Below are 72,089 nucleotides of genomic sequence, written 5' to 3'. Positions count from 1 at the left end.
CACAAGAGCCCCCTGAGCTCGGGAAAAATGGTGGCTCTGGCTGCGGGGCTCTCCGTCGGGGCCACATTGGGCTACATCGTCTATCGCCATATAAGCAGCACCAACAATAGTGAGTACCTGCCGTCGAAAAGTTATAATAAATAACAATTTTTACATGAGCCAGATTTGTACACAGTTGCACAGACATGACAAAACACAAGGGCTATGTTCCCAGTTACAGAAACATACTCTGAATTAGACTAATCCCCTTGAAACCTGAGCAGATTGGCTTTTATTTCAAAAACGGGGAAAGAAGGCAATGGAAATACCTTATAATAATATATTATAAAAATATAGAATATAATCATAATTATATGTTTTTTAAATGTATTTTCCCCTAGTTATTTGAGAATTTTCTAATGATGTTCTTTCTCTCTCTCTGTCTCTCTCTCTTTGTCTCTCTTTTTCTCTCTCTCTAGCTAATGTAATTTTCTCTTCACCTTTTTACGTTTTTTTCATCATTTGTGTAACATTTTGTGCCTTTTTCCCATGTTTTTGAAAAAAAAGTGATAAATCATGTTTCAAAGGGTTAATCAAAAGTATACTTAATAAAAATGTACTAGTGCTGCTAAAGACAAACTGAAATACATTTAAGTGTACTAGACTTACTATTGTGAGACACCATTAAGATGCTCTTAAATGTACTTTAAGTACATCTTTTATTACGGAAGTGTATTAAGTGTACTTAAATAAACTTATTTTTTCTTTGGGTTTATGACTGATGACTGACAGACTGTTGTGTCCATTTTACCATTAACAGGTCCGGGCCCCAACACTGAGGTGTCCAAGATGACACTTCCAGTAGAAGTTTATAGGAACATATCAAGATACCAAGCCAAGTTTCTGGACATGGTGAGTAGTTCAATACAAGATCATGGTTTTCATCTGCTTATAGTAGTTCAGTTAGTTTTCAGTATCATAATAGCATTATAAGATAGGACTAGACAAACTAAATGATAAATTCACCCTTTGAATCCTGGAGTGACATCACTGTTTCGTGCTGCTTTCAGATGCCTTTTACAAGTACTTAAACCTTTAATCGCTGAGCAGATTGGTACGATTTCTTTCCAAAACATGGGGAAAAAAGGCAAAAAATAACTTGCCAAGAAATGTCCCACAAATTGCAAGAAATTAGTAGATTTAGAAAATTATTTTAAAAAAAGCTAGGGAAAACAATATTTATGACTATCATAATGATATACATTAAATTATGTCACAGATTATCAGAATTGTCTTAGCACTTTTTTCTGGGTAATTTCGTTGGTTGTTGTTGGGCTGAAACTACATTTCAGGTAATTTTCCTGTACTTTTTACTATTTTTAATACTTATTTTTGGGTCATTTCTCCTTCCATTGGTCATTGCCTTCTTCCCATCTTTTTGGAAGAAATCAAGACAATTTGCTGAGGTGTCAGAGGGTTAATGCCTAAAAGAATTATGAATATTTTGTTTTTTTATTTTGTATTTGCAGATTGTTGAATCTTTGTTCTTCATTCTGCTGACAGTCAGTCAGTCAAGTCAATTTACTTGCATAACCCAATTTCACAAATACAGGGTCTTGAAATCTGTATGACCTATATAACGCCCTCTATCTTTAGACAATCCCCTCAGAAATTTCAGTTCTAATCCTACTTGTGCAATTACATTACCTAAAAAAAGAACACTCGCTCCACTGTCTTATTCTCACCAGCACTCAATTCCTGCAGCATCGAAAATGAATGAGTTCAAAGTTCAATCTAATTTTATCACCGTGGTCATTTGATGTTGTCTTGTCAAGACTTGCGTTTATATTTCAGTAAAGCATTTTTATTCCAATTGTGTGGTAAAAAGTCTGAGTGGTTGAATGAAGTGGACAGCAGTGTCCTCGGGATACGATGGCCTGCAACTTCCCAGATCAACAGTCATTTTCCTGTAATGAAATGCCATTCTAACAAAGTAAAAACAAATCTCTGAAATCTAATCATATCAAGACCAAAGTGTTCTTTTCCCAAATCAAGTCAAACTCTGCTCTCCTGCTGTCTCTGCGTCTCTCAGGTTACTCAGAAGTCTGGAGCTCATGTGAGGGTTCTGTCAGATTCAGGGGAGCCTGGCAGCAAGACGTCCGTATGTTTCCTGCTGCAGGGCTCTAAGGAGCAGGTCTTGCTGGCCCGCTGTGTCCTGGAGAACCTGGTCACTGACTGTGAACCAGTGGCCGAGGCTTTGGAGGTTCCTCAGACCGCCTTTGGACGTATAATAGGTAGCTTCCAAATGTTTAGGATGATAAGATGATTTTAGACCCAATTTATTTGCTGTCACAACCATTTAGCTTTCAGTACTGATGTCATGAGCATCCCTGCTGTACAGAAGGGATGCTCAACTTGCTTTGCCAGGGGGCCACAATTTAAAAAATGACAGGGGGCCAGGGGCCAGCTGCAGCAGCCTCATACATGTTTCTTGGATTTTAGGACTTTTTTTTCAGGACGTTTCTAGAATTTTAGTATGTTTCTAGGATTTTAGGACATTTTTAGGATTGTAGGACGTTTCCTGGATTTAGGACAGTTCTAAAATTTTACAACATTTTTAGAATGTCACAACAATTCTAGGACTGTATGACATTTCTAGGATTTCAGGTTATTTCTAGGATTTTAGGACGTTTCTAGGATTGAAAGATGTTTTTAAGATTTTAGGATGCTTGGAGGATTTTAGGAGGTTCTAGAATCTAGAACATTTCTAGGATTTTAGGACATTTGTAGGATTTTTGGACATTTCTTGGATTTTAGGGCATTTCTTGGACTTTTGAACATTTCTTGGATTTTGGGACTTTTCTAGGATTTTAGGAAGTTTCTAGGATTTTAGGATGTCCCAAAATCCATGCGCCATCCCATCATCCCACTGTTCATGCAGCTTCAAGATTCAAGTTGCAATAAAAGTCATTGTTTGTTTTTTTGGTAGTTTTTGGACAACAATGAAGCTCTATTGTCCAGTAAGCTGTATCAGGCTTTAGATGCGCACACAGTATCTGTTAGCAGGATACATTCTTTGCTTGTTTGGCTCTTCACATGGGATCAGTTGATAGAGAAATGAGAAAATGAGGATTGTTTTTTGTCTCATGTACTGTTTGCTGAACCCAAGTGTGTGTGTGTGTGTGTGTGTGTGTGTGTGTGTGTGTGTGTGTGTGTGTGTGTGTGTGTGTGTGTGTGTGTGTGTGTGTGTGTGTGTGTGTGTTGCAGGTCGTGGTGGAGAGAGTTTGAAACTGATCACCAGGACCACAGGGGCCAGAGTGGCTTGTTCTAAAGAGAAGACTCATGGTCCCGGGGCCAAGGGCAGCGTGACAATCACTGGGACCAGACAGGAGGTGGAACAAGCCAAAGTGAGTGGGATTTACTCATCTGGATTAACCATGTGTGGTCAGTCCACTTTATTTCAAAATGCTGTTGAGAATCAATGTGACGCCTGCTTTCATGGTGTGTTTGCAGGAGCTGATTCTAGAAAAAGTCAAAGAGGACATGATGGTGAGGACGAAGATCTCACAGTCATCTGCCCTGCGTCAGAAACGTGGCCACACTGCAGTTAATCAGAAGCCAGACAGCACAGAGACTGAAGCACCCTTGGGCCTGAACAACAACGGCCCCCACCCCCAGACAGAAAAGAACGGGCTCATCCATGCCAACGGGACCACACGAGAACCAGAAACTATTTTTGACAAGATCGAGGATCTGAAAATCACCATCACAGACAACACCAAGGAGGAGGAGGAGGAGGAGAGCGTCTCCATAGACTCTCTCTCTGAAATCTCCAAGTTTGAAAGTGAGTTCAGTTTGTCTTTATTTAATCCCTGAAAAAGCCATTCACACTGTCCATGACTCACTGTAATCCGTCATATCATACAGAGATGTTTGTCCTCTCTGTTGTCCAGTTCCCAGCCCAGACCTGAGCTTCCAGCCTGATGAACATCTAGAGGTCTATGTTTCTGCATCGGAGAACCCAAACCACTTCTGGATCCAGATCCTGGGGGTTCGCTCCCTTCAGCTGGACAAACTGACAGAGGAGATGAAACGCTTCTACAACAGTTGCAACCCCACTGTAAGGACTCCTCCTGTCTTTGCTTTTGTGCTGTGGCTTTTTATGCCTCTGTGCCAGCAACAGGCAGTCACTGGTGCTGCAATCTTGGTGAATTCAACCTTTTGAAACCTTTTTAACATTTTGGCTTGATTTCTTCCAAAAGCATGAGAATAAGGCCATGAGTAACAAAAGAAAAAAATGACCCAAAAATTTGAAAGTACAAAAAAATAACCTGAAAATTATTACAAACACAAAGAAAACAAAACAAAAAGTATAAAAAAAAAACAATCCGAGTGTGTGCAATGTTAAAGCATGTCCTAAGGGTTAAAGTAATTTAAAACCCTTAGTGCATGATTGCAGCAATTTCTGTCAGAACTTGCACATTTTCTGGGATTCGTATCTCTGTCAAATCTCCTGACATAGCGAGACACATTTTTTGTAGATTCAGCGTGACTTAAGCCCCTTTCGCACTGGACTGGTATATCCAGTGCACCTCATGAGATTTAGAAATAGAGTACAAACAGGGTACAAATAAAGTGTCCCTCTTGGAGCCCGCATTTTAGAAATAACAAGGCACCCTCTTGTTCTCTAGGAGCACAGGGTGGAGACTATCGTGGTGGGGGACATTGTGGCTGCTCCCTACAAAGACCACGGCACATGGAACAGGGCCAGGGTGCTGGGTGTCCTGGCCTCTGGACTGGTGGACCTTTACTACGTTGACTTTGGGGACAACGGGGAGCTACCCAGAGACAGCCTCTGTCGTATGAGGTAAGAGAGAATAGCGCATATATAACAGGACTATGCCCCACTTCTTAAATTTTATTTACATGCTCCTGTTTTAACTTTTTAATTGTTAATATATGTTATGAAGATTGAGAGCCAAGATGTAGCCATGAGGTGATACCTTTTGTAGAGCAACTATGTGTAAGTGATGGGGGACAAAGTCCTTAGTCCATTGACCTGTCTTACCAATGAAAAGGGCATGGTGTTATTGTGAATATGTGTGTCAGTGTAATCACTTTTTGGCAAATTGAAAATTGCATTTTATGCATGGCATTGGCCCTTTAAAGGTATTTACACGGGTCAAAATGACTGGAGTTATTACAGTTAGTCAAATAAAACCCCCAAGAATTAAATCATTTTAAGGCAGAAACAACCTGTCAATAACAAGATAGCAGCTGCAGTCACTTTTTGGCAGGTTGAAAATTGCATTTTATTTGTTGCATTGGTCTTTTAAAGGTATTTAAAAAGATAAAGTGGACTGAGTGGGCTACAGTCTGTCAAATATAATCACCGTGAATTAAATCTAGTCATTTTGAGGCAGAAACAACCTTTCAGTGGCAAGATAGCAGCTGCAATCACTTTTTGGTGAGTTGAAAATGGCATTTTATTTGTAGCATTGGTCTTTTAAAGCTATTTAAAAATGTAAAAGAGGACTGAGTGAGCTACAGTCTGTCAAATATATTCACTATGAATGCAACCAAGTGATTATGAGGCAGAAGCAACTTTTCAGTAACAAGATAGGAGCTGCAGTCACTTTTTTGCAAGTTGAAAATTGCATTTTATTTGTTGCATTGGTTTTTTTAAAGGTATTTACACAGGTCAAAAGGGACTGGGTGAGCTATAGTCTGTCAAATATATCATATCAATAAGAATGAAATCAATTCATTTTGAGGCAGAAACAACCTTTTAGTGACAAGATAGGAGCTGCAATCACTTTTTGGCAGGTTTTTATGTGTTGTATTTGCTCTTCAAAGGTATTTCAATAAGTAAAAGGAGGTAAAAATGACTAGAATGGTTATAATCTCAGGCACACTGTAGGTAATATAATGCAGGCTCACAAGGATAAGAGCAGATAATACCTTTATTTTTTACATTACCCATCAGTAAATTTTGATACACTACTTTTTAAATGTAAAGGAGATTTTAGACATGTGAAACACATACAGACAACGGGGACAACAATATTGTCTATAATCATGTAAATGTTATCCCTGATCAAACTATAAATCGCAGGCAGGATGAGAGGCAATGCTGCTTGCGGTGTGAGTTCAGGTTTAGTGAGTTTCCAGCTCAGTTATGTTTAAATAATAAACTGATATCTGATGTTTGATTCCTTCCAACTCACAACAAGCAGAACAACATGTAAATATGCAGAGTTCGCAGCAGAGCCATTATTTAGGGACTGTTCTGTTGCTGTGGTGCTTCCTGACATTTTTGGGAACTTTCCACTCTATTGTTCTGCTATAACTCAAACAGAATATCATTTTAGGCATTATTTTTGTACAATTCAAGTTGACATAGGAAAATAAGAAGGGGGAAAAAAACAAAAATGCAAAAAAATAAATTGATTTTGCTCTTGAAAATGACTTTCTTTGACAGCTTTTTGTCTGAAATGTTGTTTTTTTTTATGAAAATGCACAAATTCAGATGTTGATAAAAAAAGGAACGGAAGAAGCTAGAATTAAATGGGTTTTTGTGTATGAAAGCTGAAGATCTGTTCTTTATCTTTTATGGACTGCATAATATATATTGTTTTGTTTGTTTGTTTTTGTTTTTTGTTATCACCATTACAGTGTTAACCTCTACAATATACACATTGCACCTTGAATATACTAACAGCATATTAAATGACATACTGTCTGTAGGTGCTATTTTGTCTGACACCTGCCATGCTCATTACTCTGTAGCCAGTCAGAGAGCTCTCGCCATTATGCATTGTGTCATTGGTCCAGTTCTGCGGTTTATTAGCTATTTATTAGACCAGTGATGCTGTACTAATCTGCACTGTTGAAGATTGGAATTGTACATACAGACAAAATGCCAGAGAGGAACTGGTGCCCACAATAGAAGTCCAGACACCTCATCTTTCGGCCTGATTTCCTGTATCAGACAAGCCTTCACCTCATCTTGTTTTCAAGCCTGTTTACGAGATGCGTCTGTCATGTCTCTGGGACAGAATCAGCACCTGAAAAACAGACACACTCTTGTTTGTTTACAATTGAGCGAGCTTTGGCAGGAAATAGGTATTCTGATGTGGAGCTGCAGAGTGCATGTTATTGCATGTGGTGATGATGTAAAAAATGGCACAGCTCAGTTATTAACAGCTTTTGCTTTTGCTGCATTAATATTTTAGGAGCGACTTCCTCAGCCTGCCATTCCAAGCTATTGAGTGCAACTTAGCAGGAGTGAGGCCAAAAGGTAAAGCTCTTGTCTTAAAAACGTTATCACACAGGCATGAAACTGAGAGAAAGTGAAGAAATGTTGTGCTTTTTTCTGAAATGTCAATAAATCGGCCTTGTTTTTAATTGTGTGAATTGTCCTCCTGTTCCTCAGGAGAGGTGTGGACTGAGGAGGCCCTGGATCAGTTTGAGCAGCTGACATATTGTGCCTGCTGGAGACCCCTGCAGGCCAAACTCTGCAGCTACTCTCACTCTGAGATCTCCTCCTGGCCCAGTGTCAAGCTCTATGACAACAGCGAGGGCAAGGTCAGCCAGCGTTTTATTTTTTATTTGCTCGCGTTTATGTGTTACTTTATTTCTCATTCTATCTCCTGTTTCCCGTCCACTGTAGACTGTAGATATCGGTGATGAGCTCATACGGCTGGGCCATGCGGTCAGCTTCCAGGAGGCAGTGAATGGGAGGACTGAGGGGGACAATCTGGGCTGTCTCCAGAGGATGCTGGTGAGTCGCTGAACACATTTAAATTTTTATCAGCCTCATTAAAAGGTTGACAAAAACTGGTATTTTTTGCCCCTGTTGAATATCTTTAAAACTCTTTGGAACAAATGAACAAATGTACATGTTTTATGAATCATTACATAAAGCTTGAACTATAAATTGCAGCTCCTTACTTTTTTTTCTGCTGGAAGCTAGCAACTGTGCCATTCTGATGCCGGTGTCAGTGCGATCGTAGACCGTACAGAAGCATCCCTATCCATCCTGTGTCTTTTGGGGGACTTACAAAATACAAAGTACAATCAATTCATACTCATAGATCCAACATTTGTTGTCCTTTTATTCATATTTTATAGATAATCAATCATTTATAATCGCTAGCTTTGATGCTTACAACTAAATTTGTTTGCCCATAATACTCTACAAGTCTTCTGGCCAATCAGAGGTTTCCGTGTGGCTGCAGGGAGGTCCCTCCAGGTTTGGTCCACTCCCTGGAAGTGCAGATCTCGTGATGTGGCCCTCTGTCTCACTGCAGACACAAACTGCTTTGAGGAATGACATAAGCAATACCACACACAAAAAGTGTTTGGACGTTTTTTTTAAGAAATGCAAATAGTTTGTGAACTACAAAGCTTATAATGTTTTGTTTTCAGTAAAAAATCTGAGATTCAATTTATGTTGTTTTTTTTGTCTTTATTGTCCCATCACTATTTTTGCATCTAAGTGACATCACTGCTGCACAAATATTCTTATAGCTCAGGTTGTCCTGAGAACAGTGATGTTTATAGCTTGACTGTGCAGGGTTAATGTTATATGAGCTTTGTTAGACAGTAAATCCAGGCAAAAATAGCTCAGACCTAAATTTTCCTTCTTGACAGGGTGAAAAGGGCTTTTGATTGGGATTTAATGAATATTTATTATTTCTTTTGCAACCCAAAATTATAATGAATAGGGTTGCAAATACGCTTAATTGGTAAAATTAACGATTGATTAATTGATTAATTATTATTTAATTATTATTATTTTAAAAAAACATTAAAAATGATGCTTATTTTAAACCAAATGTGTTTTATCCTCAGTCAAAGCTCACAGCAACATATTGCATATGCAATACATGCAATACATGCAATGCATTTTTTCACAGCATTTCATTGATTAATCGACTACATTTCACATGTTTAATTTAAATTCTTAACAACCGATTAATCGATCATCAATTGTTTATCATCCCTAATAATGAAGGAAAAAAATATTTTTTTTATTAAGAGTTAGTGTAGAATGTGATATAGTGCTGAAACATTTAATACACTTTTTAAAATTTTTTCTTCACCAAAAACAATCTAATCTACTCAGTACTGTCTGTGTGTTTGTTTTCATCTGTTAAACACTTATATACTTATTTCTTGTCCTCCTATAGAATGACGTGATAGGAGCATCATCAGAGCTGAGTCTCTCCTGTATCAGCTTATCAGGTGAGTGCAGTAAAGGGAAATGTTCTTGTTGTGGTGGGGTTGATTAAAGTGCGTGGAAACAAGGTGAGGATTGGTTGCCTCAGCAGACGTCATCACTGTAATCTACTTGTTTTCCACATATCCTGAGATCTGTGGAGCAACATATTGTCAGCATCAAACACAGTCCCTCATCTACAGTCACTCAGCTTTGCCCACTCAGGCCCAGCCAAAATCATTGTTATCACCCACACCAACCCACACCACCAGCTGCACGAGTTCTGAGGCCGCTGTGCCAACGCTGCAGCACACAAACACAACTTCCGCTTCCCTCCTTCAAAAGGTGTCTTAGCCACTAAAAAAGTATCAGTATCAGTTTGAGCGTACCCTATATTTAGTATATTTTGACCTTGTAAGCCTTTGAAACCTGGATCAACATCACCTTTTCTTGTGCTGCTTTCAGATGCTTTTCACACGTATTTAAACCTTTGAACCACCTGCAAATTACTGCGATTTCCTCAAAAAAGTGGAAAAAAGGCAGTGAGCAACATGATAAGAAATGTTCCACAAATAGCAAGAATTACTAGATTTAGAATAAAAATGTTTTTAAAGCTAACATTTTTTGTGAAAAATGCAAGGAGAAAAACTCTATTTATAATTATCATGATTACATTTTTAAGATCATGTTACAAAATTATTCTAATTTTCTAAGCAGGTAAGCAAGGTAATTTTACATGTAATTTTTTTTTACTTTCTTTTTTTGTTTGTTTCTGTTGTTTTGGGGTTGTTTTTTTATTATATTTTTTAACTAATTTTTAGATACATTTTTTGTACTTTTTACTAATTTTCTTGCTGTTTTGAGTCATTTGTTCTTTTGTTGTCCCATGTTTTTTAAAGAAATCAAGCCTATTTACTGTTCAGAGGAGGAAGCCATCAACAGCTTTAGTTTCCCATCTATACTCTTGTCAAAGCCAGACTCCATTGACAAAAACAGTAATTTTTAACTCAACACAGCAGTTGCTGGTCTACTGCTGCCTTGATCAGTTTTTTTTTTTGAAGTGGACGTCCAGGTAAAGCGGTGAAAATATTCTCAATGTAGCGTGCATTTAAACTGTTTAAGATGTTTTACATTTTGTTGCTAATCCTAAACACAGCAGCACATTTCTTAGCTTCCATGTCAGTACTATTGTCTGCTTCTCCAAAATGATGGTGTATCAGCAGACCTCCACTGTTTAATAATACACTGACTATTAATAAGTACCTCATACAGCCCCACTTCAGAAAATCTAAACTATTCCTTTAACCCTTTGACACCTGAGCAAATGACCTGATTTTATGTCAAAAGCATTAGCAAGATATTAATAAAAAGTTAAAAGAAAAATTAGCTAAAAATTAGATGGAAAACAATAAGTAAAAAAAAAACAACAAAAACTGAACTGAAAAAAAGTACTTAAAAATATAAATAATACTGTTCAATAATTTTTCATATATAATTATTATAATTATGAATACTTTTTTGGAAACTTTTTTTCTGCAACAACAATTTAAACAATGTCTTGTTTAAAGCAGAATTTCAATTTCTCACTTTGTGCTTATTTCGTGGACTTTGTGGGACCTTTCTTGCCAAATTGCTCATTGTCTTTTTCCCCATGTTTTCTAAAGAAATCAAACCAATTTGTCTCGTTTCAAAGGTTTAAATGCTTGTAAACGGTGTCTGAATGCAGCACAAATAACTGATGTTTAATCAAAGGGTTAATATTTAGGAAGTTCTTCTGCTTTTGGGAGTTAACCAGAGATAAGATGACTGGGGAGAGTAATAATAATAATGATAACTTTATTTATATAGTACCTTTAAAAACAGAGTTTACAAAGTGCTTTGACAAACAAGGCAAAGCAGAAGTGAGAGGAGTTCAACGCATAAGTAACATGACAAAAAAGAGCCAAAAAACAATACCGAACTAAAGCCAGTCATACGAGAGAAATAATCACAAAACAGAAATACCAACAGCAGCCCATCCCAGTATGAATAAACGCTGTTTGAAGAGTGTTTGTGGTAAACACAGAATTAATAGTACGTGTAACAGACTTAAACATTGCCAGGGCAGAATAAAAATAAATAAATTAAATGATAAAAATAAATATATAAATAAATAGATGAATTAAATAAACCAATTTAAAAAGAATTATGATAAGATAAAATAGAATTAAGATAAAATTGAAATAGACGACATCACATAAAAGCAAGTCTATAAAAATGGGTATCAAGAAGTGATTTAAAAGACAACACCCTCTTAAGAGGAAGTGGTTATGAAAGAGACCCTGAGAATGAAATGAGTCTTCACAGAGCCACAGAGAGCTTTGTCCTCAGTGGACGAATAGTTAGCATGGAGGAGGAGGAGGACAGTCTCATGTGGAGCTGCATCAGCACATCTGCCCGCTCCCACACAAGCTGGGGCTCCAGTCACAGTGATGAGTGTGAGGAGATTATTTGTTAACAAGGAGATGAAGAGGCTCGAGGAGGAGATGACAGCAGAGATAACAATGGCGTTTTGAGTGATTGCTGCTGTCGTTCATATGGGATGTGGTATGATGCTCTGTTCCAACACAGCAAATAAAATATTTTAGACACAACCAGAGGAGGAAATGAGCATAATGTGACAGCCAAGAGTCCTAATAGAGAAGTGCAACAGAAACGTGGAACTAACACCTTTACAGACGAGAGGCAAACAGGACATACAGCAGATGTCAGCATTAACCCACGCCTGTTTACAACAAATGATACAGTAGCAGTGCATTACAAATCCTTCGTTCTCATGCTTTGGCTGATTTCTGCAAGAACTAATACATAAGGAGGCACAGATATGTCTTTCACACTCATGACCCGGGCATACTGTAATCCAGATGTATTTCAGCCAACTGGCTCAAGTTTTAAAGGGTAACCCCTTTCTTGAATTGGTCAGTGTTGAGTTATTTGCTCATATCCATAAACATGTTGATATTTAAGTCTTGCATGATGTTTACAAGTATGTGTGCTGTTGTTACAAACATATTTAAGAAAGCAGAAATGTAACTTAGATCAATATCCCACCCTGTGAGAAGTTTATGACGTTATCTATTGTATAGTCAGTGAAAGCAGAGGGCCTGTGTGTCACACGTTATTACTTACCTGGAGGTCATCACATTGTGATTCTCTGTCAGCCTCCCCCGCTGTGCCGGATAAAAAAGAAAATCCAGATGTGATGTTTTGGTAGTTTTATTGTTGAATGACCCTTAACTTCAGTGTTTCCTGTTTGTGCCTCAGAAGCTGCTTCAATCTCAGGAAGCGTCGACGATGTCATAGAAGATGATCTGCTCTGAGACCAAAGACGTACATACATATCAAGGTATCGCTTTCTGGCTTTCACCATCATGTCTGTGAAACTACAGTAAAATTTGAAATAAACACCTAGTCCCAGTTAGACGCCCAGTCCCTTAAGCTAGCCCGGTGTGGTCACACATTTTGACAAATAAAGGCCTGTCTCATCTGTCACGTTGTCTGGTTTCCATGCAGTTCATTTTATAGAAGTTCTTTGGATGTATAAAACTGGTATGTTTCAGATTTTGTCAATATGGACATACCTAACACAACGTTAGCTTGGTAAAATTCTCCAAAATTCAAATCATTCAGTTAATTTCACTGACACCATCAGCACCAAAGAAGATGGTATTATTGGCATAGTAAACAAGAGAGACACAAAAAAAGAGATGAGGAGATGTAGAAGATTATTTTTTAAAAAGTGAAGGAAAATTGTCCACTGAACTCTATTCATAATGATGATGTTTAAAATAGCTTTACTGAATTATTAAAATTTTAAGCAGTTAAAGACATTTTTGCTTTGTATTTCCTTTTTTTTCGGTGGCAGTGTTGGTTTTTTAAGTTGTTTTTTGGGGGGTATGGATTTCATGATAACTTCTGGGTCATTTCCTCTCTTGTTGCTCATTACTTCTTCCTGTGTTTTAACAAAAATCTTAAAAATTTTTTAAGCCAATTCTACCTAAGTTTCAAAGGGCATTTATTAATAGAGGAGCTATTGATTTTAACAGTGACATCCTCTCCTCCTCTTCTGTTCCAGCACTGACTGTCCACTCCTCAGAGAAGGAGACGTTTCCTCGTCTGACCCAAACTCAACCGCATAAATCCTCATCGTGACGCCTTACCGACAGTTCTTTCCGCCATATTCACTTACTTGTTCGGTACGATTCATATGTTTTGCCTTCATGCTGTTCTGTTGCACCAAATGCTGCTTTGCTCATGTGTGTCGTTACTATATTTTGTGTTGAAGAAATTAAGTGAGGAACAAAAACAGAAAGCCAGTATTATTTTTGAAAAGCACTGTGATGAGTTACTGGAATTAGAAGGCAGCTGGTCAGCTAATACTGTCTATTTTTTTCTCTACTTGTATGTATATTAAGATTTATTGGCCTGAATATTAGGCTTCACAAGTTATTATATTTTGGAAAAGAAACCATACAGTATTATTGAATGTGGTCCGCAAATTGTGTTCAGTATAAAAACGTGGCATCTACTGTATCATTAACTATGGACAGAGAAAAGTTGTAGTTTGTCTTCAGAGGTGTAGTAGACTGCACTATATATAATAAAGGATTTATTTTATGTCACAAAAATTGTCTGTCTTTTACTTTGAAATACTTTTAATGCTTTAAATAAATATTTCAAAATAAAATGGATAAAGAGGTGGGATGTGTTAAAAGTAAAGACCAATTTCCCTCAACAGTGCCTTTCCCAGATACTTAGGGACTGTACTTTATTTATCATAGTAGGGGGGGTGGCTGGAATGCAAGTTTTTTTATTTCATTTTATATCATGACCCTCTCTCGAGCTACAAATATGTTTCCTTGAGTGTCTGGGGGAAAATGCATGAGCCTCACTCCATCATAACTAAACAGATTTCACAGTTTCCGGCTATGAAAAATGGTGTGATCTTGGACATTTAAAGAACGAGAAACAAACAAAACAACCATTTACAGTTCAATGTCCCTCCACTAAGCCAAGTCAAAAAAGTGGTGTCAGTGGTAGAATGTAACTGAATACATGTACTCAGGTTCTGTACAAACGTATGAATTCAAGGTTATTGGACTTCACTTGAGTATTTTACTTTCATGCTGTTTTATACTTTTACTACACTACATTTCAGATGGAAATATAATGCTTTTTACTTCACTGCATTTATCAGAGAGCTTTAATTGCTTTACAAATAAAGACTTTTGCATAAAAACATCAGAAGGGTTTATAATATATGATGTTTAAATTACCAAACAGTTTATGCAAATGCAACAATTGATTGATTGAACAATTGACTCGATTCACAAACAGCAACTATTTTGATAAAAATTTAAGTCTTTTTTTCTTTTTTTTAAAAAATAATTTTGAGGTTTTGGGGGTGATATCGTTGCTTATAGCTGTGAGTTTTTTAGGTGGTTGTTGGGGTGTATGTTCTATTTTTTTAAAAAGACATTATTTAGTCTTTTTTTTCTTTTTTATAATAATTTTGAGCTTTGAGGGATGTAATTATCAAGTTTGTTTATAGCTGTGAGTCTTCGGATGTTGCTTGGCTATTTTTTGGGTGTTTTCTTTAAAATTCTTTTATATATTTTGGATTTTTTAAATGTTTCCCTTCATTTTTAAATATATCTATTTTTTTATTACTGAGTTTGGGGTGTTTCTTTTCTTTTTTTGTTTTTGTCTTTTGTCAGTATTGTTAAATAATTTGTGTTTTTTTAAATAGTCTTTCTTTTTTTTTCTTTTTTTTTTAATAATTTTGAGTTTTTTAATGTTATTTTTCTACTTTTGGTACCTTTAGTTTATTCTTTGAATGTATTTTCCCGATTTTAGCTACTGACTTTTACTTAAGTAACATTTTTAATGTAGGACTTTTACTTTTTTAGTAAAGTATTTACACATGATTGTATTACTTTTGCTTAAGTAAAATATCTGAATACTTCTTCCTCCACTGGTTAATACAAAATGTCACAATGAATATCCATTTTGTTTGTATTGGTGTTGATTTGACACAGAAGTTAAATGGAGAAGCTTTATTCTTTCCTGTTGTAAATAAGTCTTAAACTGAAGAGGCCATTCATTCATTTACATGGCTCAGTCCACTGTTTTGTTTCTGTATGGGTCGATGACCTCCATTCCGGATTGACCAATCACATGAAAGTAGGTTACGCTCGCACATGCGCAGAAACAGCAGAGTAATTTGTTGATATCCTGCTTGGTAGTATTCATTTTAACTTTGGTATTTCAAAGCCAAATTTATCCCCAGCGTAGGGGTTTAATTTGCATTGGGCACCACAGTCAACTTGAACGTTATCTATATGAAGGGCTGATGGAAGACACACGGGATTTGGTGAGTGAATTTCAAACATTTTAGGGCCGCGAGCCCTCCGATTCCAGAGGATTTGCTGAGGCTAGCGCTGCTCCTTTGTTGTTATCTGTTTATGGTAACGTTAGCTAGCTAGTAGCTCAGCCAGCGTTAAACATTGGCAAGCTCTGCAAGGAAACAAAGCATGGAATTAAAGCAACCTCACACTTATTTTAAGTACATATGTGTGGGTGCGAGCTCGCTATGCAAATGAAAAGTGTGTTTTGAATTTGTAGATACAAACTGGAAAAACAGGTTTCCGCTAGCTAGCTGTGCTAATACTAGTTAGCATTAGGAGCTATTTCCAATAAGGCCGTCTGTTACTTTATCTTAGGTATTTGGCTGCTTTTTTATTTTGTACATTTAACATTCAGCGTATTGTGCCTGTAATGACTGGTGCGCTGGTTTTATTTTTTGCATTCTTGCTGGCGAAATAGTCAATTGTAATGCAGCCAATTAGGATTTCACCTGTGATGCTCGGAGGAGGAAGTAGACAATCCATGTGAACAACAAACATTTTCATACTGTTCCGGTTTATGTGCACCTAATGAGCAAGGTGTGCTGATTTTTCACAATTTAACAGCAACTATTAGAATGAAATTTTGCTTTTCTGAACATCTTCATTTATTTATTTATTTATTTATTTAGTATGTGTTCGGATTTCACAGCCAGCCTCTCAGATCACTGTTACAAAGCGGATTACATTTTAAAGAAACAGCAAAATATCATCAAGGGGAAACTTGTGAATCTATAATAATTACTAAAAAAAACTATAATTAGAGTGATATAATAATAAAGAATATATTAGTATTGTCCAGGTGTCCTGAAGCCCCGACGTGCCAAGTTGTTTTGGAAAACATCACTGGCATCATGTTTTTAGCCTCGTTTGTAGCCGGTAGATCTTAATGAGCCAGAGGTGCGCTTGGGTATGCATGCTTGTGCATGACCAACGAGAGCTCACTCAATCTGCATACCTGTGTTTACATGAGTGAGAAGATAATGACTGAAGTTCCATTTTTGGGTGAACTATCCCCTCAGAGCAGCACAAACAACAACAAAAAAAGTGTGCATTGCTTAAAATTTAAATAAAAACATATTCCGTACTCACTGAAAATATTCAAAATCTTAAAGTTTAAAATTAATGTCATATGAAAAAGAAAAACATAAAAACAAGCTCTTTTTCACAAGTTTGTTTGTTGGATCATTTACCTCAGGTAACAGCCTTCACGAATGATTGTGTTAACGAGTGTCAGCATATTTTAGAAAACTTACATCAAGAATGTATCAAACCAAATGATCATAACCCTCTTCAAAACTAGACAGTGATATATATTTTGGTGTTAGATTATTTTTTTTTTACATTTAAACGCCTGATTTCAGGTTCCTGTTTTGTGTCTTCCCTGACAGACTGTATGTTGACACCATTTATTGTGTTGCTGCTACTTATTTGCTTTGATTCATTGGATGATTATATTATTAAGTAATATTGCAGTCATGCTGTAAATGGAAGAAAAATGTGTAAAATATAAGCATACAGTCTTCTGCAGAGAGGACTTATAAAGTGCACTGTGATAGACTACACAGTGGCACAGCCTGAACTTTGATGACACATTATTAAACTTGTCTTGGTTCATTTATAGAGTTTAAAAGATAATTATCATGACTGCTGTGCATTTCAATAGTGTATAAATCGAAATACACAATACCAGAAACTGTCATGGTGAGTATTCCTGATGATACAACATTGCTGCAAGTGCAAGGCAACATTTGCATTTTATAAATTTTCTATAGAAGGTATGCCTGGGGTATTCCTCCCCAGAACACCCCCCCCCCCAAATCAGGAATGACACAAATGATTATCTGCTCAAATTAAGGGCAGCTGGACAATGATCCTTACGACTTACTGTAGAACCAGTGGTCCATGGGCACTGACATGTGGCCAGACATAGCGTATCCTGACCTTTATATTTACCTGATTTTGACGCTGGGAGAATACACAATGCAATAATCAAATCAGATTATTAGATAATAAGTCATCTTACAGTGTATGGTGTATTGACACATGTAAATATATGTAGAATTTTCTTTCACTTGTGATTTTGATACTTAAGTGCATTATATCCAAAAAAATGACTTTTGATACTTAAGTACAGTTGTTGCCATAATATAACTTTAGATACTTTAGTACAGTTAATATGAAATGGGAACCGCAAATCCACATTTTTGTGCCTGGGTTCCGGTTGTTTCTGTGAATGGCAGCGATCCATTTGTTCTCTTTTCTTCTTTTTTCGGCAGTCTGTGAAAAAAAAAAGCTCTGACTGCTTGTTGAATCTACTTGTACAGTCATTCAGACAACAGCTCTTCAACTGGAGACATTCTAGTTGTTGTTTTTGTGTTTTTGCGGCATTCCAGTTAACGCTGCCACACGTCTTCTGCCACTCCGTGGGCATAACCATAGGGACTTCTGCGTGCTGTGACATCACCTGCATACCCTCTATTAATTATCCAAAAAATACATTAAACAAATACAAATTACATTTTCTCATGGGTTAGGAACGTTTTTTTCAGATTGTGAAATAACAGAAAAAGACATTTTCAGACCATTTTTATGGAGAGAGTTGATTTGAGCAGAACCATGTGAGAAAGGCCCCGAAAAAGGGACCCAACATGGCTTCCAAAAAGTCATAATACAATAAAAACAGACTATTGGTTTCTTCAGGGCCCTGGCTCTTTTTATTAAGTATATTAAGTACATATTAAGTATTGCTACACAATTGAGAGTGTATTGTGTAAGTGTGAACAGCCCAAACCATGTACGTTACCTAGAGGCAACACTGTGCCATTGAGGATAAAAAAAAAGTTGTTTTTTTAGAGCTGAAACCATTAAGCTTTTAAAATTTTGAGCAAAAATCACAAAAAGTCAAAAGTCAAAAACCCTGCTTCTAAAATGTGAAAATGTGCATGTTTCTTTAGTCTTCTGTGATAGTAGATTGATTAACTTTGGGCTTTGAATGGTCATCAGATACAATTATACATTTAATAATGTCACCTTCAATTTTGGTAAACTGTGATGGATACCTTCACTATTTGAAAAAAAATATTGACCCAACAATGAATTACATTACACGATTTTTAATTGTTAATGGAGATAATTGTTAGTTGGGGCCTTAAATTCATTCAAACTCTCAGGATTTGTACAAGGTGTTTGAATTTGGCACTCAGAATTTAAAGTACTGGAATATCCTGTAAATGTGGCATTATTTATCTTGGTCCTTTAAAAAAAGTACCTGAATAAAATAAAAATTAGAGAACTGGAGATAAATTATTTTAAGAAATAATTTTAAAATTGTTTGAAATTTAAATAATAATATTAACAACCAGTTAATTAATAGTAAGTTAAAATGTAGGCACTGGTAGCATGTGTTTACTCTCATTTATGAATTTGCATAATTCTCCTGCAACAGAACAAAGTTCTTAAGTTTGCATTTTCCTGTCTGACGCACCCGGGACTCTAACATCTCTACATCATTTCCTTGATTTTTAAGGCTGAACGCACCCCACGTTCAGAGCGAAAGCGGAGGGACTCGTTCGGGATGTTCGATGGTTATGACAGCTGTAGCGAGGAGTCAACCAGCAGCTCCAGCTCAGAGGACAGCGAGGACGAGGTGGTGCCCTCCATCCCTGCCAGCCTGCCCATCATCAAGAACAATGGTCAAGTCTACACTTATCCCGATGGCAAGGCTGGAATGGGTCAGTACATGGAGATATGTGTGGAACTTGTGCTTTGAGCAGTGCTCTGGAATATAATCCTGTCTGTAAGAGAAAAAGTAATCTGTCAGCACGTTGAAGTGGATGATTCTAACAGATTACGTCTGTTTTGTAGTCTCAAGTATGAATTCGAGGCACTTGGACTTTACTTGAGTATTTCATTTCCATGCTAACTTGAAGAGGGAAATGCAGCACTTTTTACTTTTTTCTTTTGTCTTTTTTTAATAATTTGTGTTTTTTAATGTTTTTCTTTCCTTTTTAAAAAATAATTTTGAGTTTTATGATTTTTCTGCAAGTTTTCTACATTTGATTTTTTTTGGATGTTTTCTCTTAGGTAATTTTGGGGGTCTTTTTTCTTTTTTGAATATAACTTTGATTTTTTAAATAATTTTTTTCCCTTATTAATAATTTTGAGTTTAGGGGTGTTCTTTTTTTTGGTTTTTCCTTTTTCTTCAATAATTTTGAGTTTTTAGCAGTTTTTTCTTTTTTTTTCAATGATTTTTTTTTCTGCTTGTGGTACTTAAATTTCATACTTTTAGTATTTTCCCAAATAGAGCAATGGTCAAGTCAACACTCACCCTGATGGCAAGGCAGGAATGGGTCAGTATGTGGGAATATGTTTGGAACTTAAGCTTTTTGTGCCACTCTGGTATATAAGCCTGGGTGTAAGAGAAAAAGAATCTGTCAGTATGTTGTAGTGGATGATTTTAACAGATTGCATGGTTTGTTTTCTCTGTTTCACAGCCACTTGTGAGATGTGTGGGATGGTTGGAGTACGAGATGCTTTTTACTCCAAAACCAAGCGCTTCTGCAGCGTGTCCTGTTCTAGGAGTTATTCCTCAAATTCCAAAAAAGCTAGCATCTTGGCAAGACTCCAGGTAAGTGCACTGTAAGCCCACTACAGCAGTGATATAAGATTAAACCCATATCATTATGCAAGTAATCATGTCTGCTTTAATTTTGCAAAGGGCAAACCGCCAACAAAAAAGGCAAAAGTCTTGCAGAAACAGCCTCTCATGGCAAAGCTGGCTGCGTATGCCCAGTACCAAGCAAGTCAGCAGAACCAGGCCAAATCAAAAGCCGGTATGTTATCAAAAACCGGTGTTAATATTCTGTTGAGATGTACTCCAGCTTTACACTGTTTCCTGTGTCTGTCAGTGGTCCCTGCAGAGAGCTTTGACTGGGGTCGGTATATCTGTAGCAATAACACCGTCGGAGCTCCAGTCAGCTGTTTCAAGCATGTGAGTAAAAACCTGGATTTGAGCAGGCAGTGCCCTCTGATGTGTTGCTGTTGGCTGAAGAGCTTGCTCTGTGCTTCAGGTCCCTATGGGAACATGCTGGGGGGACATACAAGAAGGAGTGAGGATCGAGGTGCTCAACTCCGACACCAACCTCTCCACTAAGGTGTACTGGATAGCAGAAATCATTAAGCTAGCAGGTAGGGCTATGCATCTTTACTGGTTTCACGATTTGATTCTGATTATCACCTCAGCTATTCGATTTGATTCCACAATGTGCTGCATCCTCAAATTTTTTTTTTTATTTTGAATCTTATTTATCAATACTTCTTAAATTTTATTCTTATGTATTTTTTTAAACTCTTTTTATATATTTTATTTTCTGTTTCTATCTTTTTTTTTCAGTTTGCATGTGGTTACTTTTTCATGAGTAAAAACAAGCTGTCAGATTAATATGAGCCCCCTTTTTATTTATTAAAGATTTCTTTACAAATCAAATTATAGATTTTCTAACTCCAAAAACAAAACTAATGCTCCTGCAGTCTAGCTGCTGCTTCTAGCAACTGTCTTCTGCTCTAAGAATGAAAGAAGAATGCTGCAAAAATAACAAACATGACTCCAGTCTAAACACAGCAGACAACAGCAGTATTTACAACGGTAAACACTAAAATGTCATCAAGCTTTTAAGTAGGTTATACAGTGCAGTGCACTTCTTCATTAAAGGAAATATTACTAATTAATAATAATATCAACATAAATGTTTAAACATTAAATTAATACTTGCTACCAGGATTTTTGTTTTTGAGTCATAGAACTTTCTTTTCCAGCAGCGGATGGAAAATCAACAAGCGGCGTGGCAGTTATTGATTGTGTGCTGCATTGATGCTGAACCGTCCACGTCTGCATCGCGATGCATCTTAGAAATGATTTATTTTAGCACCCTTACCAGCAGGTACGGCTAGCTAGTTAATGAAATTCGGTTGATGGCTGAATCCACTGTCAAGACGTCAGATATGTTAGAAAATCTTATTAGTTTTGAATGGTTTCTTTTTTTTTGTTTGTTTGCGGTTTTTTTTTTTCAATTCCTGGTGTGAATTTTTGAGAGTGGCTGATTTGATTGGAATCAGTATTGTTTGTTGATCAGTTGGCTTATTTAAGTCTTTTTTTATCGTAAGATTGTGCTAGATTGGTTGGAAATTTAAGCATTTGCCATTTGTGTTCTCTGAATGTTGGCAACTCCAAAAATTATTTATATTTGAATAACTTTTCATTCTATTTTATTTTGTTTAAACTTTAGGACATTAGAGCGACTGTAACAAACCACAATATCCCCCTGGGGATCAATAAAGTATTTCTGATTCTGAGATCTCATCCATATTCAGTTAAAGCTGAGCTGCACATGCTCTTTAAAATGAATCTACAGTTCCTTTGTGTACTGAAAAAAAATGTGACCTGATGAAGAAGATCATGTGATAGGGTAAAAGTCTAGAAAAAAACAGTAAGTGAATCTTGAATGGAAATTCGTTTGCCGACTGCTGTTTCCAAGGTCAAAAATGAGCCTTCAAACAGTGTTTTGTGTCATTGTGCAGGATTCAAGGCTCTCCTGCGCTATGAGGGCTTTGACAACGACTCCAGTAAAGACTTCTGGTGTAATCTGTGCATCCCTGAGGTGCACCCAGTGGGATGGTGCGCTTCAAGTGGCAAACCTCTTGTACCTCCAAAAAGTGAGTCATGGGCCAAACTTCTTCACGGTTTTGTTCTCGGATGGTTGGAGGTAATTTTTCTTAACTGTTATTAATATTATTTTTTGTTTACCTGCAGGCATACAGCATAAGTACTCTAACTGGAAAGCCTTTCTTGTGAAGCGTCTTACTGGAGCTAAAACACTGCCGCCTGACTTCAATGCCAAGGTGAGACCCAGACCCACATATGCACTATTGTTTTAACCCTCAGAGACTGTTTGGTACATTTTACGCGCTTTCCATTCTTCTTTCTCCTTTTTTTTGTTTTTATTTTTGATAAATTTGATCATGCATTTCCAGCCTGCGATGCTTTTGTGTCTCACTTAATCATAATGAAAAGAGTATGTTTGTGCTTCTTTGGTGTCAGCTCAATAACAAACATTGAAAAACCAGTATCATCTGACCACAAAGCAGGGTATTATTGTGTGATTACTGTGATTGTTGAGTATCTTTTAAAACCCCAAACTGCTATAATGCATGTGTGGCTGTAAGTACACCATTTGCAGGATTTTATCTGTAGAAAAAACACTGGTTTACGCCCTTTTCATTCTTCATCTTCTGGCAGTTTTGGCTGTGTTCATGCGTTTGACACAACTTTTGGCGAGATTGTGTGTTTTTGTTTAATCTTGGAATTTCCAGCTCAGCTCCTACAAGTTTCCACAGTATAAAATACACTGTGGAAACTAAATTGTTACATAGAGATTGTTAAGTGCAAAAAATGCTCCATTGAAACCCATTCAAACTGCAGTTTTTGATCCCACAGCCATCAAAGCATAAAAACATGCATTGTGTTATTTCTTGGTGTCATTCTTGGCTTTTGTCGTTTTTACTATTTTCCACCTGGTGACATCATTTTTTTACCATATTTAGCATATGGAGAAAATACATGAAATTTCCACTAGGTACACTGTCACTGATATATCCCACACTGTCAGCAGCAAAAATAATCTACTTTGCATGTAGTATATTGAAAATAATACTTAATTTTTTTAAATCTTAAAACGTATAAGCATTATGATAAAAACCTGGCATTTAAAGGGTTACAATTCTGAAATTTAATAAATATTTGATATTTATGATTAGGACTGATGTTAGTTAAAAAAGAATAAACTCAAAGAAAGTAGAAAGCCATATTAACACATAATATTTTTATAGGCTGATTTTGAAAAGCACATTTTGTATGAGTGTGAGTATTTTTTATTTTTATTTTTTTTAACCTGTCCTGTTTGTTTTTTTAACCTGTGTGAGTATTTGACACTGAACAAAAAATAATAATGTTAAAAAAACAATGTTTTTGCTAATCGTTGACAGTTCATAGGTTGTGATAATAAAAAGTCTACTTTGCATGTAGTATATTGAAAATAAAATTTGTTTTTTGTCTCTAAACATGGTGGCATCATGGCAAAAACCTGGCATTTAAGGGGTTAAAATTCTTAAAATTACCTAATATTTGATATTTATAATTACAACTTATGTTGGTTAAAAAAATTATTTCAAATGATAGTTGAAAATAATATTAAAATATCATTTTATTAAAGCTTGATTTTGAAAAGTGCATTTTGTGCGCAAAACGATGCGAGTGTGTGTGTAATGTTAAAGTGGACCCTAAAGGGTTAATGATACTGTCTTTAAGTCTTTCAATCAGATAGTGCTGGTAGCTGATATTTTTGATGTTAATCAAACATCTTATAATTTAATAAGGGTTTCAGTATTGATTTGACTCTAAACGGTCATTTTTGTAGAATCTAAACCTCCCCTCAGAAGCGCTCTATGAACAACTCTACACTCTATAAACAGTGTAAAGTCTTTCAGACGTCTGCTTTTCTTTAAGTCCATGTATGACTTTTCCCCACAGGTACAGGAGAACATGCAGTTCCCCTTTAAGAAGCTGATGCGGGTGGAGGTGGTGGACAAGAACTACCTGTGCCGGACACGGGTGGCACTGGTGGAGCAGGTCATCGGAGGTCGCCTCAGGCTGGTCTACGAGGAGAGCCAGGACGGATCAGATGACTTCTGGTGCCACATGTCCAGCCCCCTCATCCACAACATAGGCTGGTCGCGCAGCATCGGGCACCGCTTCAAACGATCTGGTCAGTTTGGAAAAAAATCAAATAACACTTCAATTTAAGTTGCATGTGTGTATAGGGTATCATAAGAAAAGCATTTCCTTTTTTTTTAACCCTTTATTCACTATTTAATGCATGCATATAACGAAATACGAAATAAGTAAACAAAGCAGTGATATTTGATTGGATATTGGATTGAAATAAGAAAGCTACAACAATAATCAGAATCGGGTTTTATTGCCAAGTACATTACATGTATAAGGAATTTGACGTTGTGTTTTGGTGCTAAACAATTAACATAAAGGAAGATTTAAAGATTTAAATATAATAAGACATAACGTAAAAAATATAGAAGCAATTTAAAAATATAAATTGAAAAAGTAGAATATATAGAACACAAAATGTATGTACAAAAGGTGCAATGGAGGGATTGTAAAGTAATGAACTTAAAGATCATTTAAAAAGGAAACAAAAAGAAAAAACAAGGCAGTGAAAACATAAACAAATAGAGCGTTTGTGTCGGTTTTGTTACATTTTGTGTAAGAGTTTTGCAGGATGGTTTTAGTGTGGCGTTATTAAATCTTTCTGTTCAGGTGTATGCACAGAGTTTACTGTCTTCAGTTACTCTGGACGCTCCTGTGGTTCATCATCTCTTTTCAAAAAGGCTCTGCTGTTGTCCCTGGCGCTCCTTCACTGCCTGTCTCAAGCTGCAGATGTCAGACAGCATTTGTTAACATAGCCACCTAGTAGCCAATGTTAATGTTAATTTAGTGTTTTCGTAGAAACAAAACCCACGCAGTGCTTTATTAAAAAAGTGCTGAGGGCTGGCATGAAACACTCTGCAGTAGGGCTGCTCCATTATGGCAAAAATCATAATCATCATTATCTTGGTTAATAATGAAATCATGGTTATTTTTTTACAATTACTCATTGACTTTGTAAACATGTTGCATTTATTAAACATAAAAAACATATATACCTGTACCTATAAACAGTGATCTTTAATTTCCCTTAATACTTTTCCCATTGAGCTTCTTTTAATTCCTTTATTTAATTCCTTTTGAGTTGCTTTGTATGTGTCCTTAACCGATGACTGTGTTGCGGTGGATGTGAATGGGACATCCACCATTGACACCAATTTCTCCTTTTCTTTTATTATTTCGTCATCGGCCACTTTGTGTTTAAGTGTGTTTAGTTGAGATGATTAAAAAGATGTGACGTGTAACCATGTGATGCAGACACCACCACGCAGCAGATCTTGTTCCATGTCGGATGCCTCATGTTCAAAATGTTCCCACACAACGGAATTTGTTCTGCCTCATTTGCTCACCAAATGCTATTGCTGTTCTTCTGTCATCTCTCCTCGCGCTGATACACCTTGCCTCGCTGGTCGTATCGGCTGCAAGTGTTGAGCTTTAGGCTGAGAGAAGGAGGGGCCAAAATGTGCATGTACGTGGCATTCAGGGCACATGACAAAATACACTTGCAAAACAGAATATGAAAAAATAATAGTTTTTCTTGATTACGTTGTTTTTGTAATTGTTGGGAGCCGAAATTAAATTAAAATCAAAATTCGCACAGCCCTTTGCCAGAGAAAAACCTGACACGCACATACACACACACCCTTATTTTTACACTCATAGTGAACCCAGTCTTCATTTCTTTTTCCCATCACACCTACTCGCTGAAGCCCAGCTTATTCTAAACTTGTGCCGTCTGTTGTCTCTTATCATTTCATACTCATTGAGCTCTGTTTTTAACATCTTTGGCTCAAGCAGGAAACTCTGATCGGTTCATTTGTTTTTCAGATGTTTCAAAAAAAATTGAGGGTCAAGTTGATGCTCCTGCACCGTTCTTCCAGAAGGTAAAGCAAAACAAATTTTTAATTTATTTATTTTTGCAATTATAAAGCCTCTCAATGATTTGAAACCTGAGGAAATTGGCTTAATTTCTTTCAAAAACGTGGGAAGAAGGTGACAAGAAACTTAAAAAGAAATGGCCTAAAAGTTAGCAAGAAATTTGTAAAAATTTTTAAAAAAGTAAAGAAATTACCCCAAAATAGGAGGATGAAGCTCAAAACAAAAAAACAACAAAAACTAGAAAAGCCTATTTTTCTTTTTTGCTGCAAAATGAATTTAAATATGTAATTAAGAGTTATAAATAAACAAATAGTTTTCTAGACATTTTCCCTAATTTTTGGATCATATCTAATAATCCCATTCAGCTAATATTCAGATCATTACCTTGTCACCTTTTGTTGCAGTTTGCAGGAGATATCTTGCTAAGTTGCTCATTCTGTTTTTTCATGTGTTTTTGAGAGAAATCAAAGCATTTTTCTCAGGATTCAGAGGTTTAAATGTGAGAAAAAGGAGTCTCAATGCAGTACAACAAAACTGCTGATGATCCAGGTATGAAAGGGTTAAAAACAAAAAGAGAGTCCCACAGTTGTTGTATGAACTAATTTGCAGGTATGTCATTATCAGTCATTGCAGACCTGGCCCATGTTATTCGTATGTGGATAATCGGGTTATCCTGAATAGAAAAAAGGCATTTTGACATGGGTCTGGATCTCTTCGTTCTCAGAAGCGAGAAATTGAGAAATTGTCTTTGGAAAACTAAAATGTATTAAATTATTATTTATCACAATTTTCTATGCCATCAAAGCTGATTTTTAAAACAATATAATAAAGTTTCCGTTTCATCACAGGCTTCTAATTATCACTGCAAAGTGTCTTTCACGTCTGTTGGGGAGAACCTCACCAATCATATACCAACATCAGTCGTAGTCTGACCACATTTACTGGTAATATCTTACTGTTCAACAGTAATGAAACAGTGGAAAAATGCATAAACAACTTGTCAACTCGACTTGTCTCCCCGAATCTATAATTGCCATAGTGCATGCTGGGAGGGTTTGCAACCCACCTGCCTCATGTATTTCTATCATATGTTGCCTTTACTTCAAAATGAGAGCAAACTCTTATTTAAGATTACTTTACCCAGGATTAACAAATCACTCCTAAAATTTGTTTAAAAAACATGAAATGGATGAGAATCAACAGGATTATTTTATCCTGATAACAGCAAGTTAGCCTGAATTAGTTAAACCACAATTAAGCCAACACCAGCCAACTCTGGCGTTTAGCTGATGCTGTGTGTTGCTTTTCATTCTCATGTACAAGTATAAGGCCCGGTGGGTTTTTAGATCTAACATTATAGCAATGAATGATTCATCAGCCCCTAAAAACTTAAACGTGCTCCAAATGTCAGATTTAAACATTTCCAACTGATGTCATTATTATGGCGTTTTTAATGATAATCTGAAAATTGTCCTTTTTTTTCTATCTGAATGTGTATCAGGTGAAAGATGTGGACCAGAGTGGGGATTGGTTCAAAGATGGGATGAAGTTAGAAGCCATTGATCCCCTCAACCTCTCAGCTATATGTGTAGCCACTGTAAGAAAGGTGAGTATGCCTCTGGACTGTCATGTGTGATGAAAGGTTGTGTATCCTGAAAAAACATAAGTGAAGTACGAGGATTCGTTTTTGTTGTTTATGGTTTAATCCCTTTTATTCGGCTGCTCCATACTGACTCCAGGCATTGTGGTTTTCTGCAGGTGTTGGCAGACGGGTACCTCATGATCGGGATCGACGGTTCGGAGGCGGTGGATGGATCAGACTGGTTCTGCTACCACGGCACCTCCCCCTCCATCTACCCTGTCGGCTTCTGTGAAATCAACAACATAGAACTCACGCCCCCTAGAGGTACTGCATACTCTTTAGCTTTTATTTGAACTCTGCATAAATGTAAATCCCTTTGAGAGGACCACAGAGGTATAGAACATTTAAAATGCCAAAATGAAAAACAAAGAAAAGAGACAAAATTCAATATAATATTCATTATATTTACTTCCCTTTTTTTTGCTTAATGACTTTTTTTTACATTTAGTCCTACAAATACAGTATCACAAATATTGTTGGAAAAGAAAATTACATATTGTGACACCCCCCCCCCACCTAATGTACTGCTCCAACAGAACCCCATCAGAACCCCCACTGTACCATAGGAAATTACAAGTATATATAAACAAATTCAATGTGACATGGATAGAAAATTGTATACTACGAAGCTAGTTGAACAGAGGCAGGCTCTCTGTGACTGAGTTGGTTCAACAAACCCTGCAGCCTCAGGCAGAGCTAACAGGAACCACGAAAGTGGTTATCGACTTTCTTTGTTAACTCAGGCTTTCTGCTTCAAACACCGTGCGTTCACAGAAAAACACGTCATTTATTTATAAATAATCAATCGCATGCCGCCTACTTCCTCCTTTGAAGAATATTAAAATGTATTACAGCACTAAGACACTAATATGCTTCGTAAACCCCCAAAGCAAGAAACAAAACAAATCAAGTGAGATTTACAAAAATAAAAGATGAGGAAAAAGAAATTTAAAAAAATTAAAATATGATTAGAGGTTTTGTTAAAAAAAAAAACAGGGATCAATATTACAAAGTTGCATTGTCTGTATCAATGTACTCACTATTTCTTATGCAGGTTAAAAAAGATTGCCATACTGCATAAAATCTCTGGGTACTCTCTTGTAGAATAGCGAATTTTTCCCGAAGTCAGGTAGTTTATAAGGTCTTTAATCCATAGCTTAAAGGTAGGTGGAAAATGTCCTTCCATTTAAGAAGTATAAGACGTCTAGCTAAAAGAGATGTAAAGGCTTTTACCTGACAACTAAGATGCATTTTTTTCTAGAGCAACTCCAAATATAGCAGTAGTGGCTGAAAACCCCATGGGTGATCCTTACTTTCTTTTCTATGAATGCATTTACTATGCCATTACTCAATTAAAAAAGAATGAATTCAAATGACATTTAGATTTTTGTCTTTGATGACTAAATGACATCAGTCTATATGTCACAGTAAAATCAAATCACAGCACAGAAATCAAAGTGAAGCGGTGTATTTTATTTCAGTGGTCAGCGGGAGTCAGCATAGACTGGCCAATGTGAAATACAAAGCACTGGCATTAGTTTTCATGAGCTGGTGCTGTGGAGCTTTTTTTCCCAAAGTATACTCACACAGCAGCTTTATTGATATTCCGTAAATGTTGAATATTTCTTGTGTTGGCGATTAAAAGCTCTGCCAGTCGACCCACCACCAAGCTGTGATTCGACGGTTGATTGTTATTCATTTTGGCATGCACAAAATATTCTGTTTTTTGCCCTTATATTTAGAAAAAGACAAAATTCCTATTAAGTTGTTTACGTGGCTAATGAAAAAGAATATTCCACTAATACTTACATGCAGCTGTGCATTCTCAGATTAACATGCCCTAACATGTTTATCATTTCAAAATATAAAAAAAGTAAAACAGCTGGTGCGACCTGTTATTTAACATCTTTTCATCAAAGTATGTTTTTTTATAAGTTTCCTACCTATGGTAGACTTGTTGTGCCGTGAGAACACAGCCTTCCTTTTTTATTCCTTCAACCATGTTCTTAAAAGGCCGCTGCCATATATATGCAATATTTGTGCATATCCAAAATCCTGTTAATATCCATGTCTTTTATATCATCTTCTGACCAGAAGTATGGGCTTTTCTTTTGGGCCTGCGTCTCTACTGCAGCCTTGCAAACTGTCAGAGAGGTGGTTTAAACACAAAGCCGACCATAAACAGACAAGAGCGGTGTGTTGCAAACTGCAATCGGAATATCTACATAGAATATGCTGTTTTCATGACTCGAATCAAATTCAGAATAATGTCATCTTTGGAAAATAGTGGAATATCAGTGTGCATGTAAAAGCAGCCAGTCTGTTCATGCCAATGACTGGGCTTTGAATTTTTATTTAAGCACTTCAATCTTCCATACATAAATAGCGTCTATACCAGTGATGGCCCCCAAACATTTTCTAATTCACAATTAAAATAAAGTGATTCATTGATTGGGAGTTGTTTTTTGTACTTTAAGTATACCTAAAATGACAGAGTGCATAAAACAGCATCAAAACAGAGCGTCTTTATCAGAAAAAAAGTGCCAGTGGAGGATCCCCCTAACCCCTCAACAGAAACCCCAATATCCTAAAATCCTAGAAATGTTCCAAAATCAGAGAAATGTCCTAGATTTTGAAAATGTCCTAAAATCTTAAAAATGTCCAAAAATTCTAGAACTGTTTTTGAATTTGAGTAAAGTCCTAAACTCATACAGATATCCTAAAATCCTAGAAACATCCTAATGTCCGAGAAACATGCTAAAGTTCTCTAGAAATGTCCTGAAACCCCTAAATGTCCAAAAATCCTACGGACATCTAAAATTCCTAGAAGCATCCCTAAGGTCCTAGAAATGTCCCTAATTTATAGACATGTCGTAAAATCCTAGAAATGTTCTAAAGTCTTTGATCCGTCCTAAAGTCTTAGATATGTTCTAAAGTCAGAGAAATGCCCTAAAATTCTAGAAATGTCCTAAAGTCCTTAATATGTCCTAAAATCTGAGAAATGTCCTAAAATCCTAGAAACATCCTAAAGACTTAGAAATGTCCTAAAATCCTGTGACTGGCCTCTGGCCTCATGTCCTTCTGCAAAAGTGGCCCCATAGCAGATTGAGTATCCTTGGTCTATGCAGTACTATACGTAAATACCAGTTTTCTTTTTTTGCATATTCTGGTCTCATCTCTGCCTCTGTTCCCCAGGGTACACTAAACTGCCATTTAACTGGTTTGACTACCTCAGAGAATCAGGTTCAATAGCTGCTCCTGTCAGGCTCTTTAACAAGGTAAGCTTTATTCATGGTTTGTCCACTGTATTTGTGTGAGGATCCTTTAATTCTTAGTATAAATGTCTTCTGGTATCACTTTTCTGGTTATTAATAAGAGCAGCAGCAAAGTAAACAGGTGAACAGAGCATCATTGTGATGAGCTTCATTGGAGGAAACTAGTTAATATTTAAAAAAAATGTTTCCCTGTAACTCCAGCTTTTGCTCTTGCACCAACAATGTGTGAGAAATCTGGCTTTGCTTAAGTTTTCATGTAGAGATCAGTAAATGTTAGGAATCACTATTCCCAAAGGACATGCTTATCTGTTATTAAAAAACCTAGGTTATAGCATAGCAAATTGAGAATATGGAAATTCCAGCTGATTTGGTTTTGCTTGTTTAAATCAAATGCCAAATTGCAGCCATGTGTTCGCACTTGTAATAATTTTCAAAATGCAAAATTTAGATGATACACTCACCTTATAGTAAAGTTCATAGCCAACAGAAACATGCATCCACATTTCTGACTTACAGTAATAATGATTTAGTCCCTGACATTGTCCTTGCTGAGACTCCTCCTAAAGCGGCTCCAAAATGTCTTATTCATGCGTATGATGATTGCATAGTTTTGTGTGTGTTACACTGACAGGATGTAGCAGCAGTATCCTCTTTCACTGTCTTCCTCTTTTAACTTTTTAACTTTTCAGTCTTTATGAGCTGACTTCTTTCTAGTGTTTGTGCTTTTCTTTGATGTCAATTATTGAAATCCATTTTTGTTTCCTCTCCTGTCTCCTGTAGGAAGTTCCCAATCACGGCTTCCGGCAAGGCATGAAGCTGGAGGCTGTGGATCTGATGGAGCCGCGGCTGGTGTGTGTTGCCACGGTGACAAGGATTGTGCACCGGCTACTGAGGATCCACTTTGACGGCTGGGAGGACGAGTATGACCAGTGGGTGGACTGCGAGTCACCTGACCTCTACCCTGTGGGCTGGTGTCAGCTGACAGGCTACCAGCTCCAACCCCCCGCCTCACAGAGTAAGACCATGATGCATCTCACCTCGGTAACCACTGAAGGCCTTGTGTTTTGGTGAAAATAGTTCAGTCTCTCGTCTTGTCGTTAACATGTAAACATTGTCCATGTCAACAGTTAAATATCGTAGGTTTCATTGACGGCTGTCAGTCATCGATCTGGTGTTGATGGTTCAGCCTCGTAGCACCTGTGATAGCTTTTTTTTACAAGCTGCCAGAAGGATTTTCAGAAGATTTGTCTCTTCTTTTGACATAGTGTCCCCAGTGATATTACCAAAATACACAACTACACATGATCTAGGTATATTACAGCCCAGGATTTGTTTAATAGCAATATGAACATTTATCCAACACTGTAAAATTTCAGGACAAAGCCAAAATACATGCCTATGATCCACATTAACTGCCTGACATCTTCTCCAACATGATTGTACAATAGACAATTTTTCTTTTTTTCAGAAGGTGTAAGGTATATTTATTTGTCATTTTTTCTTAAACATACCCTAGGCAAAAAATGAAATTGAAATTAACTTAACCAACTGGGGTGTAACCAAGAATCTGATAATATACCTTTAGTGATGCACGTGAGGATGTGGCAGACTGTCGTGTTCATGAAATATCCAACCATTTATCTTTTATACTATTCATACCTACTTCTTTTTTCCCATTTCAGCTTCACATTTAGAGTTCCATTTCTTTTTCTCTCTAATAGATGTTGATATAATGTAGATATTATCCTATATTTCTTTGAATTGTAAACTAAACTCATGGTTTGAATGATCCCATTTTCATCCCATTTTTGTTTCAAAAATTATCTTCAGCTGCAGTTAAATTGTGGATATTCTTAACATCAGTCTATTAAGAATTGTTTTCATTATTTCTCAGGAAATAGAAACCCCTGAAAAACCACTATTATCATTACCGTACCAGTCTCTCCCGAATGCTCCTGTAGCTTTCAAACAAAACGCGTAACTTACAGCATGTGAGCACAAAGGAATTAAATGAGAGTCACAACCTGCTTGTAGGCTGTAAAATAGACAGTCCAATAAATGATGATGCTGATGGATAAATGCATTAAGAGGTCTACAGGGTTAATTTGATTAACGAGAAGCAGGGGGCGAGCACCCCTCGTGCTCACGACAGCCATTAATCAAACCCTGGAGGTAAATATCATTGGAGATAGATATCATTATTTTCTAACTCACCACTGTTCTCCAACAGTGTGCTGCCATCATGGTGAGAAAAAAATGGGCCTCTTCCTCATAAACAAGGTGCCCAATGTCATACAAGCAGCAGCTTCCTCCCTAATGGTTCTGTCATGTTTGAAGAGAGCCATTATGGAACAAAAGCCATTACTTTGAAGGAATATTCACGCACAAAATGATCATTGCTAAACCAATTACTGGCCTTGTGGTTTGTTGAATTTGTGAAAAAACTTTGTTCTTGTGGTCTTCTCTCAGGCAACAGAGAAATGCCTCAATCTGTCCCCAAGCAGAAGAAAAAGGCCCAGCAGTACAAAGGCCAAAAGAAAAGTGAGTAATGCTTCATTCACTGTGGATTTGTTTGGCTCCACTCCTTCCTCCGCCTTCTCCTTTTCCTCCTTCTCTTACTGTCACTGGCTACACTTGTGGTGGAAACTCTGCTGCTGTCAGATCATCTGCTCGCTGTGTCAGGAATATTTTCCATCGGACCTGTTGTGTCACATTGCTGGATGTCGTAGCGAGACGAAAGTTCTGCCCTTCTGAGTGGGACAATGCACAGCCTGCACACTGGGGTGCAAAGTGTTTGAGATACTTCAGGTGTTTGAGAGCAGAATGGCTGCCAATATGAAAATGAAGTAATTTCATCAGCTTAGAATTTAATTTTTTTATTTGCGTGAACAGTATGTATGACAAAATCCAAACCAAATTTCTAAAATCCAATTTGTCATGTTCAAAAATGTATAATCGCAAAATTAAAATGAAAGCTATAAAGAACTTTAAAAATAGTTTTCTGTGGACCCCTAAGCATAACATTCCCATAATGACAATTGAATTGCTGGCGGAATAGAAAGAAAATATTACTGCAAGCTTAAATTTGAATTAAAGTGATATTTGAGCATTTTTTGTTATCAAACTGAAATTGACCTCCTCTTTTAAATTTTTAAGTTTTAATGAAGAGACCTGGGAGAACTACCATAACGAAAAGTTTAATTTTCTCTGACTTATTTAAATGTAAAAATTGAAATAACTTATTCATCACTTTATCATACCTTTACCTTTTCTGCTTTAATTAATGTAATTATAACATTACTTTATTTAACTATGCTATAAGAGTACTTTATTTAACTTTATACTTTAACATTGTAACAGTATTTCATACAATTTGACTATATGGTAAAAGTAGTTCATGTAACTATTTTATGGCACTAGTAACTTTATTTGTGACTGTAGTTCATTTAGGAATTTTGTATTTTAGTAATTTACAGTAGTTTAGAGATTTCAAAATATTTTTATATATATATATATATATATATATATATATATATATATATATATATATATATATATTTATTGTGTATTGTGGATCGTGAAACAGCTTAAAAATATCATGACGCTATTATCCGTCTGACTGGTAGCTTTTAGTCCACAGCATAAACATTAACACTTCTGGCCTAAAACAAGCTGAGTCCTTCAAAATAAAAGCACCATGGGTTCCGCTTTGATTTATTTAATTATAATAATACTTTATTTAACTTTACTATAAGAGTACTTTATTACACTATATACTTATACTATTTTACTGAACTTATTTGTAACAGTAGTTCATGTTACTTAATTTTATGGCAATACAAACTGTATTTGTGACTGTAGGATGCCACAGGTTCCATATAAGGACATACATGTACAAAATTTGGCTATAAATAAATAGTTTGTCCAAACGTCACCAAACTCTGTTGATATTTTTAACCAAACCATTGAAGCAGGTCCCCAAAATGTCTCTGCAATTGAACAGTGTTCCCAAACAGGTGTGTGGCCTGGTTAGAGATTTGGAGGTAAATGAAGCAGCATCTGTTCGATCTGTTCGAAAGCTGGTGTTTATCTTGAATGCAAACGTTTTAAACTGTCAAACGGCTTAATCGTAACCAACTATTAAAGGTCCATGCTAGCCTAAATACAGGAACCGCCACAGTTGTAGTTACTTTAAATTTTGCAGGAATTATGAGTTTTAAACATGAAAATAAAAATTGGATTTTTAATTTTAAGGATTGTTTTAATTTTGCCATACCTCATGGGCATGCAAATGGAAAATTAAAATTGTATTAACGTGAAATAATCGAGATATTGGCAGCCGCATCCATGTGTTTGAGTTGCTCAGAGTTCCGAGTTCTTGGTACGGTGTATCTGCTTCCTTGGGTGTGGCAGTGTGATTACAGCTTACCAGGGGCTTATTCAGATGGGCATATCAGTGCAAGTGACAACAGTGTGAGCTTAAATCAAAAATGTCACCCTAAGCTGTAACCTTTTTGAACTTACATGATGTGAACATCGAGAAGGCGTTCTGGTTGAATTGACCCCCTGTGTGTAATAAGCCCCTGGTAGCTCACCCGAGTCTGGCTTGGTGTTTAGAGAGGAAGATTCCGGTTGGTCGACGGCCCTTCAGTCAGGCAGGCAGGAGGAGGAGCAGCTTCTCGGGGGACGAAGAGCAGAGTCCGCCCCCTTACCCTGCCCAGGGGCCCTCTCGGCCCCGACCCCGAACGCACCTCCACCAAACCCACAAATCAGGTAACATCACACTAACGATAAAACCCAGCACGGCACCGAGCCCCCGAGGCTCGCAGGCATTTTTAACAGGAGACGGTCCTCTGAGTCCCGCTCACAGGGCCTCGCTGTGGAGCTGGATGCTGCTGATGCTGCATGTTCTCCTAAATCAGCCTCACTGTCATTTGTGCTCACATGAATATTTCCTCATGTCAGTGAAGGTCTGTGCATTTAATGTCCACTCTGAAGCAGTCACAAGGCATGTTTGTTTCATTCGGTAGTTGATGCCCATCATGCATGTGAAGTTAACATTAACACACGGGGCCGTATTCACAAAGCGTCCTAGTACAAAGAGTCGCTCCTAGTCATGAAATTCTTAGAAAATTCTTGGAATTTTTAAGTTTTCTAAGAACTTCCCCTTGAAATTAAGACAACATCCTGGCAAAGATAAAATTTCAAGGTTCCCATGGTCATTGAAATCCTGGAAAAGTTATGGAATTTCCCAATCTTATTTTCCAGGCTTGTGAAAGTCATGGAATTTTGTTGTGTGTAGTAAAATTGTTACGGTACTCTATGGGTGGAAATCCCCAGAGATGCCACGACACGATGCCATCAGAATAATTAGGTCATGATACAATAATATTGCAATTTTAAACTTGTTGCGTTATGTTGAGGATTGTGATAACACATACTTTGCAATGTTTTCTAATTTATTATCAATTTTTAACCTTTAGATGATGCCCCCTAAGCAAAACTTTTTCAGTTTTTTCTGTTTTATCTAATAAGATGAAATTTTAAAGATTTTCCTGCAGCACATTGTATCTAGTGGACAGATGAATTTCATTATTCAAGAAGTCTACCATAAGTATAGTTTGTATTTGTAATGTTAATAATTTACATTTAAAAAATCAACTTGACATTTGTGCATTGATGCAATATTACCTGGCAAAACTATCGCAATACTTATGCTGTTTAAATTTTTTCTCCCACCCATATCATAACCTTCCATGTTATATAACACAGCATCAGCTTTACAGTGGCAGTTAATGTAATGTTGCTCTGAAGTGCGTAAGTGCGTGACGTTTTGTTTACCATCACGTACGTGATTTTCTTTCTCCCGGTGTTCCGTCTCTCCTTTCATAAATGCCAGTTAGACTTGTTAGAATTTGTTATTAGAAATTTATTTATATATTCTTATTTTGTGACAACAAATTAACATTATATCTGATATTTATTTTTTAGTTATATGCCTTTTTGGACTTTGGTTTAGAAAATTAAGAGATTATCAACAACTTTGAAGCTCAACATCTCAAAGCTGCTCAGAATGCAGATAGAACCTGAATATTTCTAAGTAAGGAAATGTTACAGAACAGCAGTGGGATCACACAAAAAGCTGTTTCACCATCTCAACACCACCGTCTCCACATAAAGATGGACAACATGACAGCTCCCCCAAAGTGTAGCTTTTCAATCCGGATTGCCCCCTGGTGGCTGACTGCGAATGGGGCATAGGCCAAACTAAAACTCAAAGAACACACCAAATACATTTTTCCCAAAGACGGTAGCTCGAATCACCCCAAAGTTTGTTCAAGTGATCGTTTTTACGATCAATTTTAATGAGTTATTGAGTTTTACAAAAAGGGGGATTTTCTGCCATGATTGACAGCTTTATCAGCCAGTCCATGTGCTCGCATGCATTGGGGCTGCTCGTACAGGTGTTCTGGCGAATGATGTCCCCAAGTGCAAGATGGCAACCCCAGTATCTGGGATATTTTAGCTTCATTTAAGCATAGCAGGGGTTTGTGGGGAATGCCATCCATCTTTATTTACAGTCTATGATGGTGACGCACTTCATTTTATGTCCACTGGGTGTCAACACTGTGCAGGCTCACAAAAAGGCATAACTGTGACAGCCAATCACATCTGTTAAAAGAACGCATCACACCTAGCAACAAGGTCAATCACACATCCTCCCCAGGGTCAAAGTTACTCTGCGATCTTTCTTAAATCATTTCCAGGTTAGGACTCCTTGCAATTTTAAGATCCTTTTACCAGTTTTTTAAGCTCTTAATGGTCTTGGCCTCAGTTATTTATCAGATTTGCTTTTATCTTCTGAGCCGAGACCTCAGGTCTTGTGCCAGTGGCCTTTTAAAAGTCCCAAAAGTTAGAACAAAAACTTGCGGTGAGGTGTCCTTTTGTTACTGTGCTCCATGTTTGTGGAACAGCCTGCTTAAAGACCCGAGGGCTGCAGAGGGGTTTAATATTTTTAAAAGCAAACTAAAGACCCACCTCTTTAGTTTGGCTTTTAACAGACTTTGAATCATCTATTGACTATTTATTTATACATTTTTGTCTGTTTTACAGTTTTATTACATTCTATATCATTTTATTATTTTTAACATGTTTATTTATTATTTTAGTTTGTGCTGTTATCTTGTCATTAACTCTTATTTACAGTTTGAGTTTTTTTTTTATTAAAGTGTGTCTTTTATTATCACTATTGTCATTTAATTAATTAATTTATTTGTTTCTTTATTTATTTACTTATTTATGTTTATCTTTCTATTTCTAGGTCTTATTCTGCCGTTGGTGTTTCCTCACTTATGGTAGCATTTCTGTCTTTTTTTTTTTGTGCTTAATCCCAAAGTCCAAATTAAGTCTGATTGACATTAGGAGCCCTCGGAGTATTGTCTGAATGTTTGTGAATACGGCCCCTGGAACAGAGACAAAGGCTCCTCCAGCGTTTCACTCAAAGAACACCAGTGGCTCATCTGTGCTGCTGTTCTCTCTCTCATGTGTCTCTGCCCCTGTCTCTAGAGTCTCTCCTGCGAATGAAGGAGGAGACGGCCGAGGCGGACGAGTTCACCTTCTCACAGGGCACCTCCGACCAGGAGAGCAACGGCTCGGGCAGCTACTACATCAAACAGGAGCCCTGAGGTCCGGACGGAGCAGTACCAACCGGGGACAGGACACACCTCTGGGAAAAAAAAGCAAGGGATCAGGAACATGGAGAGTCAAACTGGCCTGGAATCTCAGACCAATGCCACAGGCCTTCTTTGGAGTCAGGAACAGGAGATGCCGATGACAAGGAAAAGAGGGTCATGCTTTTGAGAAATCCTGAAGGGAACATCCCTCCGAACAACTTTGTAACCTTGTAGCTACGTGTGCACTTAATCAGTCACGAAACCTGGGTCACATGTTTGGGCATTCTCTAATCTTCAGAACATCATTCTCTCCTCTCCTGTCTGAAACATCCGATCAGGCAAGAGATATATTTGGATGGATAAAAAGCAACATTTTTTCCACAGAAATGGGAGTCCTGCAAGTCGACACCAGCCCACCCTGCCTCTGCCACAATCTGGGCCGCGCACAGAGACCTGTAGAAACTGTGAGAACCATTTATTGAGCCAGGTCTTCTTTTTTTTTCATGTTTTTTTTTTTTTTTTTTTTTGGTTTTCAGGTCAGAGTCAGCCACTGAACGGCCTGAAGAGAGACAAGTGCTGGCAGTAAGAGGAACAGAGTTGTGTATATTTTGATTATTTTCTTCTGAACAATATTGCCAGGTGGACTTATACTTTGTTAATAGTACTTGAAGTTTTTTTCTTTTCTTTTGTAATGAATTTGGATTTGTTTTTGTCTTAATGTACTTTTTTTTTGCATTTACATTTTTGGTGGCTGTGTGGGAAACTTAATGTGCATTGTTTCATAAAAGTTATATACATATAGTATGTGGAGACCTATTCAAATAGAACTACAGAGTATAGCTATAAAGGATTTGGATTTTGAAGAGAGATGGTAGTACACTGCTGCTCAGCATTAATGATATTGGTCTTTTTTTATTTAGTTTCCTTTAAATTTAAATTTCCACAGCTGCTGTCATTTCTGATTCAAACATTACATACCGCAGATCTGATTCAAGATCAACAATATCATTCATTCGGGTGATTTCTTACACCCGAACTCCAGCAAATTCGCCAAAATCAAAGCTGCTATAAAACATCCAGGTCTGTACCTGTTTGTTCATTTGATGATTTAAGGGGCAGTTCACCTCAAAATCAAAGTTAACTTTTTTTCTTACCTTTGGGGCTAATTTTGCATCTAGTTTTGGTGTGTTGGAGATATGGGCAGGGGTGTCTGCCTTCCCTCCAAAATAATGGAACTAGATGGCACTGGGCTAGTGGGGCTTAAAGTGCCAAAAAATCACATTTAAAGAATGCACCGTCAGTTATCCGCAGACCTTGTTGTGAGCAGTTTCACACGGAACTATTTTCTCCGTACTGAAATACACCTGCCAACCTTATCACCTTGCAGAAGGAAGCATGCATTTTTCAGATGTATTTTTTTGGTCTTTTGGAGTGCCATCTAGTTCCATTACATTGGAGAGAAGGCAGACATTTCTAAAACAATTGGCAACTCACATCAAAACAAATTTTAATTGATAAATAGCTCTACAGGTAAGAGGAAACGTGTGTATTTGATTTCTGGGTGAACTGTCCCTTTAACGCTTTGATATGTGTCAACAATAACAACTATTTGCTGTTACTGGTATTTAAATGGCAATGATGTAGCTTTAAATAGTTATCCACCATTAACTTATAAAAAAAAAAATAAATAATGACATAAATCTTCTCGCACATTCCATGTGACTTAAGCGGGCCCTGTACATTTGTACCCTTTGATACCCGAGCAAATTGGCTTGATTTCCTGGGAAGAGGGTGGCGTGCATCTCGACAAATGGCTAAAAAAAGAGCAAGAAATTACTGAAAAAAAGTTACAAGAAAATTTCATGAAGATAAGCAAAAAATAGAAAAGTTTAAAAAAACAACAAAAAAGAGAAAATTACCTTAAAAAATGCCCAATAAGTAAAATATATATATATTTCATTTTTCTGTAAAATTTTGAATACTAAATTATTGTAATTATAAGTATGTTGAAATTGACATTTTAACCCCCCTTTCAGGAAAAAATGTAATAATCCCCCACAGTTTATTTTCAGATAATTTCCTTTTCACCTTTTATTTTTTTTTTTGCATTTTGAGGGACATTTATTACCAAGTTGCTCATTATATTTTTTCCCCATGTTTTGTGGAGAAATTTTCAGTGAAAGGCGTCTAAATGCAGTACAAGAAAAGTGATGTTGATCCAGATGTTGTTAATATCCTATAACTATATTAAGTGGGCATTGTGAAAAATATCTGTAATTACTATAACTACAACCTTTCCTGTACTGGCCAGTGGATAAGCACATGTAGATTACATCAGCTAGGAGAAAAATTAGTTAGGAGAGCGCATATTTAATGAGTTAACAGCGTCTGGTCTTTGATAGCTTAATGTCGAGTTTTAGTCGGGACCTATTTCAGTAATCAGAACTTGCACAGTACCAAGAACTGAGCAGGAGAAGCCAGTTTTCTCCTATGTTAAAAAATAGCCCTTGCAGAAATATTTGAATTATTGTGAATAATTGTTTACTTTTGTGAAATTAAATGTCGAACAGAAATGATGCAGCTGTGGAGATGCAAACACTGGTTTCCCACCTTAAAGAAATACTAAATGAGAAACAAATGAGCGTAGTGTGAGTGAGCTGCAGGGTGTGTTGTACAAAAGAGAAACCTTACTGGTATGATAGGGTACACTCTGACATGTTATTCTCACTGTCCGACCCTACAACACGTACTTTGACCTTAACAGTTTGGATGTAGCTGCTGTCAGGGACGAACCTCAGTCTTATCGGAGAGACAGACAACACAACTGACCAATGTCGGCCTCACGTTCTGTATCCGCTAAACCTACAGTGTATTATATGCTGAGGAAGCTGGCAGACGCATCACCTACAAACCGTCAAAGGGGGGCGCTACAGCAGTGACTCAGACTGCAGAAGCTTCTGTGGTCTTTTGGACCATGTCTGCTGTATTTATACCCAGAGGAGGACAAAATTCAATCTCCTCTCTTATATGGAGTCTGGAGTGTGCCATCAAATTTACAGACTTTTTCAGTATTAAATTATAGTTCATTGATTTATTTCAGGAACACATTTAAATATATATTGTTTCAGATAATGCATAAAAAGCTAGATAATGCATAAAAAGCTAGATGGGGGGGGGGTAAAAAAAATTCAGATAAATATCATTTTCATTAATATTTCTAAAATGTCTTATTCTGTCTGTGAATTATGAATTGATCATTTGATTTACATTTTTATTTAACCCTTTGAAACCTGAGTAGATTGACTTGATTTCTTTTAAAAGCACTGGAACAAGGTAACAAGCAAGTTAGTAACAAATGGCCCAAAAATTAGCTAGAAATGTGTTAAACGTTACCAGAAAATAACCTGTAATTAAGCAACAAAAAAAGAAAAGTAAAAAAATATATATACGTGTATACATTTTCTTTTTTGTAAAATAATTTTGAATATATTTGTAGAAGTCATGAATAATTTTCTGGATTTCTTTTTTTTTTTTTTTTAATATTATTTAATAATCCTAATCAGTTAATTTTCATGTAATTTTCTTTTCACCTTTTTCTATTTTTTTGTAATGTGTAAGACATTTCTTTCTAAGTTGTTCATTACCTTTTCCCCATGTTTTGAAAAGAAATCTAACCAATATGCTCAGGCTTCAGAGGTTTCAATGCTTGCACGGCTGAATGCAGCATAAAACATGTTAATCCTGGTGTTAAAGGGTTAAAGAAATACCAACCCACTTAGTGCCTTTATCAAGGAGCTCTAGTATCCAGTTATGTTTGCGGGACAGCCTGTGTGGACTATGAATTCTGATAAATCAAAAGAATTACAAAATAAAATTTAAAAAAAAATAGTTTTTTTTAAGGTATTGCTTAATTGAAAACTAAGTTAATCTAAAATTGCCTTTTTAAATTAGGATTGTATTAATGGAGTATAATTAAACACTGACAATGTGGCACACTCAAGCCTCCTTCAGCAATTGTAGCATCAAACTCTGGTTTCTGTCACTGAAAAAAAGAGGTCGGACTCAGCAGTTTTGTTGTCAAAATACAAAAAAGAAAATGTTAAATATTTTACTAGGGTAATATGCAAAGCATTTGTGGTTTTTTTTATTGCTTCGGTTTTTCTCATGTCAGAGCCATATGTATGCAAGCTAGTTTATGATTCACCTGAGCCACAGAATAACAGGTTTGTTGTTAATAATGAAACATGAACAATGCACTGCTTTTTCAATAGTCTCTGACGGCAGCATTAGCGTAACACGACAGAATCTAAAAGTGGCATAAATGAATATATTCTATATATATATATATTCTTCATGACTATGATGGTATGGAGTTACAAATCCTGTTAAGTCAGAAATCCACGCTTAGCCGTGGAAAAGACAAAACTCCTTCTTTCATTCTTCTTAGAGCTAGATTTTTGCAGCTGTTTATCTACTACCTCCTGGTGCTAGCCACGTTTAGCTACAAACAAGAGTGTGAAATAGACTATGGCAGTGTGTTAGCATATGCAAATGAAAAATGATTACCTAAAAAAACGATCCACTTGAAGACTAGACACCAAACATGGAAGAATTTTATCACAGCACGAGGTAGTCTTCTAATTTGAATGATATGCAATAATAATAGATCCCATATTATTTTGCTATGTTAAATAAAAGTTATAGCACCCTCAAATGTCATGATCACTACATTAATATAATTAACATGAGATAATTTAACAAAAATGGTATTGTATAACTGTGATTTTTGTGAGCAAGGGTTCACATACAGAATACTCACTGTATGGCCAAAGGCTTCATTGAAATGCAGAGCAGATTTTAAACTTCTCAGTGACGGTAAAAGCTCCACAATTTCTCTCTCTCTACCAGTAAGGTTCATGATTAGATTCTCAGGAAGTTTGTGTTTCTTTTTTTTGGTTGTAAGGGTCGTAACTACAAGTCTGAATCAGCTGGGTTTGAAAAGCTCAAAGGCGCCATTATGTACATCTCTTGTATAGAAGCAAAGAAGTGTCGTAATAGAAATATTTTAAGCAACTGACATAGTATTGGTGGAAATTTAACCATTATGTGAAACGTAATGCTAAAGGGTAAAAAAAAGCAGCTATTTTACTTGGTGTCTAAATTTCAATGGTTTTATTCAATTTTTCAGTTGCTAATTTCAAATGGTGCAATTTTATAGTTTTAGGTTTTGTTTTGTTTTTTCTTTCAATTATTTGTTTCCATTGTATGTTTTAAGGTTCCTGATTTCAGATAGAAATCTTTTCAGTAAAAAAAAAAAAAAAAAAAAATTCTTGTTCATTTTAATTTGAAGTTTTGTTATCGGTCATTATAACCTTCAAAAAGATATTTATGAGCAAAAAAAACCCTAATCTTTTGGGATGCCAGGGGATTGGTAAAATTTAGACTCAAGTAACTCTAGAGTAATAAAGCTTTAAGCTTTCTTATCCGGACTACAAGAGTTACTTCTTGCTGTTGTTTTAGGCAGAATAAAATGATTTTTGGGGGATTTTAGGGCCACCAAATTTTTAGGGCTACAAATTGAATTTGAGCAGCTTAAATGCATTTCAGTTTTTTTTTCCTTTTAGATGTTTTTCAGAACTTTTCTGAGTTTGGGAAAAAAAAATCCCAACATAACATTTTGAACTTGCACCATTTGAAATGAAAATGAGCTGTAAAATCAGTGGTATCTCAATTTCCACATTAAGTCCTCAGTAGTGGTTAAATTTGACACCGAGGTTGTCATTTATTTTTAGGCTAATTATTAACGCCCTTATTTGCCTCCATACTATACAAACAACAAATGTCTTATCTCACTAACCATTTCATATATTTTTGTCCATGTTTTGTAGCTTTTAAATCTGTCTTCATGTTTAAATTCTACATTCGAGTGATGACACAAACACACTGTTGCTTTTTGTAGTTTGATTTGCTTTTTGTGGCTTCTTGTTTTTTTGTGAGATGTGTTTTTTCTATCAGTTTCCTTTTTAATTTGTCTCCTGATCAGATTGGATACAAAGCTCAGCTGAAACGCTAAGCTTCTAAGACCAAATCAGCAATAAGACAGTGTCTCACAATCATTAGAAGCAGATATGAGTTATTTTCCTCTGCCATCTGATGATGGCAGAAAGACGCATTAAAGTACTTCATGACCAAACTGCATTAATATCTTAGTACAAAAAAGAAAAAAAAGACTGTTCTATGGACTAACTGCTGCTACCCTCCTCTAGATTAACCCTAAATAATCAAATGCACAATCAACACTGTTTTGGATCTTCTGTTTCTCACTTTTCCTTGTAGATATTAAGCTTTCTTGTTTCACCTTGATCTCCAAATCTAAAAAAGGAACAAGTTTGACCTCCATCCACAGGTAGCTGTGTATTTAAAGTGTTTAGGCATCAGGAGCTATAGGTGGAAGCAATGAGTTGCTTTGGGATTGGGTGCACTGATCAACTGAGAATGCATGTAGAACCGAATGCGTTGTGCCGATGTGCTGAGCTTGTTTTTTGTTGTGACCGTCATTGGTTGTTCTTCAGTTTGTCTGTGTTTTTCCTCTTCGGCTGTGATTGGAAAATGTATGGAATCCCATTTCGGCCAAGAAAAGAAAGAAAATACACAAACTTGGGCATGATTTAAAAAAAAAAAAAAAATCGAAATCTGGACTGGAAAATTTTCTACTTAAATGTTAATTTTTTTTTTTTTTGCTCAATTTTGACAGTGTAATTGTTTTCATTTGGCTAATAAAACTAATAATCAACAAATATTTAACTTTCTCATAATTATCAAAACTGAAACCCACATTTGACTTTCTATCTCATAATTTTTAATAACCACAAGTATTTTTTTGTTCTTTACCTGGCAGTAATGGGCCTCCATACAAGAGACTCTGTTGTGGTGGCAGAGTTCTCCCTGCCCCTGAAGTGGTTCTGCTAGATGTGTAGTAGTGAGGAGCAGGCTGGAGTTAGGTATATGTTTTTTTTTCTTGGATACTAACACGGGTCTTTTGTATGTGATAGCCCCCCCCCCTGATGACATTAAACCATTATATTGTGGTGCTATATATATTTGATAAAAATGACTTAATGTATTGGGATTACTATTGTCTGAAAATAATTGTGCGTTGAGAGGGTTATGGTGCAAAATTTATTTTGGATACAAATGAAAAAAAAAATCTATGTTAATAATTATAAATCTATTGATATTAACACTGACCCCCTGAGGTACATTATTAGATTGCAGTTTAAAGTTTGTACATCTTTTTGATAGTGTATACCATCTTCCTTTCATATGGTAAATTTGTGCTGTGATCAAGCTTTGATAGACTTTGTAAATAAAGCCAAATGTTTGGATCATAATATTGGTTGTAATGGATGGCTTCTTTGTTTACAAGCATTGCAAACTGTTTCCGCATGGCTGTGAAAGTTTATCTGGTGATTTTTTTGTAAGATCTGACTTTTACACTGAATAATAAAAAAAAGAAAGGCTTATGACTTCAAACGCTGTGGAAATCCTTTGTCGGAGTTTCAGCACTTGAGTCTTTCAAGGGCACTTGAACACAGGCAGCTTGGCTCTAATCCAGGCAGGACGTGACAATGGCGATTAAATTGTCTAACTGAGCTCATTCACACGATCAGACTTTGTGGGACAGGGACAGGGACAGGGACAGGGCACGCTTGCTTCATCCTGATTTGACGCTTTGTCAGTAATCTAGTGGTAATGCACACACTTTGAACATTTCCAAATGTGTTGCATATTTCTCTGAGTTTGCTGGCTTTGTTTTCATGCCTGCGGGCAAGTATTAGCCAGGTTTTTTAGGTTGTCCATCTGTCTGTCCAGTATTTGTGGACACAATATCTCAAGTTTGCCTTGGGGGAATTTCCTCAAATTTAAGACTTCTGCCACGTTTTGGACAACACTATAGTCCTATGTTTTGAATGAATGAATGATCTTAATTGTCATTATACACTGTACATTTAAATTTAAATGACATACTATGGTATGACGTTTTTTTGCTGTTATGGACAACATACTATAGTATGACTTTTTTATGCTGTTTTGGACGACCTATTATAGTATGATGTTTTTATGCTGTTTTGGAGGACATACTTTATACTGTCTTGGACAACATACCAATAGTATGACATTTTTACGCTATTATGGACGACATACGATACTATGATATTTTTATGTTGTTTTCAGCCATTTTTTCAACACACTATATTATGGCTTTTTTGGTCATTTTTTGAACATGCTATTCTATGACATACCTTGACAAGCTATACTATGTCATTTTCAGCCTTTTGTTTGACATGTCAAATTTGACGTTTTTTACTATACTACTTACTTTTCTGCATGCAATAATATGACGTTATGTTTTTGGCTGTTTTGTTGACTTAGTATACTATGACGTGTTTCAACATGCTATACTATGTCAGCTGTTTTTTCAACACGATAAAATTTGATGTTTTTCGACATACTATACTATGTAGTCCTCACTAATTTCTTTGATGTGCTACATTATGATGCTGTTGGCTGTTTTTTGAACATGCTATACTGTGAAGTGTCTTGACATGTTTTCAGGTGTTATTTTGACGTGTCAAAATTTTACGTTTGTCGACATACTATACTATGTCATTTTCAGCCATTTTTTTGACATGCTATATTATGACATTATTGGCCATTTTTTGAACATGCTATACTATGACTATATTACTACTGAAAAACACATAATATGCTACTATGTCATTTTCAGGCATTTGTTAGAAATGTCAAAATTTGACGTTTTTCGACATACTATATGTTGGGAGACCAGCCAAGAATGGAAACTCACACCTAGATCCTAACCCAAGCTGCTCATTCCCCATGAAAGAGATGAACCCCATTATGAATATGCAAGGGGCCACACCCTGGCTCATGAGCATGTTTAACATGTTCATGAATCAGCAGCAGCAGCCATTTGAGCAACTGTTGACAGGAAACCACATGCAGAGGGGTGGAAATTCCCCAGCAGGAGGAGGAAGTTTCTACTCGAATACACAACCCCAAGCAGGAGGAGGTAGTTTTTTCTCGAACACGCCACCCCAAAAGTGATGACGCGATGGGCTTTCAGATAAAAGAGGAACAACAGACCTAGGCTGCGTGTTAGACGGTATATGTAGCACCTGTAAAAGGGTGTGAGGTAACTGTTTACTGATTTATGCTTTTGACATTTTTATCTTTGAATAAAGCTTGCCTCAAGCAGTTTTAACCTTTTTCTACCATCCTTGGGTGTTTGCTTGTCATCCCTCTGAGAATCTGGTGAGTGGCTAAAAGACAAAACAAGACAAAATAGAAACAGGTTGCTGGAAAAAAAGCGAACTTTCTGTTTGCTGCCTGGTTTTGACCACGAGGGAATAAAACTCACAAAAAACAAGGGAGGGTAGAACCAGAGGTACTCCCAGTAAATACTGTTGGGTATACATCATGGCATGTCGAAAAAACAGTTGAGAAAACCATATAAAATAGCATGCTGAGACATGCCATAGCATTGAATGTTGCATAAATGGCAAAAATCACCATAATATATAAAACAGCATGCCAAGACACGTCATAGCATAGAATATTGCAGAAATGGCCCAAAACACCATAATATAGCATGTCGAAAACAGGACTGAAAATGCCATACTATGGTAAAGCAAAAAATGCCAAAATATGACATGTCCAAAAAATGGCTGAAAAGCACATAAAATAGCAAGCCGAGACATGTTATAGCGTAGAATGTTGCATAAACTGCCAAAAACACCATAATAGCATGTCGAAAAAAACGACCAAAAATGCCATACTATAGTGTGGCGAAAAATGTCAAAATATGACATTTCCAAAAAACAGCTGAAAACCACATAAAATATTATGCCAAGACATGTTATAGCATAGAATAAATAAAATGTGTTGCAGAAATGGCCAAAAACATAGTATAGAATGTCGAAAAAACGTTCAAAAACACTATAATATAGCATGTTGAAAAAATTACCGAAAACGCCATAGTATAGTTTGTCTAAAAATGTCAAAATATGACTTCTCCAAAAAACAGCTGAAAACCGCATAAAATAACATGTCGAGACCTGTCATAGTATAGAATGTCGAAAAAAGACGCCCAAAAATATCATAATAAAGCATATGAAAAGAACGACTGAAAAAGCAATATTATAGTATGGTGAAAAATGTCAAAATATGACTTGTCCAAAAAACAGCTGAAAAACACATACGATAGCATGCCAGGACATGTAATAGTATAGAATATTGCAGAAATGGCCAAAAACATAAAATAGCATGTCGAAAAAATGACTGAAAATGCCATACGATAGTTTGGTGAAAAATGTAAAATTATGACATGTCCAAAAAACAGCTGACAATGACATAATGTAAGGTGTCAAGACACGTTTTAGTGTAGAATGTCGGGAAAATCGTCCAAATATATAATAATATAGAATGTCTAAAAATGATCAAAAACGTCATAGTATAGTATGTCAAAAAATGTCAAAATATGAAATTTCCAAAAATCAGCTGACAGCCCCATAATATATCATGTTGATACACATCATACAAAAGAATGTCGAAAAAATGTCCAAAAACATTCTAACATAGCATGTGGAAAAAATGACTGAAAATGCCATACTATAGTATGGCGAAAAAAGCCAAAATATGACATGTCCAAAAAACTGTTGAAAACCACATAAAATATTATGCCAAGACATGTTATAGCGTAGAATGTTGCATAAGCTGCCAAAAACACCACAATACAGCATGTTGAAAAAAATGACCAAAAATGCCATACTATTGTGTGGCAAAAATTGTCACAAAAAACAGCTGAAAACCACATAAAATAGCATGCCGAGACACGTCATAGTTTTGAATGTTGCAAAAACGTCCAAAAACACCAAAAATAGCATGTCGAAAAAACAACTGTAAATGCCAAACTATAGTATGCGAAAAATGTCAAACTATGACATGTCCAAAAAACAGTTGAAAACCACATCAAATGGCATGCCAAGACACGTCAGAGCATATTACAGAAACGGCCAAAAACACCATAATATAGCATGTTGAAAATAGGACTGAAAATGCCATACTATAGTATGGCGAAAAAAGACAAAATATGACATGTCCAAAAAACTGTTGAAAACCACATAAAATATTATGCCAAGACATGATATAGCGTAGAATGTTGCATAAGCTGCCAAAAACACCACAATACAGCATGTCGAGAAAAATGACCAAAAATGCCATACTATTGTGTGGCAAAAAATGTCACAAAAAACAGCTGAAAACCACATAAAATAGCATGCCGAGACACGTCATAGCATAGAACGGTGCAAAAAATATGACGTCCAAAAAAACTGCTGAAAACCTAATAAAATAGCATACTGAAACATGTTATGGAATAGCATGTCAAAAATATAATATAGCATGTCAAAAAAACAAGCGAAATAGCCATGCTATGGTATGTCGAAAAATGTCAAATTTTGACCTGTCGAAAAAACTGCTGAAAACATATACTATGACGTCTCGACATGCATTACATGTCGAGACATGTCATAGTATACTAGCATGACAAAACAGCCAAAAATGCCATAATATAGCATGTCGAAAAAATGGGTTAAAACAACATAGTACAGTATGTTGAAAAACATCAAATTTTGACATGTCGAAAAAACAGCTGAAGATGACATTGTATAGCATGTCGAGACATGTTAAGTATACTTAGTGGACAAATAAGTCAAAATCATCATAATATGGCCAAAAACAGCATTTGACATTTTTCAACATACTGTACTAAGTCTTTCTCACCCATTTTCTTGACATGCTATATTATGACGTTTTATGAACATGCTATACTTTAACATACTTCAACAAGCTACAATATGTCGTTTCAGCAGTTTTCGAGATGGTATAACGTGCTGTAAATGACTATGACTGTTTTAGTTTATATTAATTTGCTAAGTTAAAATTTTAAAAGTATTATGTTCGAGTTTTTTAAATTCCAAACTCTAAATATATTGACAGACAAAATTTCTTTTTACTGTAAATGCATACTGATTCCAAATATTGGTTATCGATCATGGTAACTACTAATAAAACTTAATTTTTTTCAAAATAAAATTTGTGTAAAAGTTACCCTTTTGAAAATAAGAGATTCTCCATCCAGTTGAATTTTTTTTCAGTATTGTGGACAAACATACCCGGTATGATAACAGCCACAGGATCACGTGTACATTAGTGCTGTGTGTAATCTGACCAATGAACAAAAGGGCCACTTGGTATTGTGTGCATTTTATTGGAAAGCAGATCACCTTTAACAAAACAGACAGTCAAAGACTATTTCAGTCATTAACTGTACATTCAGGGAATGAATGGAATGTTCCTACAGGAATGAAGGCTAGACATGGACCTCAAACACAGACCGGATCCAGGTACAGTATGATGGGTAGATGTCAAGAGGGAATGTGAGGACTGAGAGCCATGAAGAACTTCACATCAGTTCTTCTCCTGCTATGGACAGAAAAAAAATTTAATCTGAGGCAAAAGTTTTGACTGGTCTTCAACCAGTGAGGACTGCTGCAGGGCCCGGAGTGCTCAGTAGAGCCAGTCGAAGGCACAGCTAGTGTAGCTGACCAGGTCGTCTTTGAACCACAGGGCAATCTCCTTGTTGGCACTCTCCACTGAGTCGCTGCCGTGGATGATGTTCCTGTGAAAAGAGCAAAAATCGAGGAATCGAAATTAGTCTAAAGACTGTAATATTCAAAGGAGTTGGGTCACAATTATTGACTGCTGTCTGTAGGGCTGGGCGATATGGCTTTAAAATATCACAATATTTTAGGGCTATAGCGCGACACAAAATATATATTGAAATATTTTTAAATATTCTTTAAACTATTTTAACTACTACAATAATTAAAAATAATATTGAATGAACTGCACTTACAATAAATAAAGTAGCAATTGTTATACGTACACTGCTGTTGTAACAATTTTTTTTATAAAATGCGGTTATAAGAAGGTTAGAGTACTACTTAAAAAAGTATTGTTAGAAAGTCTCATTAAATAAATGAGAGCTGGACCCATGGTGCTTTTATTTTGACGGACGGGGCTTGTCTCAGGCCGGAAGTGTTGATGTTTTTGCTGTGGACTTGCAGCTTCCAGTCAACAGTTTTGTTACATTAGCAGACAGTTAAACAGATACTGCAAGGATTCATTCACTGTGAGCAGCAACGAACTAACAGCCCTCCAGTTCATATATTACTAATATTTCCAAGTCGCACTGTTGCTCTGTGGTGTCAAAATGTGAATAAATGGTTGCGACGGAACCAACGCCTCACCTGCTCACACGACCACCACTACTACTCATGAAGTTCACTGTAAGCTGGAAACTCCAGGTCATATATTAAAAGTAATATTGCAGAATCAAATCGCAGTAATGCTCCATGGTCACGAAATGTGACTGAAAAGTAGGGGTTGACGGATATTGGTTTTTCAGAGCTGATACCGATTTTTAGCAGTTAGTGAGACCGATAAACAATATTAGGAACCAATATGCATTTACAATAAAAAGAACATCATTCTGTCAATATTTAGAATTTGGAATAAACCAAACTCCAACACATAACGACCTTTAGAAAATGTCAACATGATAAACTGCAAGTTCCTGTCAACTTTTTTTTTATTAAGTCAAGTGAAAATAAAAATAGAAATGAATATAAAATAGCTCCCTGAGGTTTACAAAGTTAAAGCTCCTCCCATGCTGACACTTTCTTTGCACTTTTTAATGTATTAATTTTGGCAGGGATCGTTATAATAAAATGACAATACAGATAACTGCCAAATATTGGCAAGTAATCAGCCTAGTCAATTATCTGCCGACTCCCTCCTAAATAGGCTGGTGAAAACGATTTAACAATCTATAATCTGCAATTGCAATCTAGTCATTTTATACACGCATGTGGACCAAGCTGCGACACAGAGTATCTTGGATATATCGGCCTCTCCTAGCTACGGAGGTCAAATAAAGCACTCACTTGCTGACGTCGATGCAGAAGTCTCCTCTGATGGTTCCGGGCAATGAATCAGCGGGGTTGGTTGCGCCCAGCATCACCCTGCCAGTCTTCACCGCACCCTTGCCTTCCCACACCTGAAGCACAGAGGGATGATGGGAGATGAAGCCAGCTGCTTTCTCAGCATTTTTCCAAGCAATCCTTGCAATTAACACATTCTTAACCGCTGTCAGAGCCTGGGCATTTATTTTCCATAACAGCCAGGCAGCAGAGCAGCGTTAAGGCTCCTGGGTTTCAGCCTTTCTGGTTCAACAGACACATGTCACAGTCTTAAACAATCTGTTGTCTCTTCTTACCATGGCAACCACTGGACCAGAGCTCATGTACTTGATGAGACTAGGAAAGAATGGCCTTTCCTTCAGGTCGATGTAGTGCTCCTGCAGGAGCTCCTCACTGGGCTGCAGAGGGGAGACAGAGACAGGGGTCAGATTTGGGAGATTTTTACGTAAAACTGAGATAAGTGAACATAAGACTGCAATTTGCTGACAGGAAAGAGTATTTACTGTAGCAGCACACTTCAATGACATGAAACACATCATGGTGTCCCTCTGCTTTTGTAGTATTGAACAAGTACCCATGCCACCTCGGGCTGGAGATCATGATCTGTTGTTAAAGAGAAGAGAAGGGAGGCGTACCAGATATTCATGTCACAGACCCTGCTTCAAAAGGGCTGAAATTAGCTTCTTCGTAATGTAATGTTAGAGATTATCATCTATTGTGTGTGTGTGTGTGTATGTGTATATATATATATATATATATATATATATATATATATATATATATATATATATATAAAAACACACATACACACACACACACACACACACACACATACATATATATACATATATATATATATATATATATGTCTATATAATTTATGGCTTGCCTTCCTCTCTGGTGCATTCTGGAGTGGGCGATTACTGTACGTCAAAAATTAGTTTTTCCTTTTCTGCAGAGCCGAGAGTTTCATTTTGGGTTTTAAAAAGAGGAAGAAAGGAGTTGTTTAAAAAAATCTATGTTGCAGCAGACCCTCCTCCCACAGCCACTTTGCTTACAGCTGCCATGACAACCTCTGTCACATGGCTAATACACTCCCCTCTGGTGTTACGGCTCTTGTCACACAAGCTGGATAACCAGAAATCCTGTAAACAGATAACCAACCTGACTGGACTGATATTGCAGGACAAAAAGGACAAACATCCAACTGCTGCTGAAATATCAATAGTAGTGAGAGAAGACAGACTGGACCAATGAGTGAGCCAGCCAGTTAGATAAAAATCCTTTCTGTTCCGATGTCAGACAATAAGGGAGTCAGTTTTCGCTCCAGTGACTTGACATTCGCCTTTAACATTTCAGCATGAAGACGATTAAAAATACCACTTGCAGCTCTACAGTCAATACCCCAGTTGGGTTGATAGTTTAGATTGATAGTCAAGTTAACTTTAGTCTATTTTACTGTGAACAAATAATGAATTAACAAATGTTTATTACTATGATACAAAATTATCACACCATAAGTCACGATATAATATCAGTGCAATTTTTAAACATTTTGTGATATGCTGAGTATTGCAATTTGTTACCTTTCTTCAACTACAAATCATGTCCCCAAAGGAAAATTTTGTACTTCTGTATTAATAAAATGGATCTAGTGGACTTAAAAACCACCGATTATGTTTTTCTAGTAGACTACCAAAAGTTTAAATCTGTATTTGAGATATTAACAATTTCGCAAAATCGCAACAAAAAAGAAAAAAAGTTATACTATGCTGTATTGATTTTTTCACTCACTCCCTAGTTATTATGAGCAATGTTAAATCTTATAATTTTTTAAGTTTGTTGCAAACATAACTTTATAATGTACATAATTTAATAATAAATTGCTTTTATAAACATTAGGGATGGAAACACCAGAGGCCCCACACTACATTATCATCACAATACTTAAGTCCGATGCAATGCTATTGCGATATGTATTGTAATATAATTTCATTTATTACCTTTTTTCAAAGGCTTATTATGTCCCCCAAAAAACTTTTTCAGCATCTAAGAAAATATTGTATTCAGTTGTTTCATCTCAGCAAATTTTATCTAGTGGACTAAAATAAGAAATGTATTTTACTGTTCTAGTAGGAAACCAAAAGTTAAAGTTGTTTATAATAATTCATATAAATTTAAAAAATCGATGAGATGATGCCATGTAAAAACATTGCAATACCGTGCTGTATCGATTTTTCCTGCCAGTAAGCACTGGATGGCTATTACAAAGTTGTAACATATATGAATAAATACTGTGTACTGCACAAAATTTGCTATTTTGTAATGCCCACCCAAAATAATGTTCAGACTGTGTACCAACCACCTATTAACAATTAAAAGGTAATTATTTAGTAAGTATATAAAAACCTTTTTCAACAATTAAGTGTTAAAACATAAATTATAGCATTACTAGCGATCATTAATTTAATTTATCATTTATTAATGCTGGTTATTAGAATGTGATCAGTATTTGGTCGAGTATTTGTATGTGCATTCAACCTGTTTTAAGGCCAGGTGCCAGATAAAACTACATATAAACATAACAAAGAGAATAAACATCTGCACACTGGACTACAGCTCCCAATGTTTAATTGACTGCAACATGTACAACGTTTCAACCCAACATTATAATGTAATATTATAATGTGATAATCAGTCTGGCTTCCCTTCGACAGGCCTTTCTTTGCTCCTCAGCCAGACTGTGCTCCCATTTTCATTTCACCTCTGACTGCACCACTAGCCTCACTGACACAGGGATTTAATTTTAGCAATTAAGGTTAATCTACTTCACCTTAGTGGGAATTTTTTCTGCTTGTGTCGGTTTTACATCCATTCTTGCATAATGCAGGTTTATAAATGCACCTCGCTTCACGGTTAAGTTAAGCAGCGTCCCACTCTGTCACAGATGAGATGTTAGAGGATCAGGAGACCTCGACTCAGTGCTAATCTATGCTACAGTCAGGAATAGATGAGCAGGTTAATCAGCTCACCGGAGGTCTTAACCGTCGAGCTGGAAACACACTCAAGATCATGTGCATACACGGTGGATGGTTAAAAATAATGACAGCGATGGTTTTGAAAGCAGCTAAGTTTTCCTCAAAGGTCAGTATAGACATATAGATTTTAAAATCATTGTTTACTTACCCAGAGCATCTTCATGCCGACCAGCTTGAAGCCTTTCACCTCGAACCTCTTGATGACCTCTCCGATGATGCCCCTCTGCACGCCATCGGGCTTGATGGCAATGAAGGTACGCTCTTCGTTGCACATGATTCTGAAAGAAAGCAGAAATAAAAAGGATGAGACAAAGTTTAACCTGCAAGAGGAACGAGTCTGAAGAGTCACTCACGTAGCTTTGTTGCATTTGGCACAGTCAGCGGAGGGGCCCGGTGCAGAGGGCACCGACCCCATTGCACAGCGGATGCATAAGACGACACACGAGTCAGGTTGCTGCGGCTGTGACAGTGTAATCACCTAGGCTGAACTGCAGTGACTTTGACTGCCAGGCCCGCCCACAGAGTAAAGACCTTTATCCTCACACGGAAGTTACAGCTCACCTGACAGCTATAGTTTCACTGTTTACACCAACAAAGTGATTATTGCCCTCCGACAACTACATTTCATACACTAGACCATAAAAAAATGACTATACTACTAAGAACAATTGCCAATTACCTTAGTACCAATTGGTACTAAGTACCAATTATATGTTAAAAATGTGGCACACTTCCAATTAATTACTTCCAATTCATTTCTGGTTAATTATTCAGTTGGTCGATTGACACAAAATAAATTGCTATTTTGATAATTGCATCACTAACTTTAATAGGAAAAAAAGCCCAACACTCAATGATACCCACTGTAAATGTGAGGATTTGAGGTTAAAGGTACATTTTGTAGGATCTGGACACATTTTTGTTTACAACACTGAAAGAATAGATCTATCCCTCTCAACAGAGTGTGAAGTAGTAACACTGTTGAGAACATAATATTGATTACATTATAAATCAATGCAGCCTAGATATGACAATATGACACCACTTTGAGCGCTGTTTCTAACAAAACCAGTTTCTATTCATGTATAAAATCATGCTGCTTCCTGTTTTTTTCCCCACTGGTATTGCAGACAAACTTGGGTTTCAAGTTGCATTCAATACATCTACTGTTATAAACTCTTAGAACTATCCCAAATTTTTAAGGCGGACAAATACTAACTTCCTCAGAATAAAGCAGTGCAATTTCATTCAAACATACGTTGCACAAAAAGGGACACATTTTGAAAACCATACACTTGTAGCACATGTATAACAGAGTTAACCCTTTAAAACCTGAGCAGATTTTTATCATTTCCTTGCCACCTTTAACGATTTTTTTTGCAGTTTGCTGGACATTTCTTGCCAAGTTGCTCATGATGTTTTTCCTATGTTTTTAAATAAAATCAAACTTTTTTTTCAGGTTTCAGACATTTAAATGCTCGGGAAAGGTGTCTGGAAGTTGATCAAGGTGTTAAAGGAGCATTTAATCAAAATGAATTGTAAAAGTAGTCTTTTTGTCAATCTGTAGAGCCCTATTGTGAACTCGGAAATGATGAGTACCCAAAGTTTTATCTTAGAAATGAAAAGTACAGGCTCCCAACATTAAGAAACTGCCAGAGGCTAACTTGCATGTTGGAAAATGTGCATAATTTTGTGTGATTTTCCTCCCCCAAAAAAACCCACACCAATTGTGCATCAACTCAGTGTGGTCTGTGAATTTAAATGTAAACTTCCTGCATTGTTTGTTCATGTGTTTATGGATGTTGTACAATTTGTAATCAACTAGCAAGTTATTTTAATTATTTCATGAATTAGAATCACTTCAGATGGAATATGCAGACTTCTGGTTAAAAAATAATTACATCTTTTTTGAATTTTGAAAAGATCAGAAATTGACTCAGCATCCCCAATAATCCCCCCAAAACAACCAGATAATGTCCAAATTGCCCAAGCAGTTATTGAAGTATTATGCGATTATGCAAATTGCCCAAAAAATGCAAGTTAGCATCCAATTTTCTTAATGTTGGGGATCCATACTATACATTTACATAAAACTTGGGGGTACTCAACATTTCCGGGCTTGCAAAAAGGCTGTATAGCTGGCAAATAGACTACGTAGCTTTGTTATTTCGGGTGTGCACGAAAAAATATTGTTAAATACGACGCGTCTTCTGTCTGAAAGCGTTTGACTGCACGTGCGATATTTCAAATGTACTTTGGCACCATTAGCTCGCTGACGTTAATGACATTTGGTCTGCCGGCTGACTTGACAGACGGTGCCAGGTCTTAATTCCAGTCACAATCAAATCCAGTCAAAGAGGCGAGTTTCATCCTCTTGAGCAATGGCTTCCTTCCTGGAAACTGTCTACGTGCCCTAACAACTGATTAATGCGAGGACAGGGCGCGTGGAAGCTGCAGTTCTGTGAGGAGTTGGCTGGACAGGCCCGGGCCTTCACACACAGCCACATGGTCTTTTGTTTGCGCGGCCTCACTGCGTCAGCACCGCATTCCAACTGAATAACGGCGATTATCCAGTAACTTCCGTTATTAACAGACTCCACAAATCACGGTATTGCCGTACTCAGAAGTTCAACTGTGCTAAAACCAAGTGAACTACAGACCACGCCTGCCGGTAAAACCGACTTCTTCGTCTTCTTCAGAAAAGAATGAAACCTAGCTTTAAACTCGAGCGTGTCAAGGGCAGAAGAGATTCAGTCAATTTTATTTGTACAGGAGTAATTTTTACAAGTAAAGAAGGAATAATATGCTCACATTGTCTTGACAATGAAGCTCCGATTGGGTGAACAGCAGCAGCGGCGGCGGCTCCGGTCGACGTGGGAGAAGACCGGCTGTACAAGTGCGGCAGCTTTTTGTTGTAGAGGGCGGGGCGGAGACTGGCACGACGGCGAGTCACAGGAGCCAAAAATGAAGAGCAGTTTCCACAGTAGTCTCGTGAAGTCTCAAGAGTCGCGAGATTATCTGTATTGCTGCGAGTGCCTGTAATTAACCATTGGAAATCTGAGCAACTTGGCTTGATTTCTTTTCTTTTCAAAAACGTGGGATGACATTGCAAGTGAGGAACACCATGGAAATTATTTAAAAAGTAGCAAAAACAAAAAAAAAGAAAGGATATATATATATATATATATATATATATATATATATATATATATATATATATATATATATATGTGTGTGTGTGTGTGTATGTATGTATATGTGTGTGTGTGTGTGTGTGTGTGTGTGTATGTACACACACACACACACACACACACACACACACACACACACACATGTATTGTAAGTAATTTGGAAAAGGTAATAAGAAAAAAAGAAAATTATTAGAGGTTAATAATTTTTCAAAATAGCAAAAAATGTCCAGAAAACAATATTTATAATTGTTATTATTGTGATTATCATGAAGTCTGTCTGTCTGTCTATTGTAATAATAATAATAATTGCAAGAATAATACTTAAAAATATAATTTTCTGGAAATATTATTAAACTCTCTCTCCCTCTCTCTTTCTTTATTTTTTAAAACTTATTTTCAGGTCAATTTTCTTGTCACCTTTTCCTTATTAGCTACAATTTGTGGGAAATCACTTAGCAAGTTGTTCAGTGCCCTTTTTACCATGTTTCTGAAAGAAATCTAACCATTTTGCTCAGGTTTCAAAGGCTTAATTGCATGTGAAAGGTGTTTGAACGCAGCACAAAAAAAAACCCAATGTCATTCCAGATTTCAAAGGGTTAACCTTTCAAGTGTTGCAAGACATTTTACAGCCCAAAAATGGAGGGCAAAATTACACTTGAATGAAAACAAGTCCAGTGACACTCATCTACTCCATCAGGTAAATCAGGTAAAATAGAAAATCTCTTGAAACATGATAATGATAATGATTATGATATTATCATATGTTTTAATCTGAAAATGTTCTTATTCTGCATAGTATAGTAACTACAGTTGAAAGATTCATGAGTGAAAAGTCATCTACAATAGCCTTTTTCCCCTGTAAATGTCATGGCGTAAGTAAGAAGTAGGAGAAAATGTAGGAGAAGTGAATTCTTTACTGTAAGTTGCACTTAAATGGATCATTTGGATACTTTAAAGTGGGGTTGTATGAGGTATTTATAGTCAGTAGACAGGTTTCTATGAACCCTCAAACTGCGCAAATTGAAATTACGAATATATAATACACTTAATGGAAACATGCCAATGAAAAAAAAAAACCCTCACATTTATCACAAAAAAAGTTTTTCAGATTATTTGAAAAAGACATATCTGCAAAACTGCAATGAAAACACTTTTTGGCTTTGAAACATGATGAAATTTGCTTCTTTCAAAAACAAGGGAAAAATGCAACAAGCAACTCCCCAAAATTACCCAAAAATGAGCAAAAACTAAAAATTGTAAATAGCATAAGAAAATTACCTATAATATTAAAAAAGAAACAAATGTTGACAAAAAGGATATGATCTGAAACAAAACCCCACTCACAAATAAATTCTGTAAACCATTTTATATATATATATATTTAATTATGATAATTATAAGTATAGTTTTGGGGCATTTTTCCCAGGCTTTTTATAAAATTTAAAAAAATTCAAATCTACTGATCTCTTGCAATTTCTGGAACAGTTCTTGCTAACTTGCTTAATGCCATTTCCCCCAATGTTTTCAAGTGAAAGCAAAACAATTCGCTAAGATATTGAATGTTTAAATAAGGTGTCTGAACGCAGGAACACAAGAAAACTGATGCCAATTCAGGTTTTAAAGGGTTAAGTAAGAGAGATTCCTTTTGATTTTTACACATAAAAGTGTGTTCCCAGGTGTTTGGAGCACTACTACATAAGTGTTATAGCAATGAGCTGTGTGCAGTAGGATATGATGTCCATGCAAGTCAAACTTTAGTCAGCGTTTGTTGGATCTGAAGACTACAAGTTATAAAATGAAAAAAAACTGCGACTACATGGCAGTTCCCCACTTGTGCGAAAAAAGTGTGGACGTGCCGCTCGGAATTTCAATGCTGTTACATAAAAACTAGCCACTATTATGATGAGATAATGCCTTCAGGGTTTACACACATAAAAAGAAATGCATGTACACATGTGCTTTAAGTGCACTCATATCTACAGGCTTATGGCCCATAAAAGGCGCCTTTAAGAGGACTTATAGGTTCAAATCTGCAGCTCATGGCTTTTATGGTGTGAGCCACATACGAGTCATAAAGTCACTGGGCACTGCATGACATTAATGGATACAACCTCAATGTGATATAGAGGCTAAGAACTGTATCTCTTACATAAAGCACCACGATTCCCACTTCACTCACTGTAGATTAATGGAGTTTTTCTGAGCCTCACTTCCCAGTAGTATGAAAATATTAGGTATGTTGGCTCAAACCAAATCTTCTTCTGAGATTGAATGTGCTTGTACCCTGTGCTTCCTTGGCTGGCTGCCAGTGGCTTTAATGAATGCTGAGGCAGCGGCAGCAGCAGCAGTGAGTGTGACCCACACAAAGTGTGTCTTCCACACTATGTATCTTGCACAGGCTCTGCTGCCTGCAATGAACTCTGGTTATTGATACACACACACACACACACACACACACACACACACACACAATGCATCATACGATCATATGTACACACATACACCTAACTATCATCTATCCATTCCCAAGGTATTATAAAAGGGAAGTGGACTCATAATAATTTAAATTTCCAATATTCACCTGTTCTCACTTTCTCTCCTCTCCTGTTCTTTCCTTTTCACTCCTCTCATTCCTCTCCTACCCTTGTTTCCTTTCCTTCCCTTTGCTGTGCTGTTTTCTTTGTCTCCTCTCCTCTCCTCTCCTCTCCTCTCCTCCCCTCTCCTCTCCTCTCCTCTCCTCTCCTCTCCTCTTCTCTCCTCTTTCACTGTTCCTCACCTCTTACACCTCCAGCAGCAGATGCTCTTAGAAAACAAATGGAGAGTTAATCCCTTGGCCTAATCTCCTGCGTTCTACTCCCAGTCCTATTTTTACCAGGGTTTAAGGCCAGGATTAAACTGCCTTTTTACTCCCTTCCTCTCTGTCTCTCTCTCACTGTGTTTTCCAGGAGGATGAAACTGTTGATAGTTAAGTGCTGTTCACACCACTCCACAAAGCTTGTTAGCCAGGCCTGTGTGTGTGTTGCTAAGGAGTGTTGTGCTGCTGTTCTTGTCTTACTATGAAGGCCTCCTGAGGCGAGCAGGCACGGCACACTGAGGATGTGGCATAATTGGCATCGCCCCAACGCTTTGTGATGTTCTCTTTCTTGCGCTTACAGTTTTTTTCTGAATTGCTTAAACACTAAACCCTATTCTCTGAGCCGAATGCTCAGTGGCCTAAACCTATTTACCCAGTCAATCACTGTTTTGGCAAAACCTTAATCAATATCCACATAGTGTGTAGATCTCATTCAGTCTTTTTCCAAAACTTTGAACACATTCTAATGCACTAAATGCATTTTGCATTGTGATGCACTTATGCTGTAAAATGCTTTATGTGGGCGACAGAAACTGAATAATAACACAGCTGTCATCATTTACACGACTCAAAATTGTTCACACTTGTTTGCAATGATGTGATTAAAACAACTGAATAAATTATAAGCCATTTCAGAGTGAACAGGTGTCACAGGTGAACTGAATGTTGATACAAACAATGGATGGAAACCATTTGAAAAGCAGAGGAGGAAGACTCAGCCCGTTCTCATTCCAAACTCGTCAAATAGCGCCACTCTGTTAGTGCTTTTGGCGTACCATCGTGACGTCAAATAAAGCCACCTTATGCGTCCACGTGCAAAGCGCACGGACGATATCAGGTGAGAATGCGGTCAGACAGAACTAGTGGCTTTGTACATCGGTGGATGACAGGATGGGACTGGTGGTGTTGTTATCACATGCCACCAGACAGCCAGGTGGCAGCGGGCGTGTCCACATGCAACACCCACAGGCGGCGTCACTTGACAAACACGGCCGGATGAAACAGGTCTGACAGTGTCAGGTTATAACATTGCCTGTAACCATGTAACAAAGGGAGTGTAAGTGGGCGAATCCCACAAAGAACTGACTTTTGTGTGAGAGTTCTGAGTTTGCTTCCCATGTAGATGTGTGTGTGTGTGTGTGTGTGTGTGTGTGTTTTCTACACCTTACCATGTGCCAGAACATTGATTTTGGTTACTGTTTTTTTCCAGTAGCCTGTGATGTGGATGAGGTCCTCTGGCCTGACCATAGACTGTTTATAAAGATGAACAACCATCACATCTCAATTGACCCTTGGGCTGCAGTACAGGTCATAAATCCTACGCCCTCAGTGTTAGTGAATGGGACCAAACTAAAAACTCTTACCTTAAATACTTTTTTTCCCTCCAAAGATGGTTTCTGCCATTTTAAGTAGTTCTTATATCATGCTGCTGTATGTTCAAGTGTTTATTTTTCTGACGAGGTTGGGGAAAAAGGGGAATTGAGGCCATGATTAACAGCTATGTGTGCCAATCGGTGTGCTTGCTATCAATGCCGCTGTTCCATATTTGTCGGACATGGATGGATGAGAGCTTGATTCTGGTGGAGATCGCTATTATACACACTCTGGCTCCAAATAACTTCACCAGCGTAGAATGGCAGTGGCCGTCTAGGGGATATTTTGGCTTCAGTTTTTTTTTAATGGGGGCAAGCGGAATATATAGTTTATTGGCCTGACCCAGCACAAAAACGTGATGTTGAGGCAGAGTGAATCTCTGGTTGTCTTGATTTTGCAGTTGCTCAATATTTTTAAGTGTACTATCAACATGTGCTTATCCCAAGTTGTCACATGTTCGTCTACATATTACACTCTCGGTATCCTTCTGTGTCTGCTCTTTAAGTTCCAGGATGCCACTACCGTGATCTCAACACAAGCACATGGTTACCAATGCTGGGATGTCAGCAAATGCGCATAGTGGCATGGATAGTTAGAAGTAGGCATCAAAGTCATGGATGATTAAGTTTAGGGAACGGAGGCATATAATAAGGTATAGAAAAAAATATCATATTCAGACGGGAAGCGAACAACAGATTCCTGCATGAAAGCCCAGGGTTTGTTGGACCAATGCATTACCACTCCCACACACCCTGTAGGTTCTCCTGATATTATGTCATTACCAGCAGCGTTTCAACCTGACACCATCCTGCTGCATTTCTTGTGGATGTAGCAGATGTTATCCGGCCATCTGCTGGTGTATAATAACACCGTGACCAGTTCTGCTTGTCCGCACCTGAGGCGGTCAGTTGCATTTATTGCGGATGCAAAAGGGGACTGGCATTGCGATCTTACGCTGGAAGCACTGTCAAAGTGGCGATGTTTTACGAGTTTGGAATGAGAACAGGCTGGTTCTACTATACTGTGCTTTTCATTTAGATTTTCTGCTTTCTCATTTGTCATTTTGCAGTACTGTATTTTAAACAAATGCTGAATACTGCAGACATTCAATACTTGCAATAGAAAACAATATGTTTTCTGTAGTAAAGTCAAGTAAATTTTATTTATAAAGCCCATTATCACAAAACACAGTTTGCCTCAGCAAACAACATCCCTTTACCCTTCGACCCTCACATTGCCTAAGGAAAAACTCCCCCTAAAAAAACCCTGTAAAGGGGGGAAAAAATGGAAGAAACCTCAGGAAGAGCGGCTAAGGAGGGATCCCTCTTCCTGTTCACAGGCAGACATGCAATAGATGTCATAAATAACAATTAAATTACAATAATGACAAAAAAGAAAGAGAAAGACAGAGGGGATGAGAGAGGGAGAGAGGGGGAGAGATGTACAGCAATAATGGTAACAGTAGCATGTCATATTACAATAGTGATAGGTGTACCAAGTCATGATTTACTTTTATTTAAATTTAAAATGCATTTTTCTACAAAACAGGCTTTTGTTTTCTGACTGTTGCCTTGAACATTTTGCTTTCCATCTTTTATGTAGTTTGTAATGCTCAGTAGTATTAATATACTGACAGGCTGTGTGTGTGATCTGAAAGCATGGTGTGATATTGAGTACAGATAAGATGGTGTTATGGCTATTGTTTGATTTTGCCAGAAGAGTCAGAGGTTTTATGAATGTTGTTTGAAATTGGGTTTTGTGTTTACAGCTTGGAAGAGGGGGTGGAAGGTTTCAAGGAATGTGTCTTAGCAATTGTGAAAAACTGTAATAGGGAGGGCAGGGCACATTGCTCACAGAAAATGTGAAGCAGGAAGCTGTTTGCGCTGTAATGGATTGTAATACAGAGTCATTATTTTGCTTTTAGAGGCAGCTCTCTCAGCTTGCGAGAGTGCGAAGCTGTTTTGCGGAATTGCTTTGGATGTAAAATGGTGTTGACAAAAATTACTCGCAGGCAAAAAGGTTGGTTTATTACCTCAAATTGCTCCTACACAGAGGCAAATGAGTGATTTCAGGTGTCATATTTGGAGGTTTTTAGTGGCAGGCAGCCAATGTTCCTCTAAATCCTCCCTGAAACCTGAGGATGAGTGTGTGGATGAGGATGCGCACACCTGCCAGCACCTAAACGCACATCTCCACACCTGCCAGCCTTATTGATCACTGCACTCCTCAGGGTGCAGAGTTACACTGGCACCCAGAGTTCACTGACAGAGATGAAAACGTGTCATTTTTAGCCACATGCACCTTTATGAAACCTGTATATCTCCGTAGCCCCCGACTGCCCTGAGGGGATTATTACACGGCTGAGAATCATTACTGTAATATAGCATGCATTGTTTTGGGACTGAGGTTATGATGAGCCCATACTGCCACAGTCCAATGCCCCTGACTGTGTTGCTGCATTAGCAGCACTGGTTTCAAAAAGGCAAAAGCCCCCCTAAGAAACAGACTTTTATGAATTCATTATTTAAAGGACTGCCAGGTCAAGTCAATTTTATTTATATATAGCTTAATATCACAAACCTGCCTCAAGGGGCTTTACAATCCAAAGCAAACGACACCCTCTCTGCTTAGACCCTGAAAGCGGAACAAGCCTCGTCCACAGATATTTTCTTGTCAGATAAAATGGGCTCTGGCCTCACATGGCATTATATAAGCACACGGCCACTCTAATGCCCAAAATACTCACAGCACACCAACTAATCTGTCACACCCATTTTCCCCCCAAAACAGGAAGCTGTTATCCCAGAAACTACTCAAGAATTCCATTACGTTTTCACACAGCTGCACCCGCCAAGCTTTAAAAAACACACGAAAGTCTGTTGCATATCAACAAACAGAAGTGAGCTGAATAATTGATGCTGTTTTTCGTGTTGCATAGGCCCATCACAAGGCCATCTGTGATTGTTGGAGCACCTTTTGAGGATTAAAAGCTTCAAACTTTAATGGGAAATGTCCTAATATCCTTGAAACATGCACTACAAAAAAAAAAAAGAGAATTTCAACCAACTTAAAATAATTATTTTAATCTGCAGTGCATAAATGAATTAAGCTTTCTTAACTAAATTTCCAAGCAGTTGTGTTAACTGAATGATTAATAATTGATTTTAGCCTGTATCTAGGATTTTTGTCTATTTGAAGGATTTTAAGCGATTTCCAGGATTTTAGGACATTTGTAGGATTTTAGGATGTTTCAGTGATTTTAACATGTTTCTAGGATTTTAGCACATTTCTATGACTTTAGGACATTCCTATGATTTTAGGACATTGCTATGATTTTAGGACATTGCTAGGCTTTTAGGACATTGCTAAGCTTTTACCATGTTTGTAGGAAGGTTCCAGGATTTTAGTACGTTTGTAGGATTTCAGGACAATAGGGTCTTAGCTAGGACCTCTGTCGGGGGTCCAGGGCTCCATTAGCACTTTTTTTGATAAACAAGCTCTCTTTTGATGCCGTTTTAAGCTCTCTGCCACAGTATGTATACTAAAAAGTACAAAATCCCCAGTATGAATGACTTTATATTGATGAAAAACATTATCTATAGCTTGCAACAGGTTTTCTTTTGTTGGTCCTCAAACCCTTTGTTTGGGTATAACTGTCTTCAGAATGTTCTTTAATCTCACTGTTTTCTGTATCTACACTGCACAAAAACATCAACTTGTGAGAAATGGGAGTGAAAATGAAAGTGTTGTATTTATATTTTTGGTCTCTCTCTCTCTCTCTCTCTCTCTCTCTCTCTATACTGATTTTTGAGTTTACAATCTTTCTTCTCTTTCTGCTTCTGTTATCTGATCAGTTTAAAATGGTTCATCCAGTGAAATGATCCCAAAGCTGCCACTCCTCCAACATACCCACACTAGCCAGTGACTAATCACCACCTGCTTTATCAGTCCATTTAGCTGCACCGTTGCTTCACAGATAACAACAACATGCACTCTTCACCATTATCAAGGCTGCTGTGAGAACCACAGTGACAGATGCTCACAGATTATATAGGGCCATCTTCATAATCTTCAAATGGACCCACAAATGAAAAAAAAAATCCATCTGTATTTTATCATGAATGCATTATATCTGTACACTGATCTGTCATTTACCACAGGCTTTTCAAGTTCCATTACAAACTGACTATTATTCACTACATCATCTTGTTCTTGAGGATTTGTTTGAAATGCAACACATTTCTCATGGTGCTATTTTTTTTTTTTTACAACTAAACCTAAATCTCAATACTCAGTGTAGCATAGCATACAAAATGAACTGAATTGAATGGGAGACAAAACAGCAAATAAATAATTGTCAGATTTAAGTGCAGACTAATCAGGCCACTATCTAAAAAGAAAGGGAGGAAATGAAATAAAAAATCCTTTAACATCTAAATAATTTTTTTTGAAAGAAAAGTTACTATAAATGTTTTCCTTTTCAGTTACTCTTAAACCATTTGAAGCCTGAGCAAATTGCCTTGAATTATTTTAAATGGGAAGACAGCAATGGGCAACAAAAGAGGAAATGACCCAAAATTTGTCAAGAGTACAAGAATATTACCTGAAAATTATATAAGGAAAAAAGAAAAAGAAAAAAGAAATGACCTTTAAAAAGTGCTCTAAAATACAATAATACTGTAGCATTATGTAAATATATAATTATGATAATCAGCTTTCAATATGGTTTTTCCCAAGCTTTTTTCTCTTTTCCTAGACATTTTTTTTTCTGAATCCACAAATGTCTAACATTTCTTATGAAGTTGCCTGTTGCCTTTTTCCCCATGAAATTTTTCATCTGAAAACTACACAAGAAAAGTAATGTCGCTCCAGGTTTCAAAGGGTTAATTCAAGTATTTACAGTTGAACCTCACTTTTTTCCATTTCAGGAGTTTAAATTCCACTTTCTATCATCATATTGCAATTTCACGATGTATTTTCAATACTCAATTTCCTTTTCTCAGTTAACTCTCTTTTTATTATTTAATTGTGGCTTGATATGAAACATTGTAGGTTTCTGCATACTGTGAACATTTTCTTCTGGGCTTAGCTCTGAGCATATTTGGACCTCAAAACACTTATTCCATGTGGTATAACAATACAGTAAAACACTTACAATCACAGGGGTAAAAAACAAAAGCAGAATTTTTCTGCTTGCCTCAAAAGACTGGCGGCAGCAGAGAAAATCATTTCTTTGTTTCGTTCTTTTGCAGACACATACACAGTGATCTCTGCAGGATAGCAGATGGTCTATCATTACACTCAAGGATTTGTATGAAAATACCTGCTTGATTTTTTCATTATGGATAACAATGAGAATGTTATGAATCAGATGGGGAACCAACTGTGCCCATGTATTCAAAGGAAATATAACAGCAACAATAATAATAATAGCCATTATCATGATTCTCTCCCCGGGCTTAAATACATTCACTTAAATAACAATGTGAATTTCTCTTTTTCAAACAACTGCTTCTGTTATTGTAAATCATTGATTCAGTTCACAAAACCTCCAATACAAAGTAAATAACTAAAATGATACTCATTTTCTATTTTTCCCAGATTGCACACAAAACACACAACACAGTGCTTCTTTCTCCTTAAAAAGAACAAGAATATAAAATCATAGTCCATGGGCCAGAGAAGATTTCTGTACCAGTCAAGGTATCAAAATAACATAAAAAAGGTATATGTTGATGATTTAATACAGCAACTCAGATGCATATTTTACTTTGGACTTATAGATTATTGTACCTTTGTTGTTGTATACTGTGACAAAATCACCCATAAAATTACAATAAACTACTGGCAGCTGTAGCTGCCTGCATCCTTACATTATTTTACAGTGTCACCACGATAAAGTCGTTCAACAGTACATTGGCATTGAATTTATTACAGTACTCTACAGGTTTAAAGTGTAATATTGGCTCCAAAAAGCATTAAGATTTACTGTATTTTGGGAAAACTGTACATTACTGTTAGAATTTGGCTGTGTTTTTATAGCAAATTCTTCTGTAACAAGTTTTCCCATAAAATTGCAATAAACTACTGGCAAGTATAATTGCCAGTATACAGTAATTTTATAGTGCCACTAATGTAAATTACTTCAAAAATATGATACCATTTAATTTATGTCAGTATTCTACAGTAGAATAAAAGGTTTACAGTTCCAAAAAGCATCAAGATTCATAATATTTTACTGATTAAAAAAAACCTGTACGTTACTGTGAGAGGTTTGCTGTATTTTTTTTACTGCACTTTGTTACAATGTACCATAACCGCATTTTAAAGGGCACCATTTGTATCAGTTATTCACACCATGTTCTGTTGAATTCAGGGACAATGATTTTCAGACACACCTCCATGATGGACAATGAATCCCCAAAACAGATAAAAATCTTTATGAACTGAAGTCACAGGGGTCCGCATCCAACAACAGCAAAACTACATCAAATCATCTGTTTACAAACTCCCATACAACTCCTGCATTATCACCGAGGTCTTCTTATCCAGTTGTACGCTCAGTGTTTCCCAAACACATGTATTTTCGCCTTTAGTTGTATTTTGTATTTGTTAAATCTTCTTTGTATTCTTCAAAATCACACCATTTATCATAACCAGGAGCTGTCAATTATGGTTATTTGTGGTGAATGAGGGTCATGTACTTTCCCCCAGTCACTCAGGGAGGCTCAAGGAAAAATATCTTTAGCTTCACAGAGGGTCATGATACAATAAAGAACAAGACACACACCCTACTCTGTTAAATAAAGTACAGTCCCTAAATGCTTCTTTTCTTTTGCTGCTTATTCCTTTTCTTTATTTTTGTATTATTTGCATGTTTGCTGATTTTGTTTATATTTTGTTTGTTTTATTTAGTGTTGTACTTTTCTTTTTTTTTATTGTTGTGCTTGCTAAAATTTACAAAAGACTAATGATGACAAAGGTCCGCGGAGGCCAAGCTAAGCAAGGATGGACATTTCTAAGCTTTTAGGATGTTTCGAGCATTTTAGATCATTTCAAGGATTTTCGGATATTTCTAGGACATGAGCAGATTTCCAGGATTGTAGGCCATCTCTGAGATTTTAGCATGTTGCCACGATTTTAGGGACATTTTGGGAATTTTAAGACATTTCTCAGAGTTTAGGATGTTTCTAGCATTTTAGGACATTTAAATGATTTTATGACATTTCTAGGATTTTGGGACATAAGGGGCTTCACTAGAACCTCTGTCGGAGGATGAGGGACACTTAAATAAGCTCTATTTTGATGCTGTTTTATGCACTCTGGCAACTTTTGTATACTAAAAGAACAAGGACAATTATTGTAATTAGAAAGTGGTTGGGGGGCCATCAGGCCAATTAACCCACAGGCCATATGTTGAATATCACTGGTCTATGGTGTACAAACTTTTTTCTCAATTACTCATGATGGAACTGACCATGGCGTTATAGTTCCAATCTTCCACCACAAGAGGGCAGGCTGGCAGCACGCCAGGGAGCTCCTGAGCCAACCTCCCTCCTCTCCTGACAGGGAGAAAAGCATGAGCAATGAGGAGCTTCCAGCACATTCACTGTCTTGTGTTCTGCTAACGAATTGTTACAGTGACAGATCCACCCTGAAATGAATTTTTGTCACACTTCCTTTGAAAGTGAATCCATATCCACAGAGGTTGCAGCCTTGTGAGGCCGCGCTGATAGCTCCCCTCTCCCTGCCTCTGATGTGCTGTTGCAGGTGGATTTCTGGCAACAACTCCCAATAGCATGATATAAAATGCCCTTTTTTCCTTCTCTCCCACTCACTTGATACTGAATACTTTCAAATGATGTACCAAACACAGCCATGTTTAAGGCAGGAGAATAGGGTGACAGGTGCACTCGTCTCTGATAGGATTTAGTGCTGTAGATAGACGCTGTGAGATCGGCCTCGGCGCTGCAGCATCACAGCCGTATTTATCACTGCAATCATGCCCTCAGCTCCACCACTCTCCTCAGGTGAAGGCTGTAAACAATGTGCTTGTGTGTGTGTGTTTAGTCACAGAAGGACTAAAGAATGGGCCTAAACAAAGAGACGCAAAGCGACTACCAGGAGGAGCAAAACGACCACGAGGAGACACAAAACTGCCACAAAGAGACGCAAAACAGCCACAAACAAAATGCAAAATGACCACAGTGAGATGCAAAATGAATCAGCAGTGTGGTTTGTAGTTATTTTGTGTCTCTGTCAGAAACATTGTCTTGATCCCATGCAAGACATTTTGGTTGGGTTTATATGTCATGCCTAGGGGCCCATTCTGTATAAAAATCTAAAAATCAACCTGGATAAAAGTAAGAAATAGGTCACTTTAAAGGTATTCAGAATAGAAGTTGAACTTTTATTAAAAGGGAGGTGAAGAGTTAGGGGCGAGCACTCCTCAGTTGGCAGGTTTAAGATTACAGATTTGCGCAAAATTTGCAACTTCTCATTCCAAGAAGCATGGAGATGGATGTTCAAAACATTAGCAGGTTTATTTCTGTCGCAGCCACTGCACTAGCCGTCATTATTTTCAATCAAAGGTGAGGAATTGTGGATTCAAAACTTC

The 72,089-nt window shown here is 36.9% G+C and overlaps 3 protein-coding genes across 7 annotated transcripts in view; 2 read left to right on the top strand and 1 right to left on the bottom strand.

The window, feature by feature from the left end:
- tdrkh (tudor and KH domain containing) overlaps nt 1-13,870 on the top strand; it is a 20,242-nt gene extending 6,372 nt beyond the window's left edge. For both annotated transcript variants that reach the window (XM_042508615.2, XM_088070167.1), the window contains exons 2-14: nt 1-109; nt 800-891; nt 2,072-2,273; nt 3,247-3,386; nt 3,493-3,823; nt 3,933-4,099; nt 4,671-4,846; nt 7,215-7,279; nt 7,415-7,566; nt 7,652-7,762; nt 9,174-9,228; nt 12,506-12,587; nt 13,317-13,870. The exon at nt 1-109 is cut by the window's left edge and continues 52 nt beyond it. In XM_042508615.2, the coding sequence (XP_042364549.2) occupies nt 1-109; nt 800-891; nt 2,072-2,273; nt 3,247-3,386; nt 3,493-3,823; nt 3,933-4,099; nt 4,671-4,846; nt 7,215-7,279; nt 7,415-7,566; nt 7,652-7,762; nt 9,174-9,228; nt 12,506-12,561 (1,656 nt within the window). In that variant the 3' untranslated portion in view covers nt 12,562-12,587; nt 13,317-13,870. The remainder of the gene's footprint in view (nt 110-799; nt 892-2,071; nt 2,274-3,246; nt 3,387-3,492; nt 3,824-3,932; nt 4,100-4,670; nt 4,847-7,214; nt 7,280-7,414; nt 7,567-7,651; nt 7,763-9,173; nt 9,229-12,505; nt 12,588-13,316) is intronic.
- Nucleotides 13,871-15,445: 1,575 nt separating this feature from the next.
- Nucleotides 15,446-46,425, top strand: mbtd1 (mbt domain containing 1). 4 transcript variants are annotated; one of them, XM_042508373.2, is made up of 17 exons: nt 15,446-15,614; nt 19,175-19,379; nt 20,142-20,275; nt 20,366-20,480; nt 20,556-20,638; nt 20,718-20,835; nt 22,225-22,359; nt 22,457-22,545; nt 24,233-24,467; nt 26,252-26,307; nt 27,804-27,908; nt 28,061-28,208; nt 31,140-31,222; nt 32,000-32,234; nt 33,689-33,760; nt 35,837-35,992; nt 38,786-46,425. In XM_042508373.2, the coding sequence occupies exons 1-17, from the start codon at nt 15,594-15,596 to the stop codon at nt 38,902-38,904; spliced, it is 2,109 nt and encodes a 702-aa protein (XP_042364307.1). In that variant the 5' UTR covers nt 15,446-15,593; the 3' UTR covers nt 38,905-46,425. The 4 variants fall into 4 exon arrangements, with proteins under 4 accessions (XP_042364307.1, XP_042364310.1, XP_042364311.1 ...); XM_042508376.2 differs by having other exon boundaries at nt 32,000-32,260; XM_042508377.2 differs by lacking the exon at nt 35,837-35,992.
- A 4,796-nt stretch (nt 46,426-51,221) lies between these two features.
- On the bottom strand, nt 51,222-59,022 carry nme2a (NME/NM23 nucleoside diphosphate kinase 2a). The gene is made up of 5 exons (XM_088070166.1): nt 58,865-59,022; nt 56,202-56,331; nt 53,312-53,413; nt 52,980-53,092; nt 51,222-51,652 (listed from the first exon to the last, which is right to left on the bottom strand). Exons 2-5 carry the CDS (start codon nt 56,325-56,327, stop codon nt 51,541-51,543), a joined length of 453 nt encoding a protein of 150 aa, XP_087926292.1. The 5' UTR covers nt 56,328-56,331; nt 58,865-59,022; the 3' UTR covers nt 51,222-51,540.
- Nucleotides 59,023-72,089: the final 13,067 nt, after the last annotated feature.

The sequence above is a fragment of the Plectropomus leopardus genome, chromosome 19 (assembly GCF_026936395.1).
Source record: "Plectropomus leopardus strain MGB_pleo_1.0 chromosome 19, ASM2693639v1, whole genome shotgun sequence".
NCBI lineage: Eukaryota > Metazoa > Chordata > Actinopteri > Perciformes > Serranidae > Plectropomus > Plectropomus leopardus.
The sequence above is the reverse complement of the archived record's forward strand: the minus strand, read 5'-3'. Positions and strand labels throughout refer to the sequence as shown.

Coding starts and splice junctions, on each gene's coding strand:
- mbtd1 (XM_042508373.2), top strand. CDS start 15,594: ATGGAAGACACACGGGATTTG. Junction 15,615..19,174: donor TGGAAGACACACGGGATTTG/GTGAGTGAATTT, acceptor TTGATTTTTAAG/GCTGAACGCACCCCACGTTC. Junction 27,909..28,060: donor GTGTAGCCACTGTAAGAAAG/GTGAGTATGCCT, acceptor GGTTTTCTGCAG/GTGTTGGCAGACGGGTACCT.
- nme2a (XM_088070166.1), bottom strand. CDS start 56,327: ATGTGCAACGAAGAGCGTACCTTCATTGCCATCAAGCCCGATGGCGTG. Junction 53,414..56,201: donor TCGGCATGAAGATGCTCTGG/GTAAGTAAACAA, acceptor TCCCCTCTGCAG/CCCAGTGAGGAGCTCCTGCA. Junction 51,653..52,979: donor TTCTGCATCGACGTCAGCAA/GTGAGTGCTTTA, acceptor CTCTTTTCACAG/GAACATCATCCACGGCAGCG.